This window comes from Candoia aspera, chromosome 5 (genome assembly GCF_035149785.1).
Source record: "Candoia aspera isolate rCanAsp1 chromosome 5, rCanAsp1.hap2, whole genome shotgun sequence".
Lineage (NCBI taxonomy): Eukaryota > Metazoa > Chordata > Lepidosauria > Squamata > Boidae > Candoia > Candoia aspera.
In genome coordinates, this window is record NC_086157.1 from 11,992,742 (window position 1) to 12,064,300 (window position 71,559).

General features: G+C 41.1%; 3 protein-coding genes across 3 annotated transcripts; 2 read left to right on the plus strand and 1 right to left on the minus strand.

Annotated features, from left to right (window-relative positions):
* Nucleotides 1-3,240: 3,240 nt before the first annotated feature.
* On the minus strand, nt 3,241-17,461 carry SLBP (stem-loop histone mRNA binding protein). Its single transcript, XM_063304595.1, has 8 exons — nt 17,318-17,461; nt 13,525-13,650; nt 13,111-13,215; nt 9,332-9,391; nt 7,423-7,554; nt 6,282-6,431; nt 5,163-5,247; nt 3,241-4,047 (listed from the first exon to the last, which is right to left on the minus strand). The coding sequence occupies exons 1-8, from the start codon at nt 17,362-17,364 to the stop codon at nt 3,988-3,990; spliced, it is 765 nt and encodes a 254-aa protein (XP_063160665.1). The 5' UTR covers nt 17,365-17,461; the 3' UTR covers nt 3,241-3,987.
* Nucleotides 17,462-21,881: 4,420 nt separating this feature from the next.
* LOC134498244 (transforming acidic coiled-coil-containing protein 3-like) lies at nt 21,882-24,835 on the plus strand. Its single transcript, XM_063304318.1, has 4 exons — nt 21,882-22,043; nt 22,520-22,650; nt 24,218-24,666; nt 24,825-24,835. Exons 1-4 carry the CDS (start codon nt 21,882-21,884, stop codon nt 24,833-24,835), a joined length of 753 nt encoding a protein of 250 aa, XP_063160388.1.
* LOC134498483 (transforming acidic coiled-coil-containing protein 3-like) lies at nt 24,683-39,064 on the plus strand. Its single transcript, XM_063304596.1, has 13 exons — nt 24,683-24,955; nt 26,785-26,869; nt 27,305-27,476; nt 28,110-28,156; nt 30,624-30,754; nt 32,008-32,098; nt 32,427-32,597; nt 33,120-33,196; nt 36,152-36,195; nt 36,602-36,762; nt 37,835-37,941; nt 38,044-38,164; nt 38,913-39,064. Exons 1-13 carry the CDS (start codon nt 24,933-24,935, stop codon nt 38,979-38,981), a joined length of 1,299 nt encoding a protein of 432 aa, XP_063160666.1. The 5' UTR covers nt 24,683-24,932; the 3' UTR covers nt 38,982-39,064.
* Nucleotides 39,065-71,559: the final 32,495 nt, after the last annotated feature.

Here is a 71,559-nt window from a genome sequence, read left to right on the forward strand (position 1 = left end):
GAGTGATGGCTCCTTCGCCTTGGATTTTCCATGTTTCAGCATTTTATCGTTAACTCTCAACTGGTTAGGATTTCCAGGAAGAGTTACCAAATGACGGGATTCACAGCTTAATGTAAGCACTGGCACATTCAAGCATTCACACAATAACAGTCGAGCGTCCAAACTCCTTTTACTGTTTTAGTGAAGCGAAATGACCAGCACAAGAGCAAAACTGTGAATGGAAAATTCCCATGCAAAACCTACATTTAAAACTACATTCACACAATTACTTCTTCCCCCCACTCCCCACTAAAGCATGTCACCCCGCTTTCCCAATCCAGGTGGCTCTCTGGTGTATCTCCTCTCACTGGCCTTGACATGTGAACATCATAAATCCCTAGCCATAACAATGCAGTTCACACTCCATCTCAGCACCCCCTCCCATCTGGCAACACGGAGTCTCTTCCCAGTGATAAGAGTCCAAAGGAAGATGCTCCGATAAGGGGTTCTGGGAACCTTTTGATCGGAGGGATCTGACACCCACAGTGAAGCTTTTAAATAATGCTACAGGTTTTGGGCTACAAAAATCTGGATGATTGCTATATGGCAGTGAAGAATCAGTGAACATCCAAATATTTGCAGCTCAGTTTTGGCAGCCCTACTTTAAAAATAAAACAAAAATATATAATACCTCCCCTGTATATACAGGGAATGCTAGAAGCAGATCCTGGGTTCTGAAATTCAAGGCATATTTGGAGCCCCTAATGCACTACCATATTTTTGCTTCTGTGTACATAGAATTTTTCTGTTAATTCACCCAGTAAGCATTTGGCCTTGCAGTGCTGCCTCATTCCACGTCTGATATAAATTGATATCCTGCCAGTCCTGCTGAGCCCAGACTCAATCAAGGGGTGCATAGAAGTGGAGCTTAATTTCAATTTCAGAATCATCAGAACCACTCACTTTCCTGTCTGTATTCTTCAAAGTGCTGTTTGCATTTTTCTTCACTTCAGTGGTTTTCTCTCAAGCTTCCCAAACCTTTTCAAACCCATTAAAAATATATGGACATTTTGTTTCAACCACTCCTAAGGGTCTACTGAGATGTGTGCCTGAGAGTGAGTTTCCCACATTATCCTGGTTCTCAAGAAGTAGCTGAGATTTATCATTTCAATTTCTTAAAAGTAGAATGATTTAATAAAGCTGCATTGTATGCATTTACTACAATGAGAAATCACCTCTGGCTTATAAAAATGATTAGTGAACAATATCCCCTGTAAGATTAACTCCTGGTGACTTGGATTGGTGCAATTTTCATTGCAAGATAGGAAATGGTATGCCAGTGCCACCTTCTGAGATATTTCACCTTTGCAAGTTTAGCTGACAGGACTGGCCCTCCAAGGTTCCCTCCCATCAAACTATTAACTGGTTGCTATTATTATTATGCTTTAATATACCAGAGAAAGAAAACTAGAGGAAAAAAGTAAACAATAAAATATTACATATAGGTATAGGGAAGCATTAAGCGCTTTTTTGAGAGTCCATCTGGTGTAGTGGTAAAGGCACCAGGCTAGAAAACAGGAGACGGTGAGTTCTAGTCCCACCTTAGGCGCAAAGCCAGCTGGGGGACCTTGGGCCAGTCACTCTCTCTCAGCCCTAGGAAGGAGGCAAGGGCAAACCACTTCTGAAAAACCTTGCCAAGAAAACTGCAGGGACTTGTCCAGACAGTCTCCAAGAATTGGACATGACTGAAAAGATTTTTTTAAAAAGCACTTTAAACCTCAACTATACAGAATATTCATTGATAGCCAGTTCATAACTAGAAAGCAAACAAGTTGGTTCTCCAAGATTTTCAACGTCACAGCCGTCTTTTTTGCTGCCTCCCATGCTCACTAAATCCCTAGTCTTCATACCATAGAGATGTGCAATATTTTGACTGAAGCAGGTAACAGCACCCTCTGTGCTTGTACTAGCTACAGAAAATGCCCTTGCTGCTACTTAGTGGCGGTCTGGGTAACTGCAGCCCAGATCTGGTGGGCCAAAACATCTTGGACTCCTTTCCTGCCTGCCCGTATTCTTCCCACCCATGGTTTTAGTTTATTGGCCTATTCCCACTCACCTGACATCTGGGGCATACTCAGGGTGTCAAAGAGGGACAGCTGCTAGAAAATCCTGGACAGCTGCATGCCAGGGGATGCGGACAAAGCAGAACTAAGAACATGCTCATCCTGATACAGGATCATACCTACTTGTGGATGCTGCAACTGCTGTTAGCTCCAAGCAGTTTCACAGTGGACAAAGTCCAGAAGCCTTTCTCTTCCCAGGGAATGCAATCAGTACCTGTTCCATGGCTCACCAAAAAGATGAGGGCTGAGCCTTCCACGGTGCTGTTGTTACCTCCATCTTCAAAGCTCTTCTTCTTCCTCTTCACACTTGTCTGGTCCATAAGGGGCTGTGCCCAGCAGCAATGGCAGCTGCTGCTGTCAGTTCAGGAAACCCAAGGTAAGAATTTCAAGAATTCCTCTTTTCCAAACCTTTGTTCAGACGGCCAAGTGATGGGCGGAATTCTTCTCCGCTCTCCTTTTCTGTGGATTCATAAAGCTCACTTGGAACGGCTCCAACTTGTCCACAAAGCTCTGACTCCTCTCGTATTTTCCCATTCCATGACTTTCCCAGAACCATCAGTCATGCTTTGAAGACATGGTTGGCAAGAGGCAGAGTCCCACACGGCGACACCAGGTAACCACACGGCCCTAGTTTGGGGCTCTAAAAGGGAGGCGGTTGGATGCGGGACAGAGCTGAGCGTGGTCCTATCACCAAAAACTGAACGCTGAAAACATTTCACCTGAAACGGTGATATTTGAGTTAGCATCTGCAACAGTACAATTCCATTTTGGTTCACACTTAAAACATTCAAAACACACACATTTCACACACAGATCATTCAAACCAGCTGTTCACATTGCTAATAGTAGGTCAGATATTCTTTCCCACTCCTCAGCACATTTACCATTTCCCACCAGTGCCAAAGTATTTCAAAGATCGTATGGTGGAGCTGCAATTCGTTATTTGGAACAAAGCCCCCCTCCCCCCCGCGGGGTTTACTTTGAAGTGGGCAGCTTGCATTGTCACAATTGTGAACTGCATACATATTACTGGGATCCTAACAGGATGGCTGGAGTGCTGCCTTGATTATAGCAACCTCAAAGTAGAATCTTTCTTTGCATCGTCTTTCAGAATGCTTGAAAATGACATAACTCTTACTCGTATTATACAAAGATGTTCTTTATTTATATTTTATTCCATACAAAAACAGCAACTATAGTAAAAAAAAAATTATATTAAGAATGAATAAAAATAACTTTCCAAGTCTCCCTTCACTCAATCTTCTTTAAAAGTTTGTATAGCCCTGCAGAAAACTATTTACAAGTATCAGTTTACAACTCTGTGAGATCTACACCAGAAAGAGGACGTTTATTTCTCAAAGGAGCCCGTTTATTCGGGGAAACTGTTATTGTAATGTGCTTGGTAACTCTGAAGGAAATAATTTCAAAAGCATAAATTCTCACATTGTAAAAATTACAGGGCAGCGTGCAGAACTACCTCTTCCTGCCTATATTTGCGGCATGGTTAAAAGTCACTAACCAAGTGCTAAAACTAAACATTTCCTACCAAAGTTTCATCTTTTAAAACTGCTAAACTGGGGCAATATTGCCTATTCTGATTTTGCTTAACTATAATTCAACCGCTTATAAAGCCATCTGTTGCATACGCACGTATATAAATTAGGCAGTTGCCCAATTACTTATGACTCCATTTTTATGCTTTTAAAAAGGCCAGAGAAACATTGATTTTCATTTTAAAGCTGCCACAGCTCTAGATGATAACACAGGAAATTTCTTATTTCTGCTTGAATCTATCAGAGTTGTCCCTTCCGCAGAGTGAAACTTGCAGCACACATGCTTCTACTTGTGACGTAAGCTTCATGCCCGAAGGTGCCTCTAGCTGAATTTAGTCATCTGATTGATGGTCAATACTTCTCACTTTGGTTGGTGTGCCTGTACAATTCTCCTGGAATAAAGGGTTAAATAATTAACATACCAGGAACTACATATTATTTATCTCTACTTATACTTAAGAAACATGCTATTTTTATCAGGCATTACATGAAAAAGGACACACCTGACTAGTATTGAAAATCTGACAACATAGTTCTCAATACTCCGAAATAGTGGACAATTTCCCCTCAAAGCATCACAATTACTCTCAATAAAACTGCACATGGCAAATACCCAAACCTCATTTTTCTACACACATCATGCACTCATTCAAATCCTATTACGTTCATCCTCCATTCGCTCAGGGTTGTAACACGTTTTTTCTGATCACTTCCCATCAAAATCTTACAGCTTTTTGCCCTACCAGTCTTATCTTCAAAAGCATTTTCACTGAGCTCTACAATAAGGCCGGTAGGGCAAAATGTACTGTCACAACTGCATTATACAACACATGAGTCAAGATGATTCCAGTGGCTGAAGGAGTATCACTCTGGAACATTTCGTGCAACTTTCACAACAGATTTCAGCTTGGTTAAGTCTCACTTAAGTGAAGGAGAGTGATTGTACTAATGGCAGAAAGCACATAAAAAGAGAAGAAAAAAAGACAACATACAAGATGATTGGGAAGTGAAGCAAGAAGAGCACAAATCAAGTTAGAATGAGAAAAGAGTCAAATAGTCAAGGGAACGATACAAGGGAAAAAATTACTTCAGAACAGCCAGGGATAGACTCCTCCACAGTGTTTAGAATACTACAAGGCAATAACCTGCCAAATTTGTTTCCAGAGTACCATACATGTATTTCTCTTTCATAAAAATAAGAGTATTTTAATACCAGGGATACCTCTTTCAAAGTTGCTACTGAACTGTAATTTGTAATATGGCTGAGAACATTAAAAACAAAAATTGCAATTTCCCAGGGTGTCACAACACTCAATTGAAGAACCTGAGTCGCAGGGAGCTGGGTGGGGTATTAATTTAACAAAGCATTATTACAATAATTTTTATTAACAACCTCTGATTTGGGGATTTTGATGCAAGTTGAGCTCAAAAGTAGCCAGCTACACAACTAGCCATCTATACAAGCTGAAACAATATTAAAATTTAAACCAAGCTTCAAATTACTTACATTCTTTTCTTGAGAACTTCCCTGTAACATCAAGGAATTACTTCCTACAGATTCTGTTTCCATATCACCAAGATCAACAGGGCTACTGCCAAAATAAAACACGGAATTAGTGATGTTACAAAACAGGCTTCTAATGTTAGGATAAAGGGACAATTTAGTTTAATCCCTTTAGCCTCTCTTTAGGCACAAAACTTGGCTTCTGTCTTACCCAATGACATCAGTATCTTCAGGAAAAATTAGGCAGAGGAACTAAAGATTCAAATTAAAATTATTTTCCAATGATTTCTAGTATTAAATTTAAATAATTTGCAAAAGTATTCCAGCAACTTACTTAATTGATGAGTAATACAAAGATCCATTTGTATTTAGAGAAATAAATATCAGTGTAAACAAACAAAAGTAACTCTGTTTTAAAACAATTGCATATACTCTGTTGTACCGACTATCTTCTGGAGTTGGCGTACAATTCCAATAACCTGCCAGTCCACAACACATAATGTTAAATTGTTCAGTTGTCAAATGCAACTGATTGTTAATTCACTCCAGGAATCATCAACATGCTTAGCATTGTAAGTGCATACATTTTGTAGAAAACTACATGTAGTTCTCACTTAACGACCACAGTTGGGACCAGCAACTCCCTTGCTAAGCAACGTGGCCATTAAGCGAAATATCATGTGACTGTGATGGACTTACAACCTCACTTCCGCTGCGGTTAAGCAAATCACCTGCAGTTAAGCAAGAGATTACGTGACTGTGACTTGCAATTTCACTGCCAGATTCTCCATTGACTGCATGCAAATAGTGATCACATGACCACAGGGACACCGATGGTTGTAAATGCAAGGACCTGTTGTAAAGTTACTTTTTCAGCACACCGTAACTGCAAACATTCACTAAACAGGGCCGTCATTAAGCGAGGTTTAACTGTTTATTGAATTCAACTCAGTTTCAACTTTTAAGCCAAATTACAACTTTTAAGCCAAACTTTGCTTTATAATGAAACAAACCTGATTAATTTCAGAAATTTACTACAGCTGAATGTTTCAGGAACTAAAATAACCCTAAATGTTTAAATGCTTCACTTTTTATGCACTCTTAAACACTGCTGCTACTTACAGTACTTGTGCATCAGAGCCTTCTTCATGAGGAGGGTCCCAAAAATGCAACGCAACTTTCCAGAGTCTGATTTGTTGATCCCAAGATCTACGACTGTACTTTTTAAATTTATTTGGAGTCCTCGGATGGACACCTGGAACCCGTAGACACCTTTAAAAGAAACATTTCAGCTACTTTTAGCACAGCCAAGATTTAATTTCCTGCATATCATCAACCTTTAGCAACTTAGCATTGCAGCAATTCGATAAATTATCCAAGGAAATAGAAAAGGCCATATATTTGGCAGGTTGTTCAGAAATATTACTGGTCATCTTCCAATGTGGCATATGCCATGCTCTGTCAACAATGCTCTACTGTTTTTGTTTTTTTTCAGTGTTAACACAGAGGAATAATTTAGCACAAATTTGACATCAGAAATAGATGAAAATCTCAACCTCTCAGGATATTCTGTCACAGCCTTCAATGTAGCCATCCTTGAGAACAGGAATTACAAATTATAGAGCCAACTTATTACAAAGCATGTGAGCCAGAATTCAGTATGAGATTAAGGCCAATTTTCCAGGGATAATTTTCTCACCTCTTTTTACCATTTCCCCTTTTGCTCACCCCTTCCCCCATCAAAAGCATGGATATGTTTCTTTCTTAGAAGTATAATTGTGGTGGATTTCAGCAATGCCGCTGATTCCCAGGAGGGAGGGAGCACATTCCAAGGAGATAAGAGGACTCTCAGTCCAGATAGCGTTGGTGGGAAAGTAGAAGGTGGCCCCACCCTAGAGCCTCCCTGGTTATTTCCCCTTAGGTTAGGTAGGGTAGCTTTAGTCTGGCAAGATTCTGTCTGTACGGTGATAGCAAATAAAGAACTGGAGTTTGAAACACTCTGACTTGCCATTGTTCCTGGGCTGACCCTGACAATAATCTGTGCATCCAATGTCACCCTCAGGAACTGATCCAATATACCGGCTGATCTATAACACTATAAAAGATTACGGTGGTTTACTAAAAAATTATAGGTACCCCTTGGGATGAATAACTTATTTTCTTTACACTGAAACCTTAGTTTAAATTTACCTTGAGGAAGATCTACAATTAAATTATACTTTGTACTGAAAAAGCATCTCCACTGTTAGTGAACAGAGCCTACCTTGGAACTTCTTGAATATATCTGTCATATGCCAACGTATTCTTCCCATAATTTATTTGTTTTTGTCTCCTCATTAGAACAGCCTCATCAGTTTCAAGTTCCACAGCTGCCGTAGATTCCTTGGAATCCGAACTGGAAGGATAGAATTTTTATTTTTCATTTACTCCCATTTCACGGCTTTGCATCCTCAAACACAAGCCAAAACAGGTTTATTCAGGTTTCCGCCCATGCTTTTAGTGCTATTCTGCACTTCTCATGGGAACTTCCCTAAAATCTCCTCATTCCCAGCCACTATAATATAGCCAGGCTTCAATTATTCATCTTCATCAGCCTCCAAATGACATTCCTCTAGAATGCCTTAAATGTGATTGCTACTAATCAAAATATTAAACTATGTTCTGGTAACAGTGACGGCTCTTAACTCAGACTTAATTCAAAATACTGATTAATCTTTAAAATTCTTCACTGCTTAAGTCCAGGATACCTGAAGGACTCTTTATCCCACCGGGGCCTTTCTGCAGATCAACCTGCTTAGCCTCTCTATGCAACAAAAAACAGTTGTATTTCAGGCACAGAACGGAGTGGTCTCTGTTATCCCATCACACCCTCCCACTCATATTTCTGGAGTCACCTTTGACTGCCTCCATGGGCTACTCTAGAAATTTATACTGTTATTTCATTGTTGGGCAAAGTGCTTTGTGAAAATTAACACTTTAGTTTGTTACTTGTTTTGAAATACTGCCTTTTAGCTCAGTGGATGTCATTGTCAGGGTGAAGCAATCCAGAGCAATAGTTAATGGCATCTGGATGTCACACCTGAACATGGGTTAAGTAGTATGAGGGAAGTAGGTCTTAGGCACGCGTATAGATCAACCCTTGTAGCTTTGAGCACTGGGGGAACAAAGGAGGGGGGGATGCATTCCACTCTCTGCCGTTAGAAATTGTTTAAAGAGGCTTTATCTCAAGGTTGTGCCTGATACTGTAGAACGGAGAGCTGCCTGAAAATGAAAGTAAAATATACCAGGCAGTTACTTACAGAACAAAGGAGGGGGGGAAGTAGGAGAGTGACTGGGATGTTTTTAAAGCTTTGGGCACCAAAAGTTATTCGTGGCAATGAAAGTGCTTGGAATCACTCCCTAATAATAAAACTCTTCATATATCCTTATGGCGTGTATTGAGAGTTGATGCTACTGGGACTGTAGGGCCAAGTACCTCACAGTCATTTTGTGAAATTAAATTTCGTGAAAGCCTGTAAAAGCATATTGCAAGGAAATATAAAACTATTCCTAGTAGAGAGTTCAAACTGACTCCACAGAGACAATCCGATCAACCTAGCCCAAAACAAGGGAAGGCAACTTTTTTGGACTGTATGTATTTGGAATTGCGGGTGCCTCCCTGATGGCCGCCAGGCAGGCGTGGCCCAACACAAAGGACTCATTTATCAGGAGAAAGGCAAAGAGGCTCACTGGCCTTTACAACATCACAATGCAAGTTCAATCTCTTGTGCATGTGCTGTCACATCAGGATTTGTGTGGCAACACTTATGTCATCTTTGTTACAAAACCAATGGATTTTGTGGGCACTTCTGGAGAGGCCACTTCCCAGCAGTTCCAGCCCCCAAATTTCCTGGTATGTCAACACACTTTCATCCAAGAGGACTGGGCAGCAGTTCCTCGCCATTTTTATTTGCTAATGAGATCATGGGGCCTAAAAGCATGCTTGAAAATAAAAATGCTAGAGGTGAGTCTTTGCAATGAGGATTTCCCCTTTATTTCACTTTCATTAAAAGAATCTTAAAATTAATAAAATAAAATAAAATGTGGGGAGCCTGTCTCTGAACACATTGCTGTCCATGAGCAATAGTGATTATCTCTGGTAGATTTAGTATGCACAATACATTTTTTCTTACCTTCCAGTAGAGATCTTTCTTTCTCTTCCAAATTCATTTATCAGAAGCTTTCTTTTGTATCTGTAAAACATTTGCTTCAATAAAGTTTTTTTCCAGTACTTGTATTCCTACAATGGTGTATTGCTACACCAATGTTGGTGTTTCCATCTTCATTTTACTAGCATTGTGCAGCAATGCAGATAAGGGCAAAATGTCATTTGGAGAGCACCTATCAAGAGCATCTTAAACCAAATGCAGAGGGCAGCCAGCAAGCCACAGAAAAGACGCAGCTACTTTAAGGTGTCTCCAACAGGTGCAACGTGTGTGCTCATACTCACTCCAAATTGCATTTTGCCCTGAAATCTGATCACTGCACAGCTCTAAACTTTCCTACAGGTAGTCCTTGCTTAACACCACAATTGGGACCGGCAACTCCATCGCTAAGCAACACGGTTATTAAGCAAGACATCACATGACCACGACAGGCTTACAACCCCACTTAAGTTGCAGTAAGCTGTGGTTGTTAAGTGAATCACCCAAGGTTGTTAAGAAAGACATCACGGATTAACAATCTGCATTGCTGTCCATAAGCAGTTGTGATTGTGAAACATGCAAATGGTAATCACGTGGCCATGGGATGCTGCGATGGCCATAAACGCCCACCAGTTGTAAAATGCTCAAATCTTGATCACGTGACTGCAGGGACACTGCAACAGTCATTAAGTGCAAGGACCAGTCATAAAATTACTTTTTCACCACTGTTAACTTCAAATTGTTGCTAAACAGGGCAGTTGTTAAGCAAGGACTACCTGTACTATAAAAGCATACTCACAGAGTTTTAAAACAATACTAAAGCACGATCCCAGAACATTGTGGTTCATTTAACCAATCCTATTTCACTGCGTGCACAATTACTAGGCAAGTTGTATTTTTGAGGATGAATTTCATTATTGAACAACTACAGTGCTCTCAGTCAATCCAAAACGTTAACAAACCTCAAACCTGAATATTTAAGAAAGTAAAAGTGAGGTTTTGGCTTTCTTAGGAGCATATCTATGTGTGCACAATTATTGGGCAACTATTAGTGTGCAGAATTATTATGCAACTAAATGAAAAACAAAAATTCCCGCATCTCGTATATTTTCATCTGTTAAAGTGAGAATAATAAACAACTCAAAATTCACAAACATTTCTGACATTTCAAACAAAAAATCAGTGACCAACATAGCCACCCTTCTTTGCAATAATAGTCATAAGCCTTCCATTCATGGAGTCTGTCAGTTTCTTGATCTGTTGATGATCAACTTTTTGTGCAGCAGCAGCCACAGCCTCCCAGACACTGTTCAGAGAGGTGTACTGTTTTCCTTCACCATAAATCTCCCATTTGAGAAGGGCCCACAAGTTCCCAAGAGGGTTTCGGTCAGGTGAGGAAGGGGGCCATGTCATTATTCTTTCATCTTTGAGGCCTTTACTGGCTAGCCACGCAGTGGAGTACTTGGATGCATGCGATGGAGCATTGTCCTGCAGAAACATCATGGTCTTCTTGAAAGATGCAGACTTTTTCCTGTACCACTGCTTGAAGAAAGTGTCTTCTAAAAACTGGCAGTAGGTTTGGGAGTTGATTTTGAGTTCATCTTCAACACGAAAAGGTCCAACTAGCTCATCTTTAATCATACCAGCCCATACCAGTACCCCACCTCCACCTTGCTGGCGTCTGAGTCGAAGTGGAGCTCTGTGCCCGTTACCGATCCAGCCACAGGCCCATCCATCTGGTCCGTCAAGAGTCACTCTCATCAGTCCATAAAACCTTTGAAAACTTTCAACTTATGTGTCTTGTTCAGTGGTGGTCGAGTTTCAGCCTTCCTTACCTTGGCCATGTCTCTGAGCACTGAACACCTTGTACTTCTGGCACTCCAGGTAGGTTGCAGTTCTGGAATATGACAGCACTGGAGGATAATGGGTTCCTGGTAGCTTCACGTTTGATTCTTCTCAAATCTTTGGCAGTTAATTTGCGTCTTTTTTTCTCAACACGTTTCTTGTGACCCCGTTGACTATTTGCCACAAAATGTTTGATGGTTCTGAGGTCACACCCCAATATCTTAGCAATTTCAAGAGTGCTGCATCCCTCTGAAAGACTTTTTACAATTTTTGACTTTTCAGAGTCAGTTAAATCTCTTTTTTGACCCATTTTGCCTGAGGAAAAGAAGCTGCCTAATAATTATGCACACCTTGATATAGGGTGTTGATCTCCTTAGGCCACACCCTCCCTCATTACACAAATACACATCACCTGATATGCTTATATCCAATAAGCATTCAGGTTTATACAGCGTGGAGGTGGAAAATATGCATAAAAATGATATGGTCAAAATACTCACTTGCCTAATAATTGTGCACACAGTGTAGTAAGATTAAAAAAACCTTATCTGCTTATACAAAATAATGAAGAAATAAAATTAATTTTCTCCTAGCAACTATTATACTGAAATTAATTACAAAATTGGCTAGGTTAGTCTTTCAACAGCTTCAAATACAATCATCCTACCACTAAAATTATTTAGCAACATTTAACAATATTCTGACATTTCGTAGTGGGTGACGTTCAACTAGTTTGGCAAATGCAAAAAGTTATTTCATGCCAGCACCAACTCCCGGATTCATCTGCAGTGCAGTCCACAGCATCTAATCTAAATGTTAGTTCCTTTTTATATATTTTATATTTAGTGTAATTACTACCACTTGCTGAATCAAGCATTGGGCAATTTTTGAGTGGCAGTTCTGAGGGTGACAGAAGTGACATAAGGCTGTCACAGGAGGCAAGCAGGATTTCTGGCACATATTTGTTTTCTCTGGTTCCTCTGTGCCTCCCAACCACAACTCCCTTTCAAGATACGAAGTCTATCTAAATTGGAAAAAGTTTCCTTTAGCTGATAGGGAACAAAAGAAAATCAATGTTTTGATTTTGGTGAGCTCTGGAAACCACAAAATGATTCAGGAACATTTTTGGATATAATCAAGAATATGAAGCCAGAACCACATTTTATGCCTAGTCATTCTGATTGTGAAGTAACAGTGTTTTAATCACACTGTCCTAACACCAAGGAAGACAGAACAGCCTTCCTCAGCTTGTTGCTCTCCAGAAGTTTAGCCTACAGCTCCCATAATCCTTGCTAACTGGAAGCACAGTTAGTATAAAGAACACAAATATCAAAATGAACAGTTTTTGAAGGAATTGGCTAGTTGATCATCACTGGCTTCCACTTAATTTTTTTTGTATTCCGCTTTCAGAAACTTGGACAGAAGGAATTCTGAGGGCTGCAAAAGAGGGCGGGGAAATCAGCAGCCTGAGATCATCCATCCCTGTTCTAGATGTTGGAGCTCATCTCCGAATTAGCTCTACCTTATACTGCCAGTGCTGAAGGAACACTTAGAGTTGTACAGATTCCCTTCCTTGCACATTAAGCCACTGCCCGCCTACTCTGGGCCTGCTGGATTTATCCACAAGAGGAATCTTTTTTACTGCACCTTCTCCAACTTATTCTTACAATCTAAAATTGTTTTCTATTCTGTATGAAAAAAATTATGCCACATGAAAAGAGTCTTGGCTACCTTACTGCAGTAATACCTTGCTATTTCAGAGAATAAAAATTGATTTTTGCATTTAGGTAAGATAATTTTTTGTTTTGCCATGACTATCTATTGCAGCAATTTTATATATATACATATATACGTATGTATGTATGTATGTTCGCGTGTGTGCATGTTCTGTAAAAGAGCTTAAACAGATTACATATCCGTACCTTGCCATTTCTCTATTAACGTTAGTCCTCATTTCATCTTCTTCAACTGCACTTCCCCAGTCTGAACACCTTGAATGGGGTTTGTGGCCCTCTGGTGTTGTGAAGCTGTAAACCAAGTCCCAGTAAAAACAAAACAGCACCTTTGTCACAATATTTAAAATACAGAATATCAAAATGTGCCTTGCAGGTTAAACTACACCATCCACAGTGTATTAGTGAACCCTATTTCATTAAGTAGTGCTTTTAAATTACTCTATGCATAATAGTGTTTATTACCATTCACTTGTGATACTAAAAGTGTTTAGTACATTGCTAGTATACCATCAGGAACTAAACGTTTTATTTCATGGTCACCACTGGGTTAAATAAACTTCAACTGTGCTTAACAGTGAGAAAATATTTCTATACACATACCTATCTGATCTGCCATCTACCAGACTGTATGTATCATAATCAAAGGCTGGGACACTTGGCTCATGTGTATTTCTGTGCTTCCCATCTGCATCACGCTTCCTTCCTTGACTCCAACAAGCTGTTGGTCTATGAAGAAACAATTGAAAAAACAAACACTCTAAGAAAAGAAATTACAAGTCATTTGTCTGCCTAATCCTCCCTCAGATCCAAAGTTTCAGAAATAACCTAGTCAAGTTGGTCAGGGGATTGTTTGTTTTGAACTGTTCCTAGTTCAAGCATAAGAGGGAAAAAAGGAGCTGTATTCTCCTATTTTCTAGCATAGGAACACCAGAAAACCCCTCAACGGCCAAACGTTTATCACAGCAGGCCAAATTTGCAGCATAGTTACAAATCAGCACAAAGGGATCTAAATGTGCCAAATGTCACAGCAATTACACACCAGTTTTCAAGTTTGTTTTTAAATCTTACCGTTTCTTAAACGTGGACACTGCATTTAAGATGACTAATGATGGTCTGATTACATTATTTATTTATTTATCGTATGGCAGCACATCATACATATTACAAATATATTATATTAAAAAATTGGGAATATAAAAGGTGCATCATATACGAGGCAGCCAGATAATCCTATGGATCTCTTGGCTAGAGCACATCCATTTTTGTCATCTTCACTATGTTACAAGTCCTGATTACAAGGTTCAGTGTATTGATTAATTTCTTCTTCCTTGCTCTTTTTCCATCCTACTTCTCCTCACCCAAGTGTGGAGCAAAAGTTTGGGGTTTTTTTTTCTTTTTTATGCAGCAGGTATAACGCCACCATTTCTATTATGCCAGATTTCCAAGGCAAATTTGAATTTCTAAAGGGAGAAGAGATTTAACAAGCAGGAGGCACTTTTCCCGATTTTGAGTGAAGAAATGCCAGCTGACAAATATACACTGGTCATGAAGGTGTTACAATCCGACTTGCAAGATAATGACTGGTTCGTCTTAGAGTGTTTTGAGATGGCTCTGTTATGTGAGAAATTTTCTGCTGACTTTTTAACTGGGGCTGTGGGCCTGTGTATAATATGGAAAATAAATGTTCTGGTTTATTTTGAGGCGGGATAAGAAATTAAGAAGTAGTATGTGGATTGATTCTAAGGCAGTATGATTCTATTTTTCTGTAATGATTTGAAGTTCCTTTTCTAAGGTTTAATAGGGGTAAGGTTATAGTATTAAGCAAAGAAGTAGATAATTTAAATGTTTTTTAAAATGTTTATATAATTTCATTGTTAATATAATGGCCAGAAACATATAGAATAGTGACAGGAGGGAAATACTTTATAAATGGGTTTTTATGGGGGGGCGGTGATTGAAGGTTTATATATTTGTTTATTTTCTTTTATATATAGGGGGAAGAAGCAAATGATTTTATTGATATATACAATGTCTATGGGATGATTTATAGAAATAATGTGATTTTGGTTAGATTTAGAGTAAAGGTAAAGGTAAAGGTTTCCCTTGACGTAAAGTCCAGTCGTGTCCGACTCTAGGGGGCGGTGCTCATCTCCGTTTCTAAGCCTTGGAGCCGGCGTTGTCCCTAAGGACCCGTCCGTGGTCATGTGGCTGGCATGACTCACGGAACGCCGTTACCTTCCCGCCGAAGCGGTACCAATTAATCAACTCACATTTGCATGTTTTCGAACTGCTTGGTGTGCAGGAGCTGGGACGAGCAACGGGAGCTCACCCCGCCGCGCGGTTTCGAACCGCCGACCTTCCGATCGGCAGCTCAGCGGTTTAACCCGCAGCGCCACCGCGTCCCTTAGATTTAGAGTAGGGGAGTAATTATGGAAGTTGCTATATATTCTTGTTGAAAGTCAGAAGTCACTTCTTATGCAATCTTTAAATTTGTTTTTCATCTTTTTCTTTTTTTCCTCTTTTTGTAGTTTTTATCTATGCTCTAAACTTAGTAAAATTCTTACCAAAAAAAAAAGGTATGTTCGCCGCCTTGAGTTATTTATAAAAATAAAAAAGGCAGGATAAAAATTAAATAAATAATGACCTTGGCCAAATCACTATCTCACATAATTCCTGTGAAAAGCAAACAGGAAAAGCCTATCTCTGTGCGTTGCTGTGAACAACTCAAAGATCAAAATGAAAGTGGGGTTTAATTAGGCACTCTAATTATTTAACTCTACCAAGAACTATTTTTAGTAATACTAGTAAATGTGGTGACAGTCTTATGATGTTTGTAATAAGGTAAATGACTTGTTTTAATTGTCATTTATAAAAACCTTCTATGACCTAGGTAAAGGTAAAGGTTTCCCTTGACATTAAGTCCAGTCATGTCCGACTCTAGGGGGTGGTGCTCATCTCTGTTTCAAAGCCGAAGAGCCGGCGTTTGTCCGTAGACACTTCCGTGGTCATGTGGCTGGCATGACCACACGGAACGCCATTACCTGCCCGCCAAAGCGGTACCTATTAACCTACTCACATTTGCATGTTTTCGAACTGCTAGGTTGGCAGGAGCTGGGACTAGCAACGGGAGCTCACCCCGTCACGTGGATTCGAACCGCCGACCTTCCGATCAGCAAGCTCAGTTTAATAAATTTTTCTCCTTATATCCCTTTACAGATGTTGTTATTTAAAAAATTTTTATGCTGCTTCAATCAACACTAATTTAAACAGCTTACAGCATTACAATTATCAAAATCTTGAGACTTATCAATAACAATAAATATAATCAACATTATTTTATGCTGTTATGTTTTAATTTGCTTTCCAGAACTATAATGAAGACTTCAGAGGAAAAAATGCTTTTGATGTTAAGCCTTGAATGTGCCATCTGTCTTGCTCATCAGGAGGCAGAAGAGGCCTGCATTTTCATAAGCAATTCCTCCCACCCCGGAGGAAGACTACTTCCTTTTACAGTCCTGTGTTTTCGTTTGTGAACTGCCCAAAGTCACATGGTGTTAATTAATAAATAAATAAATGAAAAGACTTTCCAGAAGAACTGTCTGGGCTCTACCTTTTTCCCAGCATCAGCCTGCACCTTTTTGATGAATCGAGGCCTCAGCTTCTATATGTTCATCCTTTTTTTTTTAACATCATTTGATATATCTATACCAGCCTTTCTCAACCTTTTGACCCTGAAGGAACCCTTGAAATATTTTTCAGGCCTTGGGGAACCTCTGCTCATTCAGGCTCAAAGATAGGCCAGAAGTTATAAAATTATTATATTCATTCCATCTGTAGGCCTGTATATATGAATTAACAATCTTCTTAAACTGAAAATAAAGAATGAAATTTACCTCTTTAATGTGTAGTTGCCCGAATCTGAATGTTTTAAATAAATCGTGATCTCTCAGGGAGCCCCTACTGACCTCTCGCATAACCCTGGTTGAGAAACCCTAGTCTATACCTGTGTGTGTATATACACACACACACACATATTTGTTTATAGATGAATGGAGTGGGGGAATCCCGTCTTTCTCCAGTTTTTGCATCTAGGGAGCGCGAGGCCTGGGGACGCCCTTCATCTGAGACTCGCAACAACAACCCTGCGAAGGAGGCAGCGGGGGAGGGGCAGCCCCCAAATCACCCAGAGAGTGGGGGTGGGGAGCTCAAAATGCTCGTTCCCAGTCCAACCTCGCCAATCCTGGGCTGAACTCAGGCGCCTCCTGTTACTTTTGGTTACAAGGGAGAGAAAGGCCTCCGCGGGTGGCGGTCCAGAGCCACTCCCAAGCAGCCGGGCCGGGCCGACGACGGCTCCGGGGACGACCCCTGTCGCCCCTTGCGATGGAGGACGTACCTGCTACGAGTCCGACCGACGAGGGGGCTTCGCTGGCGAAACGACATAATGGCGGCAAAACCCTTCCGAAACTCCGTCCCCGCCGCCGCCAACCTCAGAGCTGCGGCGCGTCAGGGCTCAGGCGCCGCGCGCGCCAACCAAAGCGAGGCGCTACCACCTTGAAAGGGGCCGGGGAGGGGAGTTTTTCTCACGACCGCTCCCTTTCAGAGGCTGAGGCCGAAAGAGCCAGTCGCGGCCCATGGATTGAGGATTCTACGCCTCCAGCTTCCTATCCAGAGGCAGGGAGGCCCCCGGGGAGGTTTCCACTCCTAATTACTGAACAAGACTCCCCCATAACCAGCGTCAGAATGGTCTGCTCTGGGGCGCGAAGCTCCGCCCTTTCCTCCTCCCGCCCCCTTTGCCTGTTTGGGCAAACGTCACCCTCCCACTGCGGAAGCTTTGGCGGGAAAGTTTGCAGCTGGGGCGTGCGGCTGCAACAAAATGTTGCAGCACCCAACTCTTACCTTTGGGCCGTTGCTGAACCCACCGGCCCCGCTCGCTCTCTTTTCTGACCTGAACCTGTTTCCCAACGAGAGATTTATTGTTGATTTATTATTTAGCCTTCTTTAGATTGGGCTGGTGCTCCTGCTCAGATCTTTGCAAATGTTTCCTAATGCCTTTTGGGAAGGAAATATTTCTGCACACTGGGTAAGGGATATGGATAGAATGAAAAAAAAAATTGGCGAGACTTCTGAAATTCAATCAGATTTTTAAAATTATCTTGTTTTATTGGACTCAAAGGGCTTCCCTTGTTTCCTGTTAGCAACAGAAATCTGGAATATATATTATGAAAAGACATCACTCTGGCCTTGTGTAGAGATCTCTGGCAGCATTGGCAAAGAAAGAGCTGTTTGTGTGCATGTAACAGTTAAAGTTGTGTCTTTTTGCTACACTGCAGAACATTCCCAAAAGTTACAAGCTGTGGTTTTACAATTCAGAACGTTACTGTTTCATCATGCCACGATGTTATGCAATCAACTAGAGCTTAACAATATAAACTACCTTTAAAGTGTATTGATCACTTAATAGCACAGCCATAATTTCTCCTTTTCCAAAATAAAACTTTTTTGCGATTTTTATTTTTAAAAATAACACTGGATCAAATGCTAGAGAGCTGTTACTCCTTAACCTTTTGCTCTAGTTATTAACGCCCTCCACTGATTTGCCTGCTTACATCAATAGTCCACCTTTTTAAGTTTTTAACCAGTCCTTCTTCTCCCTATCTCTGATTTGAACATAGGCATGCAATAGTACAAAGAATGTCATCAAACAGAATATTCCTATCTGCTCGATCTGTACTGGTTTTTTCCACTTAAGCACTGCATAGAACTCTCCTCCAGTACTCGGGAAGGTCTTCCCTAGATTTCTATCACGGGGAGGAATTTGCATCTGCAAGAGGGACTCCTCCCCCTTGTTCCCCTGTCCCTCCAAATAGTCTCCAGGACAGCTGTTGAGAAGCTGCCCCGTTCTTCCACCAATCGGCCATTTCGCCTTGAGACCAGCCCCAAACACGCACGCCTTCCAACCTCCCGCGTCCAACTGCGGGCCACGCCTCCCCGACAAGCTCCTACCTCCCCCTGGATGCTTTCCCGCGGATATTGGTTTGCGCATGCGTAACTGCCAGGACGGCTCCGCCCCGGTGACGTACCCGTGATGACCGTCGCTCTCGGCTCGCCATTGGCGGGGAAGGGGCGACGTTCAAATTTGAAACGAGAGCTGGCGTTGGTGAAAGGGTTGGGCAGATGTGCGGGGCCGGCGGTGAGGCAGGTAGGTGGACTCGCTCTCCGGGGCTTCCCTACGGGAGGACGGGGTTTGTCTTTTCGGACGAGGCGCTCGGGCTGGCGGGAAACCCAGGCTCCGTGCACGCGTTCCCACAACCGGCTGAGCTTTTGGGGGCTCCGCGTCTGGTTCGTTGGGTGAGTTTGTGGCTCAGCGTCTCGTGTGAACCATGAAAATGGGTTTATTCGGCCCGCAGGTAAAGCGTGCTGTGGGAACTCAGCCCTTCTCCCTGCCTGTCGTCCTCTTCGTGTCTGTTTCACAGGGTCGGCGTGCTCATAGGCTTTCCGATTGACGGGGTTCACTGGCGTGGGGGGAATTGTATGTTGTGCGAATCCAGGTTGGTCAGCACATGATTTCGTGTATTGTGGAAACCCAGAAGTCATTCTGCGGAATAGCGAAGGTTTGGCTTGTTCCAGACTCTTATTTACCTATTTTTATGGATTAAATCCGCACCAAGCGCGATGTGGTTCAACTATCTCAAAAGCGTAAAGTAAATTCTCGCTTCGGTCGTTGGGTGGACGCCCCCCCCCTTCAATTTTCCTGGTCTAAGTATGGGATGGATTGACCATTGCCTTGTTCTGGGTCTCCCATCCAATAATCCTTGGTTTTTCAAGACCAGCCAAAGTCTCTGGATGCTGCCATCTGAACTGTAAATAAAGCCCTTGCCCAGCCCAGCTTGATTCCTGGTGACCAGATGACCTTGTAGAAAAGGGAACAGTCCAGTGGGTATTCTGAGATACGCAATTTAAAAATCTGACACTGTCCTTTGTATCATACAAAGTCCCACGTTATATGAAGACAGGAGGGAAAAATAGTATTAAAGAAGCTTATTGCCCAATGTTTCAGAACTATGCCTTCATCTCCCCAATCTGCAAATCTATTCAGAACGTTTAGACCAGTGTTTCTCAACCTCAGCAACTTTAAGATCTGTGGACTTCAACTCCCAGAATTCCCCACCAGCATGATCTTAAAGTTGCTGAGGTTGAGAAACACTGATTTAGGCAACTGTATTAAATCTATTTGAGAAAAAAACAAATTGGTTAAAAGAACATAACTATGTTTTCAGGGATAAAATTATTCAAAACATTTAATATGGAAGTATTTTTTTCCTTTTATATTAGAAAAAGGTAGACTCTTTAGTCTTGTTTGGTTCCTGGTGACAACATGCACATGCCATGCAGGTTTTTTGACAGCAGTACAGAAATGGCTTCTATGTGGTTTTTTTCCAAGATGTTTTCTCAACTTCCCAGTCTAGTCTTCATCTTATCAAATTCCTATGCCCCCAACTTAATAAACCCTCAGAAATGATGACTTGAGCTGCCCCAGTAGAGTTTGCTATGCAAATATGTAGGAATGAAATGTCTTCAAGATAACTTGTACTAATGTTGATTGGCATTTCTGCCTAAAAGCAATACATATATTTGTTAATTCTTACAGCATCCGTGTATGACAGCTTTTTGCCAGTGTTTACAAATAAATAAATGGTCGAGATGCTTCCGGAGTTCCTACTGTGGTAGTGATTAGTCTCAGGATTTCCAAGCTGATAACATGGTCGATAAACTGTTATTATTTCATGATTATGTGTGGGGGTTGTGGGGAGGATAAGAAAGCAGCAAGAGAAAGAATATATGAAATGCTGTCTTTTTTCTCATTTTTTATCATTCCTTCCTAATTTTTGTTTTGAAAAACTCAGCTATTCTCCCAGGCAGAGCTCAAATGTAAAGCAGCCTATTGCAAACTGGTTTTGGTACAATAATTGAAAATTGTGCCAGTGCATCTCCCTGAAGTATAGCTGTGCTTTTGTGGTAAAACAATACTACTACTACTACTATTTGGATGTTTCTAGTAAATGGCTTTTTTTTCCTTATTTCATGTTTGGAGATAAACCAAACCTACAGAGGGTAATCATAATCACTTCTAATTATGTTTGATAGTAGATTTTTAAAATAATAGACTAGCTGAATGTAGTAATGTTGTGGTAGATCTTACTATGGTTGTAATAATCCCCTAAAGCAAGAGGAGATATATGCAGATTGCACACCATTATCATTGGTATCTGGGATGTTAGACTTGTCAGCTTAGTCTAACAGCAAGGTGTGGCACTTAGCTTTTCTGAGAACAGCCAAGGTTGGCTAAGCAAAGTTAGATCCGATTAATACTTAGATGGCTGGTCATTAGCGAAGTCCATTAACTGTCCAGTCCCATTTCTTTTATGAATAATGTAGCCACCTTCTTGTATGTACAGCTTGAAATGTCCTATACAGCAAGAGTGAATGTTTGCAGTTCTTTAAAGAATTACTACCTTCTGCCTAAGAAAATTATGCAAATAATTTTCTTCCATACAACAGAGTTTATTCTTTTCTAAGAAAATATGCTTAGGAACACAGTCTAGGTAAAGCTAGAATTTATTTGTAACTGTGTTTTAAAGAAGTGTGGAACCTTTGCTGCAATACACTGTCCTGACTTCTGATGGGGAATGTTTATTAGGACTGTCATTTTGCAAATCTGAAGAAGACACAGGTTTTTCATTCCTGTTCTTGAATCTAGTTTAGTAGCTGCTGTAAGTGGTGAATTGATTTAAAGGAGAAGTGAAGCACCTCTGGGCAGTATCTTCAGAAGTTGTTGGATTCCAATACTACTATCCTGAATGGAATTATCGTTTTTTGGAATCTGGAATCCATCTGCCGTCTTAAGACAAAATTGTCAGATAACACTGTTTACAGGTTTTCACTTTTTCACTTCTAGAATGAGCCTACACACTTTAAATGGAGAAAATATTAGTGATGGCATAGCGGCTGAAAGCTGTGCAATACTTTTCACGTCTGCAGAGACCACAGGCAGGACTTCTATTCTTCGGCCATCACAGAAGGAAAATGTGCCACCGAAAGGAATAGTGAAGCCTATGAAGGTATGTGTTGATGTCCACACAGCTCTTTTACCAGATGCAAGGGAAGCGGAGAGGGCGTCTTCTCTTTACAGGCAGGATGTGGAACCCTGTATCCCAGGAGATTTAGCTGAGTGCTACTTCGGCAGAACACGTTGGCTGGGTTTGCAAAGCCACTTGTCTAGCTCAGATAGGCTTGGGCAGTTTGTATTTCAGTGTGTGGCGTTAACCCAACCGTTGACACCCTGCAGAAGACACATTTTCTATTTGTTTGCTACTTCGGTCTTACTTTAGCTCTGATTCTTTTCAGTTTTGTAGATTTTTTTCGTTGCTGTAATTGGTGTTCTTTGACAGAACTTTTTATTTTTATTTTTCCTGGTTTGAGCATCTCTGCTAGCAATGGAATAGCAGAACATGAATATCCTTCTAAATTTATTATGAATTTGCAGACGTTTGTTTTTTCCCCTGCTGTTCTAAACATGGTTTTTTTTCCTTTGCAGGTAACTTTCCAAACTCCAATGCGGGATCCTCAAACTCGCAGGATCTTGAGTCCAGATATAAAGAAAAAGCCTGAAATTTCTCTTATAGCAGATATTTCAGACAGTCTTCTTGTGACTGCATGTAATGCTGTGTGAGTAAAACAGATGATCACTGCTCTGATGTGTGTTTGTACAACTGAGATGAAAAAAAGGTTGTAAGATGGCCCTCTTTTCCAAAAGCATGGTATTCCCTTGTAGCTTTCACCCTTTAAAGTAGGAAAGAGCTTGTTCCCTCTAGAAATTGGCACTTCTAACCCTTGAAGCCTAAGCAGAGAAGTAGTGACTTGTGCTGGAACATCCTGGAAAAAGTATTTAAATACATACATTTATATATTCTTTGCCTTAAGATCTGGAAAGGATAGTTACCTTAGCCTGGAATGTCTGTGATCATGCATTTTGATGCTTCTTGCCTTATCTCTAGCTACATGAAGTCACCCTTCAAATATGTTAGGTTTGTGTGAAGGCCTTTTTATTTTTCAGTATTTGTCAGGATTGTTTTAAGATCTTTAGTGAGTTGACTCTAGGAATAGGTTATGTGAGGATGGCTTTTATTCTGTTTTAGAGTTGTTGGTTTTTACTTCACTAATTTGTATAGAGAGACAATTTGGTCTAGTAGTTAAAGTGCTGGACTAAGAGTGGGAAAATTTGAGTTCTAGCGTGTCTTAGGTGCAAAGCCAGCTGGGTGAGTTTGGACCAGTCATTTTCTCTCAGCCTAGAAAGAAGGAGATGGCAAACCATTTCTGAAAATGTTGCCAAGAAAACTGCATGGATTTCTCCATGTAGTCACCAGTAGTCAAGTCTGACTCAGAAGCCCGAGAAAAAATTGTACAGTTGGTCATTCAGAGCAGTGGTTCTCAATCTTACATTCCACCAATCATGTTACCAGTATTTTAATAAAGAAATTAAAAGTCTGCTTTTTCTGTGGGAAAAAAAATTATGATAATTTTGTTTGTCTTGAAAACTGCACCAATAGATCAGAATCAGAAATGGGGACATACATATTTATCCCCACTATGGCTTCTGTCCCTCAGGCACTAAATGATCTGCAAACGACCCCATGCTCTTAAGACTGTAATCTGGGGTAGATACGGCTTGAATATCAGATGCATTTTTCCTGTCTTCCACAGGAATTTTGCTTCCCACCCCCTTGACCCAGCTGCTTTTACTTTTCATGGGATTGGCAGACAAATGATAGAGCTAGGGAATACCCATGAATGTGGTTCCATGTCAAAAACAGTGTAATAATAAAGTTGAAAGAAACATTTTTTTAAAAAAAATTAATACAACACACTCCTCCTACATATTAGCCATAGTATGCATATCATTAGTACAGAAATACTGCCTTAAATAATATTTAATAGGTGGCATGCAAGCACAAAGGAACTATGCAATTATTTCTGTTACATGCAGGCTGGTCCTCTGAATATTTATTTCCAAATTATTCCCAATTTGTTCAGATCAGCTATAGAAGTTCCAGAGAGTAAAATCAAAGCATCCAAGAAAAAAAAAAACCATGCTGTTTCACAACAGACACTCAGAAGTGGGCAGTGTATCTCGTGGTCAATCAACAATGAACCCTGTGAATTATAGCCGCCTTTAATTCAATTACCGTATCCTTGAAAAGCTTGACTAAAATGAATACTGTATATCTTTCAGCAGGAGTCAACCAACAATTACCACAGAGATTACTTCAGCAAAAGAAAAGATACAAACGGAAGGAAAGCTCGTTCCTGATCCTTCAGATGATCTAACCTACTTGCCTACTGTCAATGATGTTGAGTCATTTAAGAGCTCAGACAGCCTTCTGAATTATTCTAATAGCCAGAAACAGTCTCTTTTGGAAGTTCTTGCTGGAGCTGAAAAACAAGATGGATTTTCTCTTTCATGTGATTCAGTTTGGTGGCCTCAAACTGTAACTAAAAATATTCCATCTGAGGAAGCAGTCTGCACAACCAGGAATAATTTCTCCCTCGCCTCGTTACTACATGATGATGTCTCAAAGCAAATTCTAAATTATGATCATGCCACAAACCTTGCCTCTAACAGAGCTTGCAGCCCTGAGCCCTTACCAATGTTGTACTTACAACATTCTCCCAGGCAAAAATTAGGTAGCTCTGAAAATTTAAACAGTGGCGAAATAAAGAATAGTGAAGAGAATACTAGCACTGAAGTGAAAGAGAGCTGGGTTCCCAAAGAATCTTACAAGCTGGACTGCGCTGACTTTGATCCTAACTTCAACGCATTTGGATGTGGGTCCAACATACAGGATTCCACTGAATGTCCTGCGCCCTGTACAGAAAAATCTAATATCCAGAAAAATGGACCAGGCTCCCTACAAACACAAAAACTTGGGGTACCTGATAAATTTGAGACTATGGAATTAACACCAGAAAGCCAGTAAGTATTCTGTAAGTGCATCTGGAGAAATCTTGGCCTTGAAAAACAAGATGTATTGGTGAAAGACTTGTAATCAGTTAAGGCCAGAAATTTAAATATGGGTGCAAATGAGATTTTATTTATTTCGTGTCTAGATCAAACTTTGCTTTGCCAAAATGTAGCTACCGCCACAGCTTTGTCATTAGCTTGCTGTAAGTCATTGACCGTACAAGGCTCCAGCAGTAATTAGCACATCATCCGATGCGCCGGGTCTTGGATTTCTCCACATTCACAAAATATATTAGCCAGCAACCTCCACTTAAATAGATTCGTCTAACACTTTGGTACCCCCACCTTCATCCTGTTCATTGTCCTCCAAACTGTATATGGGAGAGTGCTTCCTGCAGCCATTTCTTCCTTCGGTAGAATTCTTAAATCAGTGAGCTCATTCCTCCATTCACTTATTCGATTCTGTTCTCTAGGATTTTAGTTCTTGCCATAAAGCTCTTTCTAGATTTAACTCAACGAATTGGAGGAGCATATCCATTTAAAAGGTGGCGAGAGTCAATCTCTTGCTTGTTCCTTCAGCAAATGAGATGTATGGCATATACTGCAATTGTTCAGGATTGCAATATCAGACATTTTATTTTGTTCAATATCCAGTTCTGTTAGATAGTCCAAAGTTTTGTTATCCATTAACTTCATAATGCATAGATTTTATCCAGTTTTTAAGCAATAAGCATGTCTTATCAATAATGCACGCAGCAAACAACATTTTGTTTTGAGCTTGGAAAACAAAAATATCCACATGGAATGTCTTAATCTATTGGAACATTTTGAACAGATTATATTCTGACTAAATCAGAATATTTTTTGTGTGTTCTACCATGGGAAATAATGATGCAAAACCCAAGCCTCTGCTCCCTCGCTTAGATTTCAGCATAGCGAAAGTAGATGAATTGATAGTACCTGCATAGTGTTGCCTGCCATTTAATTTACTGAAAAATTAGTCAAGGGATTATTTTTTAGAAAAGAAAATAAAGCATTTTAAATTCCCATGATAAACAATGGGAACAACAGTTAAATATGCACAAAGAGCTCTACAACTAAGTTGGGGGGAAAAACCCATTTTATTTTTAAGCTGCAATGTAAGAGCTCCAAAATGGCTTTTTGCTTGACATCTTTCTAATGTACGTGCATAGTGCATGCTTCTTGCATCTGGCAGTCTGAAAATTCAACAGCATGGTAGCCCTGTCTTTAATGCGCATACACAGTGGATCCTTTGCATTTGCAGCCTACCGAAAGCATTCAGTATACGAGACAGCATTATTCTATTGCAGCCTAACAACTCCTCTATAGCAGATAATTTTAAAAAGCTGTAAGCTTATCCATCAAGTAAGCAGTTCACGCTTAAGTGACTTCCCACACACTTCCTCCACTGAATTTGTTCAGACCTGTAGCAGCATGGATACAATCTGTGCATTGTGTTTTATTTTCTAATGTGCTCTTCATGTAGCCAAAGACTAGAGGAAAAGAAAGACAAGGTCTAAGAGCATTTGAAACAATACGGAATAAAATGCCCTGCCCCTATAAGGGGGAAATGCTGATGCTTCGTTCTGATCTCAGAATACTTGAAACTAGTTCTGAGCCTAGAACATTTTGGACATGCTAGTCATTTACACAACCAGATCTTTGAAAAAGCAAAATTTCCCCCCAAACCTTACATTCTAAATATGGTACAGAGAAAGATGGAGAACAGGAGATGCGTTGGATTACAAATAACTTATAAAGCACAAAATACCAAGCATCGTTGCTCATATACTCTGATATCAACCTTCTGCTTTGTATAGGAAAGAAACCAATGATCGGATTTTAACTGACGGTTGGGCTGCGGCTGAAAAAGATGCTCAAGGTGAACCTTCAGGAGGAATAATGGTATTGTATTGTCCCAATATTCATCACTATTTGTATTCATGCCACCCAGGTTTGGCAGAGAAAGAACAGCCATGATTCTGAGGGCATTGCAGAGAATACTGCTTTCTGTACTTCTGCAACAAGCTGCACTCCTTTCTTAGTACGACATTGGGTTGCCGATAGAATTGTCCGTTCGGATTAGTTGACATGTTATACACAGTAAAGCGGTGTTTGCATTTATGCATCGAACTTACGTGCAGTTGGCAAACCAAGATCAGCAAGACAATTCTGGTAGGAAGGCTGTCTGGGCTTCTGTCTTTTTCCATGCAGTGGAATAACAGGCCATTGTGCTGTTACAGGACTAATTGGCAAACGGAAGGGGAGCAAATTTAGCCTCTCATGCAATTGGAGCTTACCACTCTGCTGAACGTGTCCACAAAAATATTGTTTACTTAGGTGAACCGAAGGACCATATTATCTGAGACCTCAGACCAAGGAAACGTGTCTCTGAGCAGACAGTTGCTTGTAGGTGATCGAGCACCCAGACCCCTTTGTGGAAATACAGAAACAGCGAGTGAAAGTAACCAGCCATTTACAGAAAGTGAAGAATTCAGACCGCCTATGGAAGGTAAGTATAAGTCAGTCTAAGGTAACATTAGAGTATCCCCATGAGCAAATGCTAGTCAAGTAGTTTTACCCCTATTTATTTTTGTTTGCTATGTTTCAAAGGAGCTTGGAACATTTATATAGAGCACACTGAAACCTTGTAGATAATGGCCAGTAATCAGACTGATAAACCAAAAGTTCTGGCCCAGTGTTTCAAAAGAGATGAAGAAAAGTAAGAGCTGCAACTGTAACTCCATGCACTTTTGACCGTGCTGAAATTGCAGTTTTAATGAATGTAAGATGAGCCTCTAAGCGAAAGCTATTGCCATTTCTTCATTTAGATAAATATTGATTGCGTGTTGCCATGACACACGTAGTAAACCTTTCAGTGCAGGTCCAGGTCCACAGACAATCTGTTAATCCATGTTCACGTTGGAAGTTTGGCAAAGTAGTTTTTGTTTTTGTTTGGTAACAGCAGGCCTGCTAGTTAAATTGATTAAATGACCAATGGGAAGAAGGCTGTCTGCTCACCTTCTGGGTACAGATAGGCCACCCTAATTGCAGGAAGGGGTTTCTTTATTTGTCTCTGAAAGCAATACTTCATTTTGTGATAAATTCTTGATTGCTGTTGTATTCCATCTTTTTCTCCTTCTAGTTCTTGGAATACAAATAGACTATCTAGAGCAATTTGGAATGGCCTCGGTAAGTAACCAATAAGAGAACCAAATGTATGGCTTGTCTGTCTTGGGTCCACCAGCCGAAAAGAGCTTCTAAAGGGAAAAAAATAAAATAGTCAGTTGGGGAGGATTCTAATGCTGTAACTACATGGAAGTGTGACTTAATATTACAGACAAAACTGAGAATTGCTGTATATACCTTATGATTATCTGAAACATTCTTTCTGGTGGTCTGAGGTAGCTAAACTGAAACGCTTAATGAAAATGGGAGGTTCGCTGTGATGTTCAAGTAAATCCGAAACTTCCTTTGGGAATTATTTTTATTAGGGTTGTACAAAAGCCACAGAATCCACTTCACAGCCAGACTGTCAGCTCCAATTAGTCCAACTTGCCTTGGGTTGATCTGGAGCGTAGCTTATCCCTACCTGCTTCTAATTTTGGAATGATACTTGGGAGAACTGGAGCTCCCCGCTCCTTTATACCTAGTGTGGGGGAGAAACTTAAACACAACTAAAAATCCCTGTCCCATTTTTATTTGTTATCAGAAGGTGATGTAATTTGCAGGACATTTAGACCTTTATAAAAGAAGGAGGTATGGCAAGTTTCATAAAAAAAATCTATCAGAAATTTTTACATTTGACTGCAGCAACCACTTTCTCAGATGACTTCCAAAACCCTTGCCAGCTGAATTTGACTTAGAGACTGTAATCCCTTTTCCATAAAGCTGCTGCCTAATATAAGTGATACATGCACCCTTCTATGAGTAAGGACAAGTGTATTTTGAAAGATGCCTCTTACCTGCACGAAAGGCAGGAAGGAGACAGATACATGTAGTGGTACATTACAGTACTTTGAGATTTTTATGGTTCCAGAAATGGAAAGGAATAATGAGTAATCTCTGTGAGGAATAGATTAACGAAGCAGAACTAAAAATGTAGATAATTGACACTGTCTGAAAGAATTGTACTGTAAAAGGGTGGGCATACTAGATATTGTGAGAAAAGAACAATGGAAAGTTGGGTAAACAAATTAAGGGGGAAGATAAATTATTCAGCTGATTATTTGCAAAAGAACACTGCCATGTACACAACTGCACAAAAGGAGATGTGAAGTAGCAGTGTTACTTAATAAGCAAGAAATACATGGCCATCTCTTTTCCCACCTTGCATGTCCTCACTCATCCCAAAACGCTCTAATTGGGCCAACCAGTCAGACAGATCTCATCTTTGATCTGATTGTGGGCTATGGATCCCTGAATCCAGTTCCTCCTCTTTCCGCTAAGGTGCGTTTCCCGATTTGACTTGTGTTGTTTTTCTGAAATGAAGCCAGCATCCCTTGGGGCACAGTATTATTTTACCCCAAAGGTAGATGACCCTCAAAGGAAGTTTAGAGAGGAAAACACTATAAAAATGGAAAAATCCTGTTTGCTGCCTAGTGTCCTTACCTGGTCAATTTGGGTTTATAACTCTCATTGAAATCGGTGTTGAAAACTTCCCCATAAATGCATGTGACAAGCCTGTATATGTTTCTGAATATTTGTGCTGCGCATGAGTATTAGCCTGAGGTCCTGCCAAGAAAAAGGACTAGGCCAAACAATAAAGTAATATCAGTTGAAATAATAACTTCCAAACCGTTGTTGTGTGTCCAGATTTCTGTTCTGCGTATGCATCCGCTCATGCAGAGAAAGACATTACGGAAATCTGAGCTCAGCAAGCATAAGCCTGCACAGTCTTAATTCTGTAGTAAATCCTGTTGAGTTTAATGGCCTAACTCACAGGCAAGTATGCTGTTGTGCTGTGGATAGGCCTTTTAGCCCAGTTTAAATTGATAAAAGCTGAAGGGCAAACTGGGAGGAGATTTTTGAGATATTGCTGTTCCTTTCCTTCAGTTTGCAACTTAGAAACAAGTTGATTCTTTTGGTTAGGGTGGAAAACTCAAGGAGAATATAGTAAGTCACATTGAGTTCAGTTGCTCTTATTCCTGGGTGTGTGTGCTTAAGACGTCTGGTGCTGTTTAGACAGCACACAAGCCTCCTCTGCTGTCCCTGCATTATAGGCTGAGCATCTGCAGTAAAAGCTTCTCTGTCCCTTAGGCTCTCCACCAGTGAGGGATCCTGGTATTCAAGCACCTTTCTCTGTATTGGGGCGTTCGTGGATAGGGGTGTCTGTCCACAGTAAATGCTCACTGCTTATGCGCGCTCTCCCCTTCGAGCTTTGGCGGCCAGTTCTTCCCCTCTCTCGAAGCTGCCTCTGCTACTGCATTCTCAGCAAACATAAGATACGTGCACATCCCAATTCACGGGTAAATGCAGGGAGGTGATATTTTACTGCCAATGAATGCGGTTGTTAAGTTTTTCAGCCCGCACGCTTTCCCTGAAGAACGTGTGTCCTTGTTAAGACTAAGTGCCAGCCAAAAATCTTCAGAGAAGGCTGGGACGTGACCGAGAGAGAGAGAGGCTGCCTGTGTTGACTCCACAAATGTGTTTCATTTAGCTGAAGGAATCTGTTTTGAGAAAGCAGTCCCTGTACTTGAAATTTGACCCTCTGCTCAGCGAAAGCCCTAAGAAAAGGGGCCCCGATGCTAGTGGAGCACCTCTTCCGGTGGCGGCCTTGCTGCAAAATGGGTACGTGTTGCCTCTTTTTTAAATGAGAGTTTTAGAAGCTCATGCAGATTTAAATATCTTACTTAAAATTGTATCTCTAATATAGTATAGTATTATGTAGGTTTAAATGAAGTATTTACATTTATATTTCAAAGCTGCCTCTCTATGACTGTTAAAATCTGAAGGCATTCAAATGAGAAGAGGTAGGGCTGGATGACAGATCCTAAATCTAGATTTTTCAACTGGTGAGAGAAGAGTTGTACTCCCTTGTTTTCTATGAGGATTCATTTTATTGTTTTAAAAGTCATATCCCTGCTTTTATGTGTGCATGTGATTTAGCTAGTAGGAAGCATTTCCCAAGGGCTGACATATTACCTAGCAGTTATTCTTGCATTTCCATTAAAAATATTTCAAAGATTGTTCTTACGGAACACAAGACTTTGAGCTGTTTCAGGTTTTGCTTGACAGACTGCAGCCAACTAAAATGTTTTTTGGCAAAACATTTTGAGTGGGTTTGTTTTGGTGCAAACTTTAAACAAAACACATTTTCCCGGTCTTCCTGAAAGCTGTAATACCATACACTGGGGACATGCAAAGGGTAGCTGGTTTTAACATGCGTGAAATTAAACGGTGGCTATTCTAGGAAAGGGGTGGGGGGTTGTAACACCAAAAGAAGCTGAGGGAGGGAAGTGAAACGAAGGCTGGGAAGATGGGAGCAGATGAGCCGGTGAGATATGCTGTGTTAGGGACCTATTCCTTACTGCTGAGACCAGTTACACAGGCTATAGTACATTGGTAGCAGTAGTAGCCGGGGTTGGCAGAGGAGACAGTGGGAAGACGGGGGCCGTGTAATGTGCTGCATTAGAAGCTGATGATGGAAGAAATGGGATAATGTACACCAGCATTTTCCTGTTTCTCGCACACCCATGTTCTGTGATTAACTTTTCAGCCCATAGAATTGAAAGTTTAAGGAGAGAGGTAGATAGAAGTCACAGTTATTAGAGGCTGGTACAGGAGAGAAGGCCTTCATCAATATACGTCGAGTCTCCTTCAAGCTGAGCTTGACTCTGTTGACATATCTATTAAGTGTTCTTGGCAGCAGTAAGAAAAGCAGCGTCCCATTGCCGCCTTCTGGGTTTTTTTTAATCACTTAAAACTTAGCTTCTGAGCCAAGTTGAGGTCAGGTAGGTGCTAATACTTTAACCTAATACGTAAGAAAAAAATCATCTGATATGACGTTTCTGTCATTAGCTCCTTTGTTTGCTTCTAAACAGAACTTCTACAAAAACTGCACCCACTGAAGCAAAAACATCTGAACAGGAAGAAAAGCTGTTGGGGCTTGACTTCCCAATTTTTCCAGATCTGGTAAGTGCCATCCAAATATTTCAATCATGGTGGTCAGTTCCATTGATGCTTGTAAAATGGAACCCACTGCATCATCGGATTTAAAACAGCAAAATATTGCTGTTTCCCATTGCATGAAGGAGGTTTCGACCTGCATGTTTTTGCATTCCATGCCACAGAAATTATCAGAAGTGTCTAGATTTCCGCAGATTATTGGTCAAACAAAACACTGTTCCCAAGTGTGAAGGTGTAAGGAATTATAGTTACTCTGAAACCCTTGGGTAAATACACTTTTTAAGAGGAATAGCTGTTCTTATAAATGAAAGGTGTGTTACATTTCTTACCACAGGCAAAGACATCTCCAGACATCTCCACCAGTAATGATGTGCCATTGTTCTCATGTGCTCAGCCTCCTGAAGCTATTATAGATGTACTGAAATACAGTCAAAAAGATATGGACGAAGCTTTACAGAAGGTAAAACTTGAGATGGATGCTGTTGTTCAAACACTTACTGCTGAGGTAAAAACATCAAATGTTATTTCAAATCTCTCTCCGTGCACATCCTATCGGACTGGATGCTCTATTTCTTTTTCTTACATAAATACTATTCAAGTGGTGGGGAGGTGATGACCAAAACCCATCCTTTAGACTCCATACCTTTGCCTGTAAGTTGTTATGCTCTCAAATCTGAACTTTTTTTGGTAGAACAAGACAAAGAAATGATTTTCACAGTCCATCCAATTCTATAGCTTTGATTTTTTTTCTCATTTGTATCTTCAAGGTTCCTGTTCCTGTAGTAATAGATTTTTGTATAATAGCAGTTTTATCAAGTTCCTCAGCAGAAGCTCTGTGACAAAAAATCATTTCAAGATTGTAGCCTTATAAAGAAGGGTGCAATCCCAGGAAAGTTATTCTGTTTGTCCCAAGCTATAGGGATACGAAGTCAGATGAAAAACATTGCTGGCTGCATTTCTTTCATTCTCCCTAAATCTAAAAATATACCTCTTTTTGCTAAGTGTTTTGGGAATCTTGCTGTTTCAGGTGCAAGAAAAGCAAAGGGAAGCTTTGGAATGGAAGAGGAAGCATGAAAAAATTTATGCTGAAAGTAAAGAAATGGAGTAGGTATAAGTAGGTAACATTAGATTTGTTTTGTAATGATTTCTCCAAAGAAATAAATCTAACCTATTTCCATCTGACTTCTGACCCAGTTCTTAAAAGGAAGTGCCTTGTTCCACCTAATAGGGAATCTGTACTGGAAAAGGTTATAGAATATGACCCTGCAGCTTTTTCGGAATTCTCAGCCAAAAGGCCCATCCAGACTATGAGTTGGGGGTTTTGTACTGCGGCCCCCAGGACAGAACTTTGTGAATCTGTCTCCCCAGCCTAGCTGAATGTTTTCTGACACCTGTGTTTTGATTGCTCAGCTTACAGTGTTACAACTTGACAAAGCAGAAGGATATCATGGGGGGGGGGACCCTTGTACATTAAAGCTTGACTTGTGCATATTATATACTGCAAGGAGGTATTTACAACTTAGCAACTATTCTCTTCCCATTTGATGAATTTGCTGTGCTTTTTCTGGTTTGTATGTTTAAGTATGCTAGGATAGCAACTTATTCCGGCTTTGGGCATTCCCTTCCCCTTGTTGATATCAAACAAAATCTTGTGAGATTTTAGCAATTTGGTAGGGTAAGCATGGTCTAGCAAGCACTACTGATGTACACCTGAATTCACACTTCACTTTAGACGGTAGTTTGGCTGAACTATTATTTGTTGCCTAAGCCACAGTGGCTGAGTTCACACATTTTGCTAAATCGTCATAAAGCAAACTATATTATGGCCTAACACAATATATGCATTTAATCACTGTGTTGGATTGGTGCTTGATGGGATCCTAAAATTTAGTTTAAAACTCCAGCAGCACTTCCTTCCCCTATATTTGAAGCAAAGAGGGGTACCATTCTCTTTCTTTCAAAGCAAGAACTGTAGTTTATCACTTGATTTTTAAGCAGAGGGAAGGGATGCACCAAAGCTGCCCAGATCAGCTCCCCACTCCACCCCCTAGTGGCATGGAGGGGGGGGGGGCTTAATGTATGTCCCCTTTCTCCAGAAGGAAGAAGATACAATTAAGCCATCAATCCATGTATTCTCATCCATGGGGGAAAAAAAAAAAACCCTTTACCTGGAATGTGCCTTTTCCAAATGGAAAGTTTGGTGAATCTCCTCAGGAGTTGCTAAGTATGAGCCCTACTTAGGGAATATCATGCCCAATTCCTGACAGGACAGATGAGGTGTCAATATTTCAAACCTGACTTTTGGCAAACAGGCCAAGGAGTGGAGGTGAGGCACAGACGCGGCCTCATAATCCAACGGATCATTGCGTTGAGCCCACAGGTTGGAGGTTCCCCATCTCTCCTCCCTAGTCAGGGAGATCTCATTTTCACCTCATCTCTTCCAGCGATAGCTAGAATGTGAAGCAAGCAGAATTTCATTCTGTAATGCTATTGGCTTATTTCACTGGTTTTCAGAATGGATGGAAACTTTTGGTGCATCTCCCATGACATTTATGCTAGCCTAGCATAGGTGACACTGCTCCGTCTTTAAGCACTCAAGCAGAGTTCCCACAGGCTTCCTCCCAGTAGTGTTCAGAGTTATGTGGGCTGCGTATTTCTGTTAACGTCAATGCAGGAAGGTGGCACGTAGGCCTAGCCACAAAGACGGCAGAATTCTGAAGTGTGTTACAGTATCGTGCCTCCATGCTTGTATCTCTCCGCTACCCCGCCTGCTTCTTGCCTGTGCCCTGTCCCAGGAAAGGTCAGCCTTTCTGAATGGACAAAATGTGATCCTCTATATTACCACCTGAACCTCCACATAGAACTTACTTTCTCCTTTTCCATCTTGCAAACAGTGCGCATACTGATAGCCACACAGAAACTCTGCTGCTTCCAGTAAGGGCTTTGTTTTTGCGGCAACTACAGCTGGGTTGGGGGCACTTTCTGTTCCTCCTCCCGTTCCTGGGCAACTTTCAGACGGACTGGGTGATGTTAAACAGATATTCCGTCCTTGTACCAAAATCTTGTTTGCAGCGGTCGTGGGAAATACTGCTTCCTCTCTACACCAGTGCACTCCCTACAAATGGAGAGTTCAGATTGCCTGTAGAAATAATGATATTGCAGGGATGGTAGAATTCAGTTATTCAGCACAGGAAAGTGTCTGCGGTTAGATGGTAGTGAATTGCTTCTGTAAAGAAATTTGGAGTTAACCTTGGTGAAGGGATGGATGAAGTGTTAGGAAGGAAAAACGACAACCCAGTCCAGGGCAAGTGGAAAGCATGAGAAAGAAACTCAGAATATCCCCGCCTTGGTCGTGTTTAGTATAAGAGGAGGCAGCAGAAACTCTGGCAGGCAATCAAGATTCTGTTAGTATACCTACAACAATGAAAGGTGCGTTCCTGTGATCCTTGTGTCTAAAACAGGGTTCCTCAGCCGTGGCAACTCTAAGCTGCACGGACTTCAACCCCCAGTAAAGCTGACTGGGGAATTCTGGGAGTTGAAGTCCACACAGCTTAGAGTTGCCACGGCTGAGGAACCTCGGTCTAAAGAGCTTTAGTCTAGTTGTGCGATGCTCTTGTAAACTGACGTGTTTCTCTCCGCAAATACCAGCAAAAGACAGTATTGGCTAAAGATGGCTAGGGAGAATGTATGCATTATATAAAATATTTTTGATTTGCATTTTATTCTGGAGATGAACAGAACTTTGGGTTTATTATTCCTTCCTTCACCGGCTTGCAGTGGGTAAAATCCACAACAGACAAGACTATAAGTGCCTCTCCTGTTTCATTTAGCAAATTGTTGTCTTATGCATATTTTTGTTTTGCTTCGAAAGGGCAAATACGTTTCTTGTTTCATCTTCTCTTGACTTGACTGGGAATTAGGAGCTGGAAATTAAATGCACTGTCTTCAGAAAATGAATATGTTTCAAAGGCATTTGCTGACAAAGTGGGACCTATTCAGTAGTGTGAGATTTGATTAATATTCTGATGGCATATTGAAATAATTTTCTTCTATTTTTAGAAAAATTGTTGCTGAGTTTGAAGGCACCATAACACAAGTGATGGGTAGGTTCAGATTACATTCTGTAGGCATCTATTTTTGAGGAAGAAACAATACTCCACAATTGCATTTGGGCTTGGTATTTCGTGTCTAAGAGTTGAATGTATGAAGCTACCTTATCTTCACTTGACTAGAAAACCGAATAGATGGCTATATTGAGAAGCTGTGACACTGCAACTTATGGTGCCAAGTCATTATGACCAGGGGTGAGGAATGCTGGGAATATAATTCAGCACTGTGGGAGGCTTTCAGGTTGGGAAACTCTGGGATAGGTCCCGCTGCAGGAAATTTCTAGGTTTGACATTTTAAGATCAATAATTGTATAGTGAGGTTTTTGGCTTGAGAACCCCTTTCCACAATCTATTATATCTTCTAGAATATTATGCCAATTTCACTAATTTATTTCTGTAGAGGATTCTCAGATCCAAAAGGAGCTTGCAAAAAAAGAACTGCAGAAAGTACTGGATGAAAAACAGCAAGTTATTTCTGATCTGAACGCCATGGAGAAGTCTTTCTCTGAATTCTTCAAACGATTTAAAAAACAGAAGGAGGCAATAGAAGGATTTCAAAGGGTGAGCATTTTCAGCTGTTCTACCCTTAGCAGCTTGAAAGTCTTTTGATTCCTTAGACATTCCTTTGCACATGACACAATCTTTTTCCCTAAGAAACTTGGCTTAAAGTTGTGAAGTTTTGAATGTCCATTTCTTGACCGAGGATCTTTGTAATCTGCACAGAGGTTCCTACATTGAAAACACAATATTAACAGTTGTGCCAAATATTGATCTTCAAACATTTGAGGATAATTGTATTTTTGAAGGCATTTAAATAGATCCTTAAAAAACTCTTCTGTGCTCCTTCTTAATGCTGTTAATAGCTCTTTATATCAGTTACTTTGGGGACATGGTGCTACCTCTGCCTTTTTTCAGATGTTTGCTTTCTGTACATATGGAATCAGCGTTGATTCTTGATTAATTATACTAACTGGTCACAAGTCAGAAGAGGATGGTATCACTAAGCCAACATGGGACTTGCCAACTGGGTGGGCAGAGAGGTGCATAGTGTATACCATTCATTCTTCTCAGTAAGTATTTATCCAAGAACTGTGTGTTGAGGCAGGGAGTGGGGTAGTATTAAAGCAAGGGATCTGCAGCTCAATTGGCAAAATGTTGCTAAGATTTTTTTTTTTACACGTTCCTGTTTCTATACCTCATAGAATGTCTGTGTTTCCTCTACTGGAGAAAAACAGTTTTGCCTAAAGAAAGGTTTTGCTCTAAATGATGCTACTTTAAATATCCACACAAGAATTCCTAAGGATCTGATTACCAACAGTTTAGCAGTGGTGACGATGCTGTGAAAGGAGATGGGTAGAAAAGAAACAGAATCTTCAAGCACCCTAATTTCCTCTTTCCTCTCATAGTTTCGAAATTAAAGTGCTTACTAGTAAAGCCAGCATTCAAGGTCTCAAGCTGATCTGTTTTACATTTTTGTCTAAAAGAACAAATGTACAATATTCCATTTGTAAGAGAATTCCAGAATGTTGTTTTCTGCAGTTAATAAGCAGTGGTTTTGCTTTCAAGAAGAGAACGCTGAAGGTGGGAACTTGTTCTATGAGGTGAAATAACATGTCTGGCTCTCATTCTTTAGAATGAAGAAGCTCTGAAGAAATGTGTTGAAGATTACCTTGAGAGAATTAAGAAGGAAGAACAGAGATACCAAGCACTTAAGGCACATGCAGAAGAAAAGTTGCATCAGTGAGTCAAGTGTTGTGGTCATCCATAGGCTTATAGTGCTTTAAAAACTTTGGGAGGAAAAAGCCTTAATGAGCTAATGTGTGTGGATGCTTTTTCACACAGAGCAAATGAAGAGATTGCCCAAGTGAGAAGCAAAGCCAAAACAGAAGTGGTTGCACTCCAAGCCAATTTGCGCAAAGAACAAATGAGAATCCAGTCACTAGAGAGAAGCATTGAGCAAAAGGTCAGTCTAAATCTTAATTGCTTTTTGGACCCGTCTGTAAGTGTTCCGTTCTTTCAGACAAGGACTAGGGAGGCTGTCTTCCAAACTATTTCCCTTCTTTATGAAAAAGAAAAATCTACATGCAAGGCACACGTAAAATCAGCCTTGTATGAGGAGCTACAACATCCAAATGGTGTGAGGTCAGAACAGTGGATTGGCTCCCACTAAGTTCTCTCTGAAGCAAACCAAGCATGCTGTGGTTGAAACACTGGCACTGTAGTGCAAAACCAACCCCCCCAAGATGGGGGTCATCACGACCTGAATAGAAAGAGCCCAAGTGTGTTCCCATCCAGGTAAGCAAGTAGCTGCCATTCGCCCCTTTGAAGTATGTGATTTGTGACACCTCAAAGCTAGTTGTTCTATAGCAATTATAGCTAACTTTTCACTGATAAGCCCACTGATCAATCAGATTCATCAGTGAGGATGAACAAAAACTCTTCCCTTCAACTTGACATTTGGAGGCATTTACAGCATTTCATTTGCTGTAAAATTGAGGTTTCATTCCACTTAAAAGTGTACCACGCCTTGCCTGATTGAAATGTGTAGCTACCTCTTTCACTCTGCATTTTGATGCTTATAAATTACACACACACCTGTTCCTATGAAGGAACAAAGATATTAATATAACTCTATTAATATAAACATTACTTTCTAAGTTATATTTATGCAACTTCTGCCATATGATGCTTTCTTCTTGTTTCTTTCACAGGCAAAAGAAAATGATGAACTCACAAAAATCTGTGATGATTTGATTTCTAAGATGGAAAAAATGTGCTAGATCTCTGCATTCATCCCATTTAGTTCTGTTTTCCAATTTTGGGGTAGATTATTTATTAAATGTATTTCTGTGCTTCAGTTTCACTAGTTTGACTAATATTGTTTGATATGAAATAGTTCCTGTATACTCCCAGTTGCTGTTTCTAAAATGCAGTTGAAGAGGCATACAAATAATTCTGTAAATACAAGGTTTGATGTATTTTTGTTTTTAGTCTGCAATCTTTTAACTATCCAATGAATGTTTGATAGGCTGTTCTCTGCATTCTTGGACTCAACTTCATTGCTTCCTTGTAGGTTTTTGGCAGTCAGCAAGGAATTGCTTTCATTTTGTATGAAACAAATGGAGAAAGTTTACATTTCATTTAAAAAATGAACACTTCTGATATATTGCACAGGTTCTATAATCTTAAAATTGTTCATTAACTACTTTTTGTTCTATTCATATAAATCAGTATGCAGAAACTGAAATTGCAAGACACTCTCCAGCTGTTGAGCCATTTCTCTCTGTCTTTAGTCTTTAAAATAAAATGCTTCATTAAATATGTAAATTTGTTGAGTTGTATATTCCGTGGCTAAATGGACAAATAGTATGTGTTTAATGCTAGTAGAAAACTCAATTTATATCTGTCTGCTAACATACAGTAACTCTTCGTTTTTTGAAACAATGTCAATATTTGTTGGGTACCTCAGACTATTATGGCAACCAGCTTGATTGATAACTGGCAAATAGAGGGAGAAAATGTAGAAGCAGTGAAAGACTTTGTATTTCTAGGTGCAAAGATTACTGCAGATGCTGACTGCAGTCAGGAAATCAGAAGACGCTTAATCCTTGGGAGAAGAGCAATGACCAATCTCGATCAAATAGTTAAGAGCAGAGACATCACACTGACAACAAAGGCCCGCATAGTTAAAGCAATGGTGTTCCCCATAGTAACATATGGCTGTGAGAGCTGGACCATAAGGAAGGCTGAGCAAAGGAAGATCGATGCTTTGGAACTGTGGTGTTGGAGGAAAATTCTGGAGTGCCTTGGACTGCAAGAAGATCAAACCAGGAAATCAAGCCAGACTGCTCACTTGAGGGAATGATATTAAAGGCAAAACTGAAATATGTTGGCCACATAATGAGAAGACAGGACACCCTGGAGAAGATGCTGATGCTAGGTAGAGTGGAGGGCAAAAGGAAGAGGGGCCGACCAAGGGCAAGGTGGATGGATGACATTCTAGAGGTGACGGACTCGTCCTTGGGGGAGCTGGGGGTGTTGACTGACAGGAAGCTCTGGCGTGGGCTGGTCCATGAAGTCACAAAGAGTTGGAAGCGACTAAACGAATAAACAACAACAACCTCAGACTATTGTTTCAAGGTTTTCCTAGTGAAGAACCTATTGTAAAACTAATAACATACCTTTCAGAGGCATTCACAGATGCAGTGGGAGATCAGTCTGAACATGGAAAGCCATGTTTTCTGGTCCAACTTTGGATGTAGTGCTTAAAGACCAGGGGGTCGCAAGTTCAAGTCCCCACTTGATCATGAAACTCGGGTGACTTTTTTGCCAGCCATTTTCAGTCCAACCTCCCTTTGGTCCATAGGTGATGATGGAGATAAAATTAGGGAAGACTCTTATGAAAGCCACCTTGAGCTTTCAAAGATTAAAAGATAAATGCCTTCAATGATGGTACATATGTCCTGTCCCCAAGGATGAAGTTTTATGTGACTTCTACCACAACCCCTCAGAGGTAGGGAGATTTTTCTGTTCCATGCATATCATGTCTGCTGCATCATGTACATCCGACCACTAGGGGACAAAGCTGGTCACATACTACCTACTGGTGGTCAATATCTGTAGAAGTTTGCATGTTTGTAAAATCTACAGTATTGAGTATTTTTAAATTTTAGCATTTACAGTATGGAACAAATGTATTCCGTGGTTAGGGAAAAGTTACAAATGGACAGTCTATCCCTAGTGCTGATAAATATAAGTCAAAGTATAATTAAAATTACACACCTTTTATTAAGTGGTATATTTATTTCTTGCCCATCCTTAACCCCAGTATAATTATTAGTTTTATTTTAGGGTGGAGTCACACATTCATTTATTATTTGAGCCCAGAATTGCAGTGTTAACTCCCTGAATTAGTAAATTGTCTCTGGTAGTCAGTGTGTTTTGAATATGATCTTGTAATGCTCCCACTGCTGGCTTCTTCCTACTTCTGGTATCATTCATTCTCATATTTCATTTGCAAATATGTTTAAAAGATTTGTTTCGGTTCTTGCTGGTAATTCCTCTTACTTCCATATGAGAAGGTGAATGGCCAGGAGATAATTCCAACTCAGCAAAGCAACAATCTGAAGATTCTCTCTGTAATTATCTGAAACTGTAATTATCTGTAATAATCTGAAAACTAAACTGAAGATTGTAGGGTCCTTAATGAGTTCCTTGAACAAGAATGGCAAAACAGAGAAGTAGATACTATACTGTATTTACCGAAAGAAAGTGATTCTGAATCTAAGACTCTCTCTCACACACACACCCAAAATAAACTTTAGAAAGAAAAAAAGTTCTGCTTTAAATATTGATTGTAGATAACTCTCGTAAATTATTTTGAGAATTATTCTCCTTTTCAGGTAAATATGGTAGCTGTAGTTTTGGCAAGAAATATTACCCTACCCTTCATCTGAGATATGTTTATGTTGAACAAGATTGAAAAGAGATGAAAGAGATGAGTTTCCTAAAGGCATAATTATACTATTAGAGTATATTCCATTATTAGAGTATATTCCATTACTAACCAGTAGATGCCACTGTTACCATACTGATATTCTTTTGATTCCTCAAGATACCAAAGGATTTCTATTCTACTTAGCAAAAACCCACTGATTTATAAGATTATGAAATGGATCCTATTCCACTCATGCTTCAAATCCTCAGAAAATTAGAATTATTAGATCTATATTCTCTGTAACAAATGCTGTAAAGATAATTTTCAGTCTATTATCCATGTTTTACAAGTCACCATTCATTCCCCTTTTGCCAAAATTTTGCAAGTCAATATTGGGACAGATGAATGTATGCCGTAGACATTCAACAAATGCAGCTCCCCCATTATTTGAAAGAGAAGTTCTTGGTTAATTTATACCTGAGATGATGTTGTAAAACAAAGCACTTACCTTAAATCCGTTGCTACCTCTAGTTAACTCTCAGAAATTCAACAAATTACAATTTCTCTTAAAGGTGGGGCATGACATGGAAAAGGACTAATTTTATCCCTTCAAGCTCAAGATCACTAAGCGAGAAGGACTGCTGCTGTGGGATTGGATGGAGTAGGCTTACCATGGTTTCATGGCAGCACAAGCTTCAGATCTCTGGCTTTTGTTCAGACCCCAAAATCAGACAGGGTGCTGGGATAGAAGATGGAACATTTTTGTATCTAACCCTTTCAGATCATTGCTGCTGCTGCTGCTGCTACTACTTCTAGATTGAAGTGCAAATAGCACCAGTGCTGTTTTGATTCATTACTGTTATTACAAAAAGCATGAAAATTAAATAATTTTTAAAACCTTCAGTTTAAGGTGGCATTAAGATGGAGCTAATTTGCATCTCCTTCAAAAACCCAGAAAACCAGGGATCTGGAAAAATAGTGGGTTAATCTGCACTAAAACTTTGAACATATTCAAATTGCAGCTTCAGAGGGCAATGGATGATTTTTTCTGCTGCTTTTGTGACTCTAGAGAGGAAGGAATTGAACTGCCAAAGTCTGTTCATGTTCTCAGTACGCAGTTTCTTGCGGTAAAAGTAACATTTTGCCTTTGCAAAACAAGCTGTCAGCAGAGCAGGCTCTGATGATCCCAGGAATTCCCTTCTCTCTTTTTCCTAAAGCCTTTTCTTATTACAGTGTGTTCTGTTAGGAGTATGTTCTTATTAACATGGGCCTGCTTTAGTCCCTTCAAATAATGCCCTAGAAATTGATTTCATTTCATTGTCCCTCTCACAAAATTCTTCAAAGCTTTAACAAGCCTGTTTTGTAAATCCAATATACAGTAGGAGTATTATCCAGGTCACTCTCTGGGTTTATTATTTGTATATCCTTTTTAATTGTTAAGACATCAAGCTAGTTTCTTTTGTATGTCCAGTGTAGCATCTTCTTCCATATCATTCTTGTAGCCTGTCATTTTTAAATCCACCTTCAGATCAGGCTCAATCTTTTCTGGTAGAACTTGTTCCTCTCCCATAACATCTTTTAAACACAGTCTATTTATAGAGGCAGAAACTCTTAAAATTAACTCCTGGGTCTATTGTTCAAAAATATCCTTGAATATGTCCAATGTTAAAATATTTTGCTCCATTCTGTATTAGTCAGGTTTAAGGGTTTTTTCGCCTTCAATTGTAATCTTTAGTTCTTTCTGGTTCCCTCTAGTGGCCAACCTTCAAAGTCTCATCCTATCTTTTTTTTTTTTTAAGAATTCAAAACAAAAACATTTTCCTACAGGAAGGATTTGTATTATTAATTCCAAAATCTTATTTCAAATCTATCTGCGCCCTTAGCCCATTTGTAACTACCCCCCCAATTTTTTTTTAAGTCCTTAAACTTGTATTTAAAACTTCTTTCACTAAGGATTGAAGGAAACTCACCTGGTACTATAAAACTTGTTGATCCAAAGGTTCCTAATAGCTGAAAAGCAGTTAACAAGCAATTTCTGATAGTGTTCAGAAAAGGAAGTATGCGAACACAGTGTCCTTAAAGGGGCTGACCATGGTTTAACCAAGATGGTATTCCCTTGTCTCCTAGAGCTCTAAACTCGCTGGAGACAGTCTTGTGGTCCCCTTATGAGGAGCACTTTAGGCAATTTCAAGTCCTCTCCTTGTCCAGAGAGGAATTACGAAGAGCTGGCCTACTTGGTTCACTATTTCTTCCCCAGAAGTCGGTTACCACGGCCTCCTGGCTGGTAAACTCCCCTGCTTCTTTATGCCTCCCACCTGTGCTAGGGAAGCAAGCACTGATTGCTGTCTGCGGAGATGTGTGGTTTGCATCGAGGTCTGTCATCCAATTCTACATGGTTTTCTAGTGCAGCCTCAGGTTCAGGGCAGACACTGCTTGTTCATAGTTAGCATTTCACTAGTCATCCAATGGACCTTTCATGGTGATGGTGGTGGGTAGATTAGCAACATCTGGTTATTTCACCATTCTTGCCCTTCAGCTAGAAGGGAGACTGGCAAAGTGTTGTCAGTTTCACCCCAGCATTTAGTTGTCACCTGGTGGTGGTACCATCACTGTTTCAGTTATCCCTGCCCCTGGTCTAGAAGGACAGACTAGAAAACTCCCCGATTTCACTTTCTCTTCAGGCGTTTCTCGGCACTTGGCTCTGCGGGCCACATTGGGGAGCTTCAACAAGCCCAAAACGTTACAGATTCTGGTCCAGAGAACTGGGAGGCACCTTAGCGCTGGAAAAGAGAAATGGGGAACCTACTTTTGTCCTTTAAGTTTACTTCCTTTCTCAAGGACATGGCAGAAAAGGGAAATAAAATTAGTAAAATAAACCTATACCAGAAAATCCAGGATGCTTAGGATGTGGGAAGGAAGGCTGCTTCTCCATTGACAGCATTGATTAATTCCCTGGGGGAATTTAATGCAGTCAAGCCCAGCCTTGGCTACCCATCGCCCCCCCCCCCCCACACACACACACCAAGTTGTCTGCTCTGCTGTCACCTTCATTTCTCCACATGGAGAAAAATGGAGAGAAATGCAATGGCAAATTAATTGCATCTGTTTTAATTTTTCCCCTGGAAAGAAAAGACATGCAATAAATGAAGACATTCTGACACCACATTAGGGGAGGAACGGGATGGATATGAGCAACAGGGGAGTTAACTTAAACCACAAGGCAGTTTTAAACTCTCAGAGCATTAGAAAAGTCACTTCAGACACAGGCTGGTTGAAGAAAAGCAACTGTGGCAGTGAAGATCCTGTCCAGAGCTTTGCCACAGAATCGGTTGAAGCAGACCTCACGCATAAAGGCACCCACAATTACATAGTGGGACTAGGGAAAGAAAATGAAACGGGAGCTTTGCTAGGTATTAGAGACATTCCCCGATGTTTAAAAAGAGAATATCCCTCTTCAACCCTCTCCCAGCCATCAAAAGCATTAATAGACTTTTGAGAGATGCACTGTGGTTAAAAATAAATGATGTATTGGAATGCAGATTAAAACAAAATGCTAAGCCACATGCCTTTTGCATAATTTAAAATATGCTGGCAAATGGAGCCATCTTGACTTTTAGATCTGCTGGCTTAAAGAAGGCAGGGGAGGGGAGAAATGCGTTGCTGCTACAGAGATAGCGTTGTCAAGTGATGGCGCAGACTGACCCAGCGGTCTCAAGATACCTACAGAGCAGTGTTTCTCAACCTGGCAGGATTCCCATGCTGGCTGGGGAATTCTGGGAGTTGAAGTCCACACATCTTGAAGTTGCTGAGGTTGAGACACACTGCTATCAAGAGTAAGGAAGATGACCTTGATGGAGATATGCAAGATCTGTTGTCTTCCTTACTCTCTGCAACATCCACCAAATGTTCAGCAGGAGAAACAGGGATGTACAAAGTCAATTATGACAATCCACAGCCATCTTGTGTGCTGTGGATCCAATGTTTTTCCATCCCTCTGTTTTGCCTTGGATCTATAACAGTCAGATACATTTTCTACCCTTGTAACAGCATCTGGCTGATCTTGTCTGGACTCAGTTTAGTCCTTGGGTCTAAACTGAGTCTAAATTCTTGGACTGAAGCAGGGGCTAGGGTTAGAGTTTGCAGAGTGTGGTTAAAAATAAGTCAAGATGCCTACTGCAATGGTGCAGTTGAAGCTCCACCCATTTTTTATGCATATTGCACCCCTGTAGAAACGCTTGGTCTTTTTCCTGCTGCGTCTTGTCCCATATCATGTCCATCTCTAGAGAAGCTGCTGGAAGTAGGAATGTGTTTTGCACAAGTGAGAGAGAAGACAGAAAACAGCCAGTTCAGTCCAATGGCTGCTCTTGGGAAACCCTGCCACACTGGTCATCTGTGCAGTGGGGGCAGATAATCTTAATGGGTGTTCCAAAACAGGCTGGTTTTAACAGTCCCAACCCCAGAATGCAAAGAGGCCTGCTGCCTTTTAAAATATGCCATGTCAAAATGCAGGAAGCCGGTTTTTCCTTTGACACACATGTGTCTTTGTGCTCAAAATATGCTTTTTTTCCCCTTCAGATGACAAGGAAACCATAGCATACACTGTGGAGGCTACCTAAACCAGGGAGATGTTTGTTAAAAGGCTCTTGTCTCCCAGCCAAATCTAGCAGTTAATGAGGAGAAAAGAAAGAAAATGCACTGTACCTCGGCCCTCACACAGAGTGCAAATCTTAATGAAAAAGTGCTTGGTGTGCCATGCGCACTGATTGATACTCTTAGAAAAGAGGAGCCACATTTTTGGTTTTTACTTCTGAATGTTAATAAACTAGTATATAGGGATGGCTAAAACATTCAGAATATTTTGGATAAGTGTGTCTTTTATGAAAAGGGCCATAGAAATCAGATGCTCCCAGTTTTCAGGCTATTTGAAGACAGTGTGAATGAAGTTTGATATGGTGAGTTTGAGTCACCCTAGAGTTCCACAAGAGGTCACCAGAGGTTCCCTGGGAGAGAGAGATTTATTTAAAAAAATATTTCAAATTTGGGTGACTTCACATTAAAGAGGTAAGTTTCATTCTTTATTTTCAGTTTAAGAACACTGTTAATGCATATATACAGGCGTACACGTGATACAAATATAATTTTGTAACCATGGGCCTATAGTGGAGCCTGAATATGCAGGGTTCTCCGAAGCCTGAAAAATATTTCAAGGGTTCCTCCAGGGTCAAAAGTTTGAGAAAGGCTGTCTATAGTCATTTTTGGTACAAAATATATGGGGAAAGGACCCCATAATCAACAGCCACGCCGAAGTGATCGGAGTTATAACTTAAAATGTCCCAAAAGAAGAGTAGAGAAAAGTTGATTTAGTCTCACATGGCACTTAATTCTTTCTCCCCTTCCCACTGCCATGTGTTGGGCTCTGTTGTGTAACACTCCCACTCATTAGAACAGCAGAGGTCCAGCACACAAGAGGGCAGTGTGGACATCTGTCACCACGCCAAGACAGTATTCCAACTCTAGTTCTTTCTTGCTCCTATCCTACAGACAGAATCTTGCCAGACTGAGGCTACTACACTAAGCTAAAGGAAATAACCCAAAAGGGCTCTAAAGTGACGCTGCCTTGAACTTCCTAACCTTCCCAGCCACCTGGTCTGGGCTGTAAAGTCGTTTATCAGTCTGGAATGCTCTCTCCCCCTGGGGACCAGCACCCTTGCTGGCATCCACCACAACATCTTCTTGCTTACTTGGATGAGATACTTGGTCTCTTCTGGCAGGATGATGATTCCTATTAAATATTTTTATCTGGCATTTGAAGTAGGGGGCTTTCAAAGGTTGAGGGAGCAACTATTTAACATTTTTCTCTCCACATTTATGACTGGGTACTAGTTTAGTTATTTATGCCATATTTGTTCCAAATATCCTTTCCCTGTTACAAAATCCCCAGTTATGGGCAATCATTTATTAGACTTGGGTGAAGAGTTAGGCTTTTGTAGCACTGAGGGGAGTTGTGACTGGCCATTGAACTAGCTGAGATCTATCTTAAAGCACATTAGGATTGCTGGTGGAAGCAGAGGCACTTCTTTGGACTTTCCCAGTAGTACTGTAATATTTTTCTTCTTATAAGGGTATAGCAGTACTTAAGTAAACTTTAGTGTAAAACACACCACATGGGCTAGGAGGCTCCTAGAGGAGGACCCTGTCTGAAAACTGCATTAAACAAAGTGTTTGTGAACATTCCCAATACAGCCATCTGGATGAGCAAAAAGAAGCTGAAATCAATGGGATACAAATTCCTTGCTGAAGGTCCAGGTTTGGACTAGAGTGATGTCACAGATGAGGCCATGTCATGGTCTGGAAAAGACTCATATCCAGCACACACTCCATTTTAGCCATTCCCTCAGAACATCTGTGATGTCCCATTCTTTCACCTGCCAGAGTGGTAGCGTATCTAGGAGCACCTCCTTTCCTACACCCAAGTCTTGTGATTTTACAACTGTCGCCAAGCAAGACTTGAGCTCACTGTTCTGGCAGTTTATATTACCAGGCACTGCCGAAACAAAATTGCTACTCCTACTGAGAACTACCATCAGCCGTCTAACAAAGACAAGTGTATATAATCTCAAGCATGCTTATTTAGCAATAGAACTTACTTAATTGAATGGGCCCTACTTCATAGTAAGAATATAATAGCACCTTATCCATTTGGTTTAACTGGGTCATAAATAGCTGAACACAGCCCACCAATCCCATGGCACCATCATGGACAACAAAGGACTGTGGGAGTCCATTTTGTTTTCAGAGTCTTTTTAGAGTCTGGCAGCCTTAAAAATCCAATAAGTAATAAATAAATAAATGCCACGAAATCTTATGCCAGAATAGAACTGCTAGTTTTAAAAATGCTACAAAGCTTTTTGTTACTTTTCCTGCCACAAAGCCAACACTCCAGAATTTATTCCCTAATAAGTGGCTTTGAGAACGGCAGCCAGAGGTTTTGCTGGAGTGGACACGGACGGGGGGGTGCAAAATCAGAGATGACTGGGAAGAATTTCAAAACCATCCCACTTTTTAGAATCGAAAGACAGCCCATGGTTAATTCCCTCTCCCAAAGCTAAGGTTAATGGCCAATTTAAATTATTTTGGGATTGCCCAGTGAACGTAACAGCAGAAATTATGCACTTCTGAACCAGTCTTGGCCCACAAGCTGAACACCCTGCTCCTAGTCCTCATCCAAAAGCAACAACTCCCTGAACTAAAATAAAGGCTTTATTTGCCCAAAAAACCAACCCTACAATAACGTTATTATTAAATGAAAGAGCTCCTTATGAATCCCATCAAACATTTTAAGCTCTCCTGCTGTTACCTCAATTCCCTTTTCCCTCAATTTATCTTAATTTCAGTAACCCTGGTGGGTGTTGCTAACTCCCCAAGGGTTGCAATTCCATACTCGCTCAAAAAAAAAATAGACTCTGTAAACTCTGAATATCATTTACTCATATGCCTGTTTTTTTCAATGATGCCTGTTTCATTACTAGTACTGCTTATTCTCTATGTGTTTATAATTCAGCCTCATAAAATGACAATTTCCAGATTGCTACTATGAAGTCATGCTTTTTCCCATTAGCAACCTTCATGGTGTAAAAATGGAAGTACTTCACAGAACATTACCTGTGCAGATTCTGTTGAAGGGAATCTCCTTGATATCATTGGTTAAGCTTAAAACTTTCCCAATTCCCCCATCCTTAAGGAAGCCTAATTAACTGCACTTCTTTATGTATTCTTTATTCAGAAATAAATCCCACTGAGATCACAAGATTTACTCCAAACTCAATTAGAATGCAGAAATATGTTGTAATCTTCTAATGTTGTAAATATACACCACAGTGCATATTTCCTTGGGATTAAGCCTCACTGAATACAGTGGGGCTTGTTTCCAAGTAAACCTACATGGAGCTACACGTTTTTAATGCCTTTAAAAATATGCACATTAATGCCATAAAGTTTTCAACCCATTCAACCATTAAACATGTTCAATTATTACATGCTGAACATAGTTGCCACATTAGCAATAAAATCACTCCTTTTAATCAATTTTTAAAAGATTCATGTATTGTCCATCAGCAGTGTTTCCAGAATGATTAAGCACAATAATAATAATAACAACAACAATAATAATACAACTATCTAAATAAGTGATCACAGAACCACAAAACATGGCACATTCATCTCCCAAACAGAGATAACAATTCCAGAAGGCTGTCATGGCATTGGAAGCCACTGAGATGTCCCCAAGTTTTAGGCAGCCTTTTGGACAATAGTTAGGAACCCCATTCAGCAAGGTGAAATGTGGGTTAGGTTCAGATGCAGTATAATTGCATATAAGCAACATCATGCCCTACCATGGTGTTGTTTATTTGTTGCACTGATATCCCATTTTCCCCTCAGGTTCTCAAGGCGATGTACATAGTACATTCCTCTCCAATTTTATCTTCACAAATAGCTATAGGTAAGCTAGGCTGATAAGCCCAAAGCCGCGCAGTGAACCTCATGACTGAGTGAGAATCTGAATTTGATTTTAACTATCCTATTCCAACATTCTAACCACATTAAGCCTAAATTAATACTAAGGTAAATTAAGATATTCATTACATTTTACAGTACAGGAATTATGTCAGAATTTCATAAATCAAAGAAAAGCTTCTGGGATTTCATATATCAAGTGAAGCTATTGATCACTAAGGCTGTAAATCTTCAGGTTTATGAATCTCATGATCTCGCTAAGCTAAGATAAGCTATTCACTAGATTGGAAAGAGTCAGTGAAGTTACTGCTTTCCTGGCCATATAAATCAAAGTAAGATAAGGTCTTCATGGGATTGCAAAGAGACTAAGGCAATTCAGATGAAGAATCAAGCTACCCTAAGTTAAGGCAAGGCAAGGTCTTAATAAACAAGATCAAAGATCTACCACTTGTGTAGCCCCATAAAACAAACTAACCTAAACTAAATTATTCTGAAAACCCAGCAGTTTGATGGGTGGTTTGTCCTCCTTTAACAATTCATTGGCTCTATAAGGTAGATCACATGGTGAAAATCTGGCTGATGGCCAAGATCAAGAGGACATGTAAATATGGTAGGACAAGTCAAAAGAAGTTTGTCAAGGCACACACTATTTGGGCTTTGTCCATTCTGGATAAGAGGCATTAAAAAAGTATCTTATGCTAACAGAAAATGTCTTTGTAACTTCTGAGGAAATGAAAATTAAAAGGTTTGTTTGGCAGTTCGTTTCATCTGGATTTATGCATAGAATTTATAACCCAATTTCTACTTTGTTTCCCAGGAGAACCTCTAGCCCTATGTAGCCTATCTCCTCCCAGACAAACTTAAATCTGTTACAGAAAAGTGGGGTATATTTTTCCTAAGCTATGAAGTTTCAGGCCAAATCTCTCTTAGTCATTTTAAGCTCCAGCCATGGGGTTGTAATTATTCTATAGCCTATGTCTGTAGAAGTTTTACTGTTTTATGATGATGCATGTGGAGCTATGTTGTCTGGATAATAAAAACTTCCTTACAGGAACATAAGTAGCTGCCCTATGAGAAGTCAAAGCTAAGTCCAGGATTCTCAGTGCTGACTAGCAGCATCTGGTCCAATCTTACTTGGAGATGCCAAGGCAACATTAATCCTTCTCAGACCACTCGGTGGGTCTGGATCACTGGATCAAAGAGCAAAGCATTAGCTTGTCTAGTGCTTCACTGGCACAAGAAATACCTGAGTTCTTAGTGGTCCCCTTCCCTGATATCTCCCCCTAGGCCCAGTTTTGCATTTGGGGGGATGCGCTTCCTCTCAGGAGAATACCTCTTCTGTTTCAGGATGTTTGCTCAGAAGAGTGCTCACCATATGCTCGATCCCTTCCTTGGTCCCTGAGCTTCTTGAATGTGAGGACTTGCCCTGGCTGTGCTGTCACGGTCCACATTAGTATGTTTGCTCTGCTAATTTTGCATCTCACCTGTGACATGGATCAGAGTAGTAATAGGGAACCAGTAATAGGGAACCAGTAATAGGACGCGGTGGCGCTGCGGGTTAAACCGCTGAGCTGCCGATCGGAAGGTCGGCGGTTCGAAACCGCGCGGCGGGGTGAGCTCCCGTTGCTAGTCCCAGCTCCTGCTCACCTAGCAGTTCGAAAACATGCAAATGTGAGTAGATCAATAGGTACCGCTTCGGCGGGAAGGTAACGGCGTTCCGTGTCGTCATGCTGGCCACATGACCCGGAAGTGTCTATGACAATGCCGGCTCCATGGCTTAGAAACGGAGATGAGCACCGCCCCCTAGAGTCGGACACGACTGGACTTTATGTCGAGGGAAACCTTTACTTTACCTTTTTAATAGGGAACCAGAAAGCACAGTATGTGTTCCTCTGGGCCTGAGCAATATGGGAACTTCATGGCTTGATGGGCATCATGGGACTGCTGCCTTGTCTCTTTAAAATAATTTCCATTTCCTTTCACCTTTGCTGTGAATCCTGACTGTGTTGAGTTGATCATATTACAGCCTGCCAGTGGTGCGGCAGGACCTCTGGTTGGTTGCAAAGAAATACTCTGTGAATTCTTGGTTCCCTTCCATATTCCTCCCTATGGCCGTTTTCCACCTTGCCCCATCAGATCCTGCTGCTGCTTCCATGCAAAGAACAGGCTGGGCTTTATTGGCTGTTCTTTTTATGTGGGGATAAGAAACGGATCAAGTTTTGAGTGTCTGTCATCAAAGCCCGTGGTAAGAGACAGAAGGGCAGGTATTTCTTCAGCACTATTCCTGGATTGACTTTGGCCCACAGCGAGTTATTTCCTCATGTCTCTGACAAGCTTCTATACTTGGTTATGCTTACGATGTTATGAAAGAAACACAGTATGTTTGCTGATGAAAGGTATATTGTATCTAAGAGATGTAGGCATATTTCAGAAACAGCTCAGATTTACTGGGTACAATCCAAGGGAAAAGCCCCGCTATCTGGGGAAGCACATCTGGAAGGAATCCAGGGCATATTCATCATCCTTAAATGTTTTTAACAACTGCAGGATAATATAGAATAGTTCTGGGAACTACTAGTATTTTGCACTGCACTTACATGTACATATTGTCTGAGAAAATGTCTATGAATTAAAATATATGCTTGCTTGCCACTGGTTTAAGGGTCATCACCAGAACCTAGAATCCTGGTGAACGTCAATGGCCAGCTGTTCCTTTGAAGAACTGGGGATGCTGCTAGTTCAGAATGGTTTACATTATATTCTATTATCACATAGGTTGAACTGTCAGAAAATCTGAGGCTGGACCAAGAAGCTCCATGGTCCAAATTTGATGCAGAACCCAGAGCTGCTTTACTATTGTTCCAAGACCCCTTCAGGTCTTAAAAAGGGATGGAGTTGGCAACATCAGCCCTTGCTATTGGCAGGCATATGAAGCTGCCTTCTTCCAAAGAGACTCTTTTGTCCTTCATAGAAGCAGCAGCCAACTCTGCAGGATTTTACATAAAGGGAGGTCCTTCATGTCACCTACTACTAAGTGGAAGTGGCTGGGACTGGACCTAGAGTTTCTTGTATGCAAAGTACAGCATTGAACTACACCTCTTCCCAAAGTTCAAACCATGAACATACCATCTTTCTCACCTGGCCAGTTAACACCACTGGATAGTTAGCCTAGGGAACTCCATCATCAACAAATTATCTTGAGGAACCAGGGCTGGAGAAGAAAAGACATGTGGGATCTTGCCTCCCACAATCCTGGCTTTGCCCTGAATTCAAGCCAGAGTTCTGAAGTCAAAGCAAGACCTTTGAAGGAAACAAAGTGTGACAGAATAATGGAATAATGGAACTTGTTTGAACAGTTAGCAGAGGTGGAACCATCTCGGTCAGTGTTTCTCAACCTTGGCAACTTTAAGATGGGTGGACTTGCTAGCTGGGGAATTCTGGGAGTTGAAGTCCACACATCTTAGAGTTGCCAAGGTTGAGAAGCACCAATCTAGGTCATATCTGGCCCTGTCATCAGAACTGGCTGGCAACTATTTCTGAAGGATGGAAAGGAACACTCTCTATCAATCATCCACTCTCCTTCCAAGCCACCTCTGTGTGCTCCAGTTCAGAATTACCCTTTTCTACGCTGTGTCTCTTCAACTGCTCCTGTATGGGCTGGAGCATGTCATCTTCCTGCCAGCTAAGGTCAGCAGCTTATTGGCTACTCTGCAGAGGGAGGACTGTCCCCTCAATTGAGACAGCATGTATTATGTGCTCTAATAGTTCTACCCATCTTCTTACCACCACTTGTAATGATTGCCTTATCCCAACGAAGTCAGTCTCACCAGGGATTAGTGAATAAAACTGATTTATTGAAAGGATAGTATGCAAATACGAAGAAAGCTGAGAATAAGCAAAAGCGCGCCAAATACAAACTAAAAACCCTCGCCTCCAAGCCGATCCCGCCCCCCGCCCCAACATCGCAACCACCCCCTCCCAGCATTGGCAAGTGTCACACATCTGCCTGGGAAAGTAACCTTGAATACATGTCATAACCCAAACACACATTCCTTCAGGGCAGTACAGAGATAACACCCTGGCAGGGCTGAAATTCCCCACCCCGCAGATGATAGACATGGATCAGAAACATGACATGCGAAACGTTACGATGTATGCAAACCATTGGAACGATGAACATGACACCACTAAGGAAAGAGGGCAGCAGTTAAGATCTTCACTTAACATTGAGAGCTTTTTGGGAGCTGGGGGTCAAACATTTCCACTTCAGCTGACTGAAAAAGCAGTAACTCTGGACTTACATGTTTTTGAAAAGCAGAGCGAGAAAACAACCCACTGGAGAAAGATCCTAATTTTTTTTTTTTAAGTTTCTGTTAGGTTTTGAACCAGCAACTTTCTCCATGCTAATGAAGGTATGAACCCCTCTGCAATTTCTTTGATGCTGGTAAGAAGAGGCATAAACACTTTAGTAAGTATAGGCTGGAAATAAGGATTTTTGTTTTTTAAGCCACTTCTTATGGCTAGGAATTTAACTTAACTTTGCATATATAAATTCAGTTTAGTTTTTGTGTCAACCCATAGTCGCACAATATACATTTAATAATTGCTTTAATTGATTATTGTAAACTGCCCAGAGTCCCCTGGTGGGAGGAGATGGGAGGGGACAGATTAGATAAATACATACATACATACATACATACATACATACATACATATAGTGTATATGGGAGCCAGTGTGGTGAAGTGGCCAAAGTGCTAGACCAGGAGTGAGGAAACACAGGTCCTGGTCCTCCCTTAGGCAGGGAAGGGGACTCTGGGGCTGGCTGGATCAGTCCTTCCCTCTCAGCCTAGGAAGTCAAAAAAACTCCATCTACCAACCCACATTAGAGCAGCGTGGAAGATTATAGCCCATAACCTTCAGTGAAGAGACATATGCACACATCCACACATGCTGTCAGCCCTTCAAGGTAGACCAGACTTGAACACCAAAGACATGATTACTAAAACTACCTTTATTATAGGGTTACGGTAACCAAACTGTGCAATTCTGAATGTGCCTTCCCCCCACCCCCACCTTCATGCTAAAGAGAACTAGGGAGGGTCCAGTCTGAGCCTCTCTCTCAACTTCAATTCCTGCCTTGAGCTCAGATTTCTCTTATCTGGCCATTGCCTTGGCTGTGGCTCTTTCTTCTCTTCCCCAAGGCTCTTCTCACAGCCCATTTCACCCAATTCACCTGCACGTAGACATCTCTGGGTGGGCAGGGGGGAGAAAGAGAAAGTAAGCATCTATATATCCAGAAAGATCTACCTACAGGAAAGAAAGTGATTGGACATTTCTTCCTGAAACAGAAAGGTGGGAGGACGCAGAAGCACGGAAATTGCCCAGTGGGAACATATGGCAGCCCACAGTCCAAATGAATAACTTGCAAGGTGTCTCAGTCCACACAGGAATTTCTTAAAGTGCCTTAGAGTCAAACCAGCATCAGGACAGGACAGGACAGGAGCAGCAGCTATGCCCCTAGACTTATTTGCTCCAGCTATTTCAAACAATTTATTAAATGTTTTATTGAATAAGACATTCAGTTCTAAGCCCTGGATATTATCATTTTTATGACATCAATCTACAGCACCTCTGGATAGAATACAATACATAGTCCTGCACTGGTGAGACAAGAAATGAAACTATTTTCACCTTTGAATATCCCATCTCCTGATTCTGGAGGGAAGAAAGATAGATAGATAGATAGATAGATAGATAGATAGATAGATAGATAGATGATAGATAGATGATAGGTAGGTAGGTAGGTAGGTAGGTAGGTAGGTAGGTAGGTAGATAGATAGATAGATAGATAGATAGATAGATAGATAGATAAGAGAGTGACGGAGATAATAGGCAGATAAACAGTCAGACCTACTTGTTACATGTATTAACCTATGCAAAGGTGGTCTTGCTTAGACATTGCAAGGTACTATCAACAGTTAACACAACAGTTCACTTAAAAGTCTGCCATTGCCCCCTGCTGCAACATCTACCCCAGTTGCTGATTACTGGTTACCTAAGTCCAGTTCAAGATTTTCATTTTGGTGTGCAAAGCCTCACTTGACTTAGGCCGAAGTTACCTGCAGAGGACACCTATTCCATACAGTCAACCCCAACGCCCTGTGCCCTCAGATCCTCTATGGGTCAAGTTTTACAGGTCCTGAAAGGGATAAATCTAATAAACAAGAAGAAAGTTTGCTTTGGGGGGTGGCATCAGACACACCATACAGTCTCTTTAGTATTTTAGGAAGGGATTGCTGGTGGTGGTGGTGTGTTTGTGGTGTGTGGGAATTTCTAATATGTGGGAGTGGCCAAACCTGGAAGTGCAACACAGCCATGGCAAGAATAAGGAAGAGTCGACCACACTTCAACCTATCTTCAACCTTCTAGATAACCGATGTTGCCATTTTCCAAAGACACCTTTCTACTAACTGTGACTTGGAGCCAATTGCACAAGTCTAATGTTCCGCTTTAAAAAAATATTTGGGAATATTTTTGGAAATCAAACTTCTGCAGAGCCAACTAAACCCAGTTCAAGAGGCTGGAGTTCATCTCAGCAACTCAGAAATGACTTTGAAATGTGCTGAAAGAGAATAATGTTGCCTTCATGAAAAATGCATCTGTTTACAGTTTGGTTTCCTTGGGGATATATTTTCCCCCCAAAGCTTTGGAATCCCTTGTAACAAACACCAAATTAAAGCAGCCTGGTGGGAGCCCCTGATAGACTCTGATCAGGGTTAATTGCTCAGCTCTATTTAATAATCCACATGGTACAAAAACAAAATGAAACAAAACTGAAGCAAGCATTTCTTCGCAGCTGCAGTCTGAATGTGCATTTGGGAAGCATGTTTAAGCAGATGGGCTCTTGTTCAGATACAAAAATAAAATGTATAAGATAAAGTTAAGATAAAATTTATCTTAAAAATTAAATAGAGCAGCTAGAAATCAAACTGTTTTCAGAGTTGCATGGCTAAAGACTGACTTCCGCATTTGGCACTGAACATCCAATGCCTCCTATTATCTGATCGTTTGAAAACCAGGCTCTGAAAATCTTTACCAACCACATGCAGTTTTGATCCAGCAGGGGATGCTCATACGACTGTCTTCCGTACTAACCTTCCTCTCTTTAAAACAAAAAATAAATAAATTGTGGAAGATCTTTTTAAAGTGTCAGATTTTAGGTGCCACAGGTAGAGTCTGAGCAATGACTTTTGAGCGTGCATTTCTCCATTCATTCACTCACTCACTGAATCACAGAATGGGAAAAAACCTCAGCTCAGTGCATTAATTCTGGCCTGTCCAACTGACAGTCATCCAGTCTTTATTTTAAATCCACAGCCTCTCAAAGCAATCAGTTTTAGTGCTGAATTGCTCTGAGCATTATTTTTTCTGAGGCCCCTTTGTTGTAATTTTAAACCCATCGTTCCTTGTTGGAAGAATGCTGAACTGTCCTGCCCTGTCTTCCATATGACAGTCCTTCAGAGATATGAAGTCCACTATCACGTACCCAGTGCCCCAACTGTTCTGCACATATCCTTCTTTCCGTCCCTTTGCATGGTTGCTCTTCTGTGGACCTCTCCAGTTTGTCAAAGTTTTTCCCAAAATGTGTTTCTAAGAACTGGATGCTGCATTCCAAGTGTGCTCTGACTAAGGCAGAAGAGAAAGGAGGTGTATGACTTCTCTTGAACTTGATATTATACTTTTGTTGATGCAGCCCAAAATTGCATTTGCTTCTTTTGCAGCTGCATCACCCTGTAGTCTCATGTTTACTTGTGATCCACCAAGACATCCAGATTTTTTTGCATGCATTATGTCTAATTTTGTTGTTGTTTATTCATTCAGTCGCTTCCGACTCTTCGTGACTTCATGGACCAGCCCACGCCAGAGCTTCCTGTCGGTCGTCAACACCCCCAGCTCCCCCAGGGACGAGTCCGTCACCTCTAGAATATCATCCATCCATCTTGCCCTTGGTCGGCCCCTCTTCCTTTTGCCCTCCACTCTCCCTAGCACCAGCATCTTCTCCAGGGTGTCCTGTCTTTTCATTATGTGGCCAAAGTATTTCAGTTTTGCCTTTAATATCATTCCCTCAAGTGAGCAATCTGGCTTTATTTCCTGGAGGATGGACTGGTTTGATCTTCTTGCAGTCCAAGGCACTCTCAGAATTTTCCTCCAACACCACAGCTCAAAAGCATTGATCTTCCTTCGCTCAGCCTTCCTTATGGTCCAGCTCTCACAGCCATATGTTACTACTGGGAAGTCCCCCCAAACTCTGACTCTGTTAAAATTTATCCTGTGTGGTTATTGCCCAATATTTCAATTCATCAAAATCCTCCTGAATCTTAATATTGTCCTGTAAGGTGTTTGCTCTCCGCACACCCTACACCTTTGTGTCAACTATACATTTGTTAATTATATTTTCTCATCCCTCAGCCAAGTCATTTATAAATATATTGAGCATTACCAGGAGACTGAGAGTTCTAGTCCTGCCTTAGGCATGAAAGCCGGCTGGGTGACCCTGGGGCGGGCAGTCTCTCTCAGCCCAACTCACCTCACAGGGTGGTTGTTGTGGGGAAAATAGGAGAAGGAAGGAGTATTAGGTATGGTCGCCACCTTGAGTTATTTATAAAAAAAATAATAAAGAGGGGATAGAAAATAAATAAATAATTATAGGTCCTAGAAAGGAACCCTGTGATATGCTGCTCAACCCCTCCTTCCAGGCTGACATAGAGCCTCAACATCTGTATGTATAATTGTTCCACCAAATCTGTATCCATCTAATGGAATCCAAAATCCATCTTTCTGCAATCCAAAATATACACTGCATGTTCACATTGTCAATCCCCGCCCACCCCCAACCCCCAAGCAGGGCCTGATCAAGAAAGCAAGAATTACAAACTTCAACCAAGTGTCAGAAGTACAGAAACTTGGAAACTGTGATAGGAACTTCCAGCCCTCATTTACTGTATTAGGGAGTTCATTAAGGTGGGGTCTTTCTGAACTAGGAGAGTCCATGAGGGGTTCAAAAAAGTCAAGATGGTAGACCCGACTATGCAATAAAAGTCTCATCCCTTTTTTACATGTGTGCAATGCATGCAAAATACATCAAGTTCTGTTTTGTGCTTTTCTCACATCTCCTCTGGACTGGAGGAGGGAAGGATACAGTGATGAGGCTCAGCATCAGCATAGCTCTCCCCCCTGGTGTGATTGGACTATGGGGCAGATTCTGTCCAGAGGACTTTAGGTAGACCAGATGAAGATGTTCATAGAGATATCTGGTATGGGGTTGAAATGAAATGGCAGAGTTCCTCCTGCACAGTGCACAAAGCTTTTGTGCAAGTTCAACCTGCACAAGGCTGGATCTCTCCCCACTTACCCAGACCTCAAATAGAAATTTCTCTCCAAACTTCAAAGATGGGATCACACTGGTGGATGATGCCTCATGTTTCAACAATTCTTTCCCATGGAAAGCTAAAGCATGTTAGCCAAACCAGCATCCAGGCATGCTTCGTTTCACATGTGTAGGAAGCCCAGGGAAAACCGTTGCTTAGGAGTCACTAGACAACGATTGGAAATCATAGAGTCCTAGAAGGATTGTTTCAATCTGTAGCTGACGTTGGATTCTCAAGTCCCCTCAAATGCCTGCACAGCACCTTGGTTCCAGCTGATTCATAATTCTGCAAGAAAGAGAAGGAGGAAGGTCCACGAAACTTACTCAAAACTTGGAAATTTGGAAAGTCTCTACCTCACTTGACTTTAGCAAGGCTAGATCTATTTCAGACATGCTTGTGCTCTCAGGCCTGATGTCAGAGGGTCATGCCAGCCCTGGCTTAGCCCCAGTAAAGGGGCTTACCCCACCCCCACCCCACCCCCCAAAATCCCCACCATCCTCCACCTAGCAAAGATTTGCCAGGAACATTCTCTCCACCCTGGGAATCTCCCTAGCAACCACAAGCTAAGCGTACTGTAATTCAATTTATGCCTTGAAGCTTCTTTAAAGTCTGTCACAGTCATGTTGCCCTGGGAAACTATTTGAAGTGCCTAAACCTTTGACCAGACTGAGAAAATAAGCATTAGTATAAATCAAGTAGGCATGTTTGGCTGTTTTTTATACTTAGAGGATGGTCCATTTAACATTCAGTCCATGGTCCACCATGCATCTGCCACATTGTGTTTGAACCGCACTAGGAGTCTGCCCACCCCCCACAGCAACGGATGAGGTGGGGGAAAATGCCTCCATTCAGCTAGAAGAATTGCTTCATGTAGAAGTGCACTGCCATGGCCCCAGGAGGCTTCGAAGACAGGGTGTCATGGGAAAGATAAGCAGGGATGACCTGGAAGGGCTGGCAATGTCTCAATCAGGACTTAAGTGGATTTGCAAAAGGGTAAAAGCTCAGCAGAGAAACACAAATGATAATGAACTGCTTGCTGTGTTTAAACAGCAATGCCCAAATAGTTTAGGAGACACTCACATAGCTGTAAGCAAACCAGGGTTTACAGGCACATAATACTGAGGAGGATTTGCTCTGTGAATGCCTGGCAGGCAGAGAATATTTTCAGTGACAAATGCCATTTCCAGAGGAACACTAGGGTGTCTAACCATCCTGCTCACCTTCCTCCCACCTGCAGCTTTCTGGAGGATGATCAGAGGAAGAGAGATGATCCTCATATCTGTGAAGCTAGTGCCTATTAGGAAAGCTCAGAAACATCCTGGTCTTAACCTAGGTTCATGAACTCCAGGGCAGTGACTGGTTTAGAGGTAATACTTCCACTGATTCAGGGTGGGTCCCTGAATTTTTCTTCTAGGTACTTGCTCACAGCTTTTGATTCCTTCCAACCCCATGGAATGTTGGGAAGAAATGGTGTTTCTCTAAGCAGGGTAAGCTTAGAGCCCAGTTCTGTCTGTCTATCAGTCAAGCAGGACCTCTCCCCCACAAAGCAGACCAGAATGGGACCAAATCCGGTGTAGGGGAGAGGTCAGCAAAGGAAAGCTCAAGTTTAAAAATGGGCTGGATCCAGCCAGAGGCTGTGGAGAAAAAGATCCAAGACTTTAAAAAAAAAATCCCACAGAACATCCTTATGGGAGAAGTGAATGGGCAGCAGCTCCATTCTTGGGTCCTCCTTCCACCTCTTCTGGTTACATGCCCCAGGATGGAGCTGCTATTAACAGGCTGGAAAAAATCCAGAAACCAAGTTCTGCCTACTTCCCCTACCTGGTTTTCATCCCAAGCTTCCACTCCCAATGGTTCCTGAGGGTCATCTGGACAAGATATGCTGAGGCATGTACCTGTCTCCCAGTAATTCAACAATTAAAAGTACATGTGATGGAGACTGATGGCTTTTCTGCACTGTGGTCTTCAGCTGCTTGTCTCCTGGGTATAAAACACCCAGAAATGAGGTTAGCTTAAGCCATCTCTTTCCAGATTTCCACCCCTTCCTCCACTTTGGTGACAGTGATGTCTAGGTGTTCTCTCTAGATTATGATCAAGATGGCTCCTGATTGATGGATTCTTCTACTTTTTTATTTTTCTACTTTTCTCCTCCCAGCCATGCCAGCATTCCACAGTTCGACTACTGCTAATGTTGATGCACGAGAGAAAATTCAGATGGAGGTCAGTCTGAATCTAGGGGAGAACAACATCATCTGCCCCATCCTCCAGAAACAGTAGGTGACCCATCCTTACAATGGGACAAGCTGTAAATCAGCCTAGAGGAAGGCTTAAGAAGTTCGAATCAGGCATGATTATCTGTTCAATGTTTCCTTGTCACCATTTTTCCTGCTTCAAATTGTTCCCTGGAAAAGCTGTGGGCTGCTTCCTGAAGTCCCTGCCTGTTGGTTAGATTTAGATCCGGAGGTGCAAGTGCTGTATCTAACACAACCTGCCTTCAATTTCTTCCCACAATAATAACCCCGTGGAGTAGTTTGATTGATATGTGCCATCAAATCGTTTTTGCCTTCTAGCGACCACATAGATGGACTTCCATCAAGAAAACCACGTGGAGTAGTTTAGGTTGAACAAAGACCCACGTATAAGAGATCCTGGGTAAGGTACATCAATTAACCTCTTATTTTTTATTCCCATAAAATGTATCCCCTACTCACTGTGATGCAGGTGCAATAGAAACTACAGCCTATGCTTGTTATACAGCTCATTCTACAGGGACCCTCATCTGCAAGTGATCTCTCTTCTCTCCTCTCTAAATTCCCAGGGCATTCTGATTTATTCTACTTACATCACCTATTAGATAATAAAGACACTTCTGTTGCCAAATTTTGTTATACTGTGTGTATACGACATCCTGCTATGAGCTGCAGAGAAAATAATAAGCACTCTTTCTTATATCTTAGATCCAGCCTGCCCCCAGACTTCAGCTTCTTCGAAACCAAGATGTTAGCTAGGTTGGAAAAAAACTATGGACAGTATTTGTACTGAAAGTTTGTTCAATCAATCAATCTTTATTTGGTCATAGACCAGCAAAAGTTTGTTCCATTTCACTATACCATACGGAAACCAGGTTTGGCCAGGACTGCCAGCCATGTCAACCAGAAACTCCCTGAGTGCATTCCGTAAGTCTCCAGAATGGCTCTTCTTAATTAGTTTGCCATCCCTGCTGAGAAATGATTACTTTCAGCCCCAGTTCCAGCAGGCTCACAAAGAACTTCCCTAAATCCAGACTGTGAGCCTCCCCCTGTTACTAACATTAGATACTGAGAGTAGATCAAGAATCTACATGTACCATAGTATGGATGCATAGGGTTATTGCTGTGGGGAAAAAATAAAAGCAGTTGCGTTAGGTATGTCATTTGGACAATGAGATAACTCCAAGGTTGCCACATAAATCCTAATAGGATCAAGCTGGTCCATCTAAGGCAATTTCCCCCTATCCTCTGCTTGGTAGGAAGAAGGATGGATGGACAGCGAGATGATTGATATACTAGCAGAAACTTTAATATAACTCTGGTTGAACGTTTGATACACATTTTCCAACCCAGAATCTGAATGGACTAGTGTCCTACTGAAGGAGTAAAAATGCTCATGAATGGCAGCAATTGTCCCTTTCCTGATCCTTCAGAAGATGACTGGTGCTGGACCTCCAGGGGAGGTATGGTGAACTGAAGACAGCTCTGCAAAAGTGGAGCCAATGACCATGGAAAGACCAAGGAACCTTCCAAGGAACAGGTGAGTAGACCTGTTCCTTGGAACCTCTCTGGATAAGAGGACTGGAAATGTGCTCCAGATGGCTGTTCCTCATGAGGAGACTGCAGGACAGCGGTTTTCCATGGGTTTGAACATCAGGAGACAATGGGATCAGCCAAGACTTATTCTGGCTATCCTGGTTATTGCAAATCATAACAAAAGATAAGTGATGATTTTAGAGACTGGACACTAGAGGGGACAAAAGATTTTAAGCAGAAGGAAAAAAAAATACAAGCCTGTTCTTGATGTCAGTTAATACTGGGCCTCACAAAATGTTATAACATCAGAAATACAGTATTAATGGAGATATTTGAAGAATGGAGCCAGAAATTAGTAACTGCAATATCAGCACTGTCGGTAATGATGTCTTCTTCTATGGATAGACTAAAAGATGTCAATGAAGGAATGACAGATGTGAAATAAATTTTATCTGATAAGACAGAGAAAGTACCAAAAGTGGAACTACAAATGACAGACCAAGAGTTAGAAAAGGACACTTTATTGGATATACAAAAGAAACTGGCTGAGTTTTAAAAAATTAAAAGGGAAATACAAATTATAAACCAAGAGAATGACCTGGAAAATGTTTTCTTACTGGATTTACAAAAGAGTCTTGTTAAAGCCTTGAAGAAATCTGTGCGATGGAATAAAGAAGAATTGAAGAGAAATAAAATCCCATGGCAGTTTTTGATTGAATTAAAGATTAAGACTGTTAGAAGTAAAAGGAAGGAATATAATGTTGGTTTATTTGAGCAAGGCTAAAATAAGACTTTTTTTGCAATTTTCTGACAACCCTTTATAGATTTTTTGCCAACACCAGGATTGAAAAGTTGATGTTTTACAGATTTGCTTATAGATAAGGGATGGGATATGGGATGAAGAGATATCTGTTTAACTTTAAGGGGGTGAAGTGTTATTAAATTTGTTTATACTTGTTGTGATGAAGGTTGGAAGTCACTTCTTCATATAATTCTTTTCTTTTTCTTTATTATATTCTTCCTTTCCTTTTCTTTTTCTTCTTTCCTTTTCTTTTTTCCTGCACCTTTTATTCTTTCTTTCCATTCTCTTCTCCTTCTCTAAGTTTAGTTTGTAATGGTTTTTTTCTATTGTAATTAAAATTCTTAATGCAAATTATATTTTTTTAAAAAAGATGAGTGGTGCTGCATTATGTCCTTGGATGCATTGAGCTAGGAAAGACTGAATCCAGCTTGTGCATGGAGAGACAGCAGTGGTAGGAGATCATGCCAGTGAGCAAACTGGAGATGGATTTGTCAGCTTTGAATTAGACTTAGACTTAGACTGGGGTCAACCCATGTATAGACCTAATCAAAACTTCATGGGGATGTTGCTTAGCAATTGATTGAACTAGAATGTATCTCTTAGACCTGCTTTTTATATTGCATACGTATTTTTTGCTCCCAAGCCTCCTCTAATACTAATGCTGTGGATGCATTAAGCCTGTTTAAATTGGTTGTTTTGGATAAGTCCCGCCTGTTCTAGTTCTGTTTTAGTTTTGAATCAAGTACAGCTTACCATGTTCTGAACTCCCAAGATTCAGAAGCAGTTTGCTAATAGTTCATTCAGGCTGTGCTGATATCCACACCAGTCCAACTCTTAATCTTCAAACCAATCACGGATCAGAGCCATTTTATTTTGAACTGATGTGTGCAATGCCAAGGAGGCTTACAGGGCAACCCAAAACCTTGACTGGGGAAGAAGTGAAAAGAGGATCAGTTGATACAATGGAAGGTGATTACAGTCTTCTGGATGCAGAACACCTTGAAGGTGGGAGTCAGGGCAAGAGAATATCAGATGTGGCTTCCCACCTTCCCCTACCACCTACATGTGTTTTACTTTTTAAAGATAACCTACATAATGCAAGCAATTCCCACTAGTGGGTTTTCATTTTATTACTCTTCCATTGGCTCTTCGTGATGAACAATTAAAACAAACCCCACACACAATCAAACAAGTTGCCCTAAGCTTGACAGGAGATGTATTTCTGATTCAAAGCTCTTGCGCTGAATTGTCTTCTTGGCAAAGGTGTCTCGACAGAAAGGGGCAAACAAACGGGCAGAATCCGTAATGGTTGCTTTGCGAGAGCGTACTCTCACCCGCAAACATGTAGAGAGAAAGAGGAAGACACAAAGGAATATTCTTTTTAAAATTAAGTAAAACTTTCTCCCTTTTTTCTGTCTTAACACAAGATTTGCTTGCAAAAATAACAAGAGTGATCTTCTCACATCAGGAAAAGTGACATATTGTGCAGGGACTTCGAAGTTTTCTTGGGCAAAAGGAAGAAAGAAGACTATCAGGAGACAAGTACTGAACAAAAGAATTAGCTTCCCTTGAAGAACCTCAAAACAAGTCCAGGCATAGCTGCTGCTAAAGACTAAAGCATCAATCCATTTCTGACCTGAAATACTTCCATCATGTCTGCTCTTAACTAATTATGGTCAGAGTAGAAAAGCTTGATCGCAGTAGAAATGCAAAACTCAAATCATTCTCAGCACCACTTTCACATTTGACTGATTCGAAACAAAGGCACAATGTTTGTCAGAGAAAAAGCATTTGGGCTACAATTCTAACTCAGGCTTTTCTTTTTAACCAATTCTCTGCAAACATCATTCGTCCTCCCCTTGGCACTGCTCCCACTCCTTCATTTCTTTCCTTCCCTGCCCCCCGCTTCCTCTGCTTAAAGTAAATGAATTCTGCTCAGGGCACTGGAGATATCTTGCACTGAGCCCAAGGATCCCCAGAGCTGCAGAAGAGGGACACCCACAAAAGGAGAGTTTGGATACTTCCTACCACCTAAATCAGTGCTCCCCAAACCTGGGTAAATTACCCCAAACTGGGTAAAAGTTATTTTTCTTTGGGTAACAACACACAAACCCATTGCCCAATTTCAACAGGGTGATTTACATTGACTTAAAGTGTTTTACCTACCTTGGGTAAAAAGGGCTTTCTGATAAGCATTTTTGGGGAATGAAGAAAAAAGTTTGGGAAGCACTGCCCTAAATGTTTAGGGGAGTGTTTCTAAAACCAGGGATATCCACAGGGAGTGGCATGAAAAAAGTCAAGATTGGGACCACAATGGTGCAAATGAAACCCCACCCATTGTTTACATGGACTATGCAGTGGTTGGGAAATATCGGTATGATGGTGATGTATCAGACTGGAAAAGGCTGTTGTCTTCAAGTTCTACCCTTAAGATGTTTTTTGATCCATAGTATAATTTTTTTTATTTATTTGATTTATATCCCGCCTTAATTTTTGTACAGTTCAAGGGAGGATACATAAGTCTCCCATCTCCTATTTTCCCTTCAGCAACAACTCTGGGCTAAGGGAGAGTGACTGACCCCAAGTCACCCACCTAACTTTCATGCCTAAGGGAAGATTGGAGCTCATAATCTCCTGGCTTCTACTCAGCACCTTAACCACTACACCAAACTGGCTCTCTTTTTGTTACACCAGACTGACTTAGACAGTTCTGAAGTTTCCAATCCCTTTTTTCTTGATTTACACAGAAATGTATAGCAGTATCATCATAGGCATATCTACATTTTTGTAAGTCTAGAGCTTACCAGGAACATCAGTCAATCAGTGTTGGCTCACCCTAGTTGTCTCCAAGATGGCCAATAGTTGAGTGTCCTGTTGGGTGCCTTCCCATCCCCAGAACTCATTACCAAACTACCAGAATAAAGCAAGATAACTTATTAGCATTCCCTCTGCCCCCACCTTCAATTCATGGTCTTCTATATATTTGGCAGCATGCAAAAAATCCTGCTGAGGCTTTGTGAGAAGGGGTAATGAGGGAAAATTGAAGGTAAATGTGGATATGAATCCCCCTGGATGCAGCAGCTCCATGGTCATGGCAATGTAGAGGTCAAAGGGCATGTTGGGATGGTAGTGCTGATACATGCCTATATTCAGAAATCCTACCTGAGTGGCTGCAATCAGTTGTAAACCATGTAGGCACAGGTGTCAGAACCTTGGAAGCTCCTGAACAAGATGGTAAACCACTGAAGGGGTGGACAGGAGGGGAGAGAAGTTTGATTTCAGAAAGTAAAGGCACTACCTTTGATTAGCCCAAAGGCCAAGAAGCAGTAGAAAATAAAACAGGGGCTTGAGAAATCGATCTCTCCCATGGAAAACAGATTGTTGTCCCTCTGGTGGGAGGAGATGGGTGGTGACAAATTTGATAAATAAATAAATAAATAGTCCCCATGAACTTGAAGCCATTAGTGGACAGCCAGGACCACTGAATGGAGCAGAGCTTAACACAGCAAAAGATGCACACAGAAAAAGAATATTATCTTAAATAGCATTAATGAGCACATCAGAGAAATATAGGTTCTTGATCTTACACACTTAGCCCATCCAAGCTTAAAGAATTACACACTTAGACAAAGTGGGTTCAAAAGTAAGTAAAAGGAAGTCTTACTGATTTATTTGGTCCGGTTACATCCATCTCAGAGGAAAAGTTGATTATTCCGGTTCCTCTTTCTGTTCCCTAAACTTATTTTACCCTCAGCCCTCATTGCTACTGAAGGCTGAGTGCAGAAAAAGGGGAACCTCCTGACTCTAAGCCCAAGCATGTGGCCAGAGATGGAAGGAACACACAGCCACATGGTTCCTTCCTTCCCAGATGGTGAAGAGGGAGGGAGAGGAAGTGAGGAATGTGGGAGGGGCAACAAACAGCTTCCTCCAGAAGCATATGGAGAATTTGCATCCTAAAACGAACTCATCCACATGCTAATGAGGCATGCTGATTTGCTGATACCTCCAACAGAACTAAGGATCTACAGTAGATGTAATAACAATGCCAGTAACACTGTGGATTTCCAAGGAGAACATGGTTTTCCATTATTTGAGAAAATGCTGAAAGGAGGAGGAATATACCGTCAATTTTATGTGCAAAATATCAGGCATCATCAAAACTCCCCGTAGGTGGGTATACTGCTGGCAGATTAAAATCAATATCAATAGCTAAAATAGCAAACCATGAAGCTGTTTTGCCTTTCCTTTTTTAAAAATTCATGTTTTCCTATAAGCAAAAATAAAAGACAAAAGAAACAGCTGGGAAACAAGAGGTTCAAAAATGAAGAACAATGTCATCCAGATCTCCTGGAAACTTGATCCCACTAGGTGACATTCTTCCATATTATTTATTTATCGTATGGCACATTCACATTGCAGTTCAACAGAATAAAAACACAGAAGATAAAATACAAGACATAAAATATAGAATATAAAATTATAGACATGTGTCTAGATTACAAATATAATTTTTTGCTTCATTTGTCACAGCCAGGAAATCGGTGAAATCTCCGTTATAGGCTCTGTTTTGGCACTCTGTCACTATATGTTGGATAGTTTGTTTTTCAGCCCCACAGTCACAATTCGGTGATGTCATTTTGCCCCACTTATAAAGGACATCAGCACATCTACCATGGCCCATGAGGATTCTGTTCAATGTTGTCCATATCACATGGGGCTGATCAAATCCAGATGGTTTCTCTGAGATGCAGGGTAAGCTTCAACATTGTGGAGGACAATTTTCTAGCCAATTCTGTTTCCACGTATTGCGGATGTTGAAGTCATCTCCTACAAGTGATTTAGCAGTTGAAATGGCTGGATGTCTAGATCTCAGCCTATTTCATTCCAGGCAAGTTACATCACTCAATATTGGCAGCTGTGGGTTATCAATAATCTTCTGGTATTCTTGAAGGAGGGCATTTCTTTCATATTGTTTCATAGAAAGGACCTGAGGCATGCCCAGTCTGCTGGATCTTGTAGGACACACAGAGATATTTGGAGACAGTAACTTGAATGGCACCTGGAAGCCTTTAGGGAGCCAGGGTAGGCTCAAGATGTAGTGGTGCTACACACACAAACACACACTGTGGTACACCCATAACTACCCATGCTGCTGCATTCTGGACCAATTTCCACTTCTGAATGGTCTTTAGGTGTAGGCCCATGTACAGCAGTCTCTACAAGAGGTGATCAAGGTGTGAATGATCATGAGCAGAGTCTCTTGATCCTGGAATGGGTGCAATTGGCACACAAGATGGATTTGTATAAAGGCCCTCTTGGCCATGGCAGCCATCTGCTCTTCCAACAGGAGCCGAGAGTCAAAATAACCCCCAAATTCTGCACCATCTGTCTGGGGGAGTGCAACCCCATCCAGAACTAAAGATGGAGTGTTCCCAGAGTTGGAAGACCTCAAAACCCACAGCCAATTAGTGTTGCTTAGGCTAAACTGAACCCTGTTCATTCCTATGCAGACCTCCATAGCCTCCAGCTACTAGGAAAAAAATCTTGGTGGCACCACTTGGTGCCCAGAGTAGAGATGTTTAACTGGGCATCATCAGCATACTGATGATACCTGACCCCATACAGATGAATAATCTCACTCAGCAGTTTCATATAGATATTAAATAGGAGCTAAGAGAGAGAGTAGAACACTGGGGTTTCAGGTTAATCTCTCTCCCCTACCAACATTAACTGGAACCCATCTTGAAGGAAAGAGGAGAACCACCACAACACCGTGCCTCTTAACCCTTGGAGCTGGTCCAGAAGGATATCATGAACTGAAAGCCACTAAAAGATCAAGGGGGGCCAGGATCATCATCCCCATCCTGGTCCTACCAAAAATCATATGCATGTGCAATCAGTACAGTCTCAGTTTTACATCCCAATCTGAAACCCAACAGAAAAAGGTCCAGATAATTTTTTTTCCCTCCAAAGCTCTCTTGAGTTGGTAAGGAACTCCCAAGGTGCCCCCGAGCTCATGTCCAGAGAGAGCAGATTAAAGTCTCCCAGTACCATAAGTCTGGGGAACTCTACTGGCAACCCAGCCACAGCTTCAAGCAGCTTGGGCAGGGAGGCTGCTGTATCCCAACTGATCCCGAGAGCCCCATTTTACCAGCAGAACCTCACAACCAGATATCTGCAGAACAGCACATCTGAAAGCCACCAGGGTCTCAGCTCTCAGGTGACCACAGCTGTTTGACCATCCTTGCCCTGAAGTCACAGCTGGTACCACTCTCAAAATTCAGGCAGGCACATTTCCAAGATGGGAACCCCCACCCAGTGCCCAGCTGGGTCTCATTAATGCACACCAGATTGTCCCTCTCCTCATTATTAACTCATGGGTAAGGAAGCCTTTATTGCACGCTGCCCTAGCATTCAGTAGGAAAAGCTGAAATCGGGAGACACTGAGGGTCCAATGACCATGCACTGGGGCTGAGCACAGAGGGCTGCAATGAAGAACTGGTATAACACACTGAGACCACCTTCCCTGAAAGCAGCCCACCCCCTGGTTCCCACCATATATGCCCATCACCACAGCGATATTACCATCTGCCCTTACTCACAACACGTTAGCTGAAACAAAGCAGCCCCAGCATATTGTTAGATTTAAACTGGACTCCCAATGAAAAGCATTTGCATCAAGTTTTCTCTTCCCATTAAAAGGTGGAAGGGAAAGTGTTTCTGCCAGAGCTGGAGGAACACCAGGGGCGTCAGTCTCCTTATAGTTCAGACTGACATTGCCCTCAACATCAGCAACTTGTTGAGAGGTTGAAGTTCATCCATTAGAACACATGGATTCCACATCCTACCTCAGCGCACATCACTATGGCACTTGAGCATCTCCATATAGTTTCCTTATCAATGATTTAAAAAAAAAAAAAAAAAGCTAATCTGCCACAGGGTTGCTGTGTCCAATATTGGCCAGCAAACTTTACGATGGCACCAGAAAGCATATAGATGTTTTCTCCAAATTCTGCTCTTGGTTTTGTTATTGCAGGGCATAATAAATTTAAAAGTCACCACCCAGATTTTGATATGCAAAACTGTTGATGGGGAAAAGCTGTCAAATGATAGCTTTGCATAAACCACTAAGAGGGTTTTTTTGGAGCACAAACTGGTTTTCTTCTCCTAACCAAGAAACACTGAACTTTTGCCATGAATCAAAAAAAATGTTGGAAATATTAACCAAACCAAGGGAAAATATAAATAAAGAAGAGGTTTTCCAGCAGACAGTCTATAATTTTCCCTGAATGTGGTTATTTGATATCAATTTCATATATTTCCAAAAATATAGGTTAACTTTTCTGGGTGTTTGTGTAAATGAATGGCTTGGGGCAACTGGTAGATAGGAT

What these genes read in the sequence shown, in the direction of transcription:
- SLBP (XM_063304595.1), bottom strand. Translation starts at nt 17,364, where the DNA reads ATGTCGTTTCGCCAGCGAAGCCCCCTCGTCGGTCGGACTCGTAGCAG. An exon ending in GTCGGTCGGACTCGTAGCAG is followed by an intron (nt 13,651 to 17,317) that starts GTACGTCCTCCA and finishes GTTTCTTCATAG; the next exon opens with ACCAACAGCTTGTTGGAGTC. An exon ending in GTAGATGGCAGATCAGATAG is followed by an intron (nt 13,216 to 13,524) that starts GTATGTGTATAG and finishes CTTGGTTTACAG; the next exon opens with CTTCACAACACCAGAGGGCC.
- LOC134498244 (XM_063304318.1), top strand. Translation starts at nt 21,882, where the DNA reads ATGAGCCTACACACTTTAAATGGAGAAAATATTAGTGATGGCATAGCG. An exon ending in GAATAGTGAAGCCTATGAAG is followed by an intron (nt 22,044 to 22,519) that starts GTATGTGTTGAT and finishes TTTCCTTTGCAG; the next exon opens with GTAACTTTCCAAACTCCAAT. An exon ending in GTGACTGCATGTAATGCTGT is followed by an intron (nt 22,651 to 24,217) that starts GTGAGTAAAACA and finishes ATCTTTCAGCAG; the next exon opens with GAGTCAACCAACAATTACCA.
- LOC134498483 (XM_063304596.1), top strand. Translation starts at nt 24,933, where the DNA reads ATGGAATTAACACCAGAAAGCCA. An exon ending in ATTCAGACCGCCTATGGAAG is followed by an intron (nt 27,477 to 28,109) that starts GTAAGTATAAGT and finishes TTCTCCTTCTAG; the next exon opens with TTCTTGGAATACAAATAGAC. An exon ending in GCTGAAAGTAAAGAAATGGA is followed by an intron (nt 33,197 to 36,151) that starts GTAGGTATAAGT and finishes TTCTATTTTTAG; the next exon opens with AAAAATTGTTGCTGAGTTTG.